Below are 72,089 nucleotides of genomic sequence, written 5' to 3'. Positions count from 1 at the left end.
GCGGCGCGGGCTCTGAAAGCGCCATCTGTAAGACTCAGTACAAAGAAAATGGAAAAAAAGCAATCAATTAGGTGAACTGTCACAGACAGGGCGAAGGGATAACTCCAGGGATCTTTGCTACGCGCCATTGTCGGCCATTGGTTATCGATTTGTGTTTGATCGGGTTGTTTCCCGCCTTGTTTGATGTTCGAAATTTGAATTTGTTTTTATTGGCAAAGATCGATGCGCTAATTTGTTTTTTCATGCCTGAAATATTTTGAATTTTATTTATAACTAGATTTTGCCCGCGGCTCCGCCCGCGTTATAAAGTTTTTCAGGCTAAAGTTTTCCGTTATAAAAGTAGTAGTTTCCCGGGAGCCTATGTTCTTCCCAGGGTCTCAAACTGTCTCCATACCAAATTTAATCTTAATAGGTTGGGTAGTTTTTGAGTGTAACACGTTCAGGCAGACAGATGCAGCGGGGGCCTTTGTTTTATAATATATTTTTTAGAAATTTTTAAGAGGAACAATCCCGTCATACGTCATTGTTGCATAACTTTAACCGTTTACGCAGCGCACGCAACGGAAGCTCTCAAAACGAATATTTTTTCCCCGTTTTTGCAACATGTTTCATTACTGCTCCGCTCCTATTGGTCATAGCGTGATGATATACAGCCTATAGCACTCCACAAATAAAGGGCTATCCAACTCAAAACGATTTTTTCAGTTCAAATTGGTAGTTCCTGAGTTTAGCCATTACTGCTCCGCTCTTATTAGTCATAGCGTGATGATATATAACTTAGAACGCTCTACAAACAAACGGCTATTCAAGGCAAAAAGATTTTTTCAGTTTGGACCGGTAGTTCCTGAGATTAGCCATTACTGCTCCGCTCCTATTAGGTATAGCGTGATGATATATAGCCTATAGCACTCCACGAACAAAGGGCTATCCAACGCAAAAAGAATTTTTCAGTTTGGACTGGTAGTTCCTGAGATTAGCGCGTTCAAACAAACAAACAAACAAACAAACTCTTCAGCTTTATATAATAGTATAGATCTATGGTTTCAACGATTTTTGTTTTAAATTTATATTTTCTTTTTGTATACACAATACAATTTCAAATGCAACGGTGCCTTACCTTCCACAAAACGTTTGTAAATTATAAGCATAATTATCAAAACAAAGCGCATAGTCTTCAAATCATTACACTTTCTTGGTAAACAGAAGAACCCTTTAAAACGATAACAACCGTGACCGTTCGAATTGCCTCCACTTTCTTCTAAAACCAGTAAGTACAAAACTGGAATATACAAATAGTTTTTTGCAACTCGGTAACGGTTAAATGTTACTGACCATACAATTTTCCAGAACAAACCGTAATTAAGCGTGTTTTTTGTCGTCGCAGCGGTCGCCGGCCATCCCTATTGTCCGAGTGAAGTCGTTACACAACACTCATTAGTGCGGTTCCGAAAACAGCGTGACACATGTCAACTGTCAAACGATTGTTTCGTTTTTACACAGATTCAAAATTTCGTGTCAGTAATTTGGAATCGGTGCGTGCTAAAATTGTTTAGACCGTTCAGTCGCATATCATTGCTTTAGATAATTATTCAGAAATTTACCTTGCTATGTGCTCATGTTTAACAGTGAAAATGTATTCAAAGAGTAAACATCATGAACTAATTAAATATGTCATCAGTAGTATCAATGCAGTTGTTTGATTAATTCGCTTTAATATTTAGGGCTGATTTTACAATCGCCAATAAAAATTATAACCTTACCGAATATAAAAGTGAAACAATTTGGCAATTTCATACATACACTTGTAATTTTATTTGATAATTGAAAAATCAACGCAAATTAATAACAATTAACTTTAGACCGAGAACAAATAATATATAATATTATTATAATATAATTACTAGGAGTTAGTTAGGAATAATTAAAAATCTGGAAAAACAACCGAAGTTAAAACGATAATAGTCCTAATTGTTACCATTACAACTCGTTCCATAATTTTACAATAGATGTTCACGTTTAAAATCATAACTTTTGCATTTGATACGACTAAAATTTCTTAATTCATGTAGGTATTGCAACATTAGCATGGTTTCCACATAAAATGTATCCACAATTTGTCAACTACCAACAGACAATATACATTTTTTTTCCAATGATTCAAAATAATATATTTTATTAATCAAAATGGGTTTCAAATTAGTGTCTCACATATGGCGAGGTTCCGCTATTTGATACGTAATTCGTCCCCCCCCCCCCCCCCCCCAACAAACAATATTTTCACCACCATTTCTACTGACTGTCGGCCAAAGCAAGGGTTAACAGCAAGCTTGAAATCCCACCGCTGTCCACCATTACGGGACAAAAACCGTAACCCCAGAATTTCCAAAAACATAAACAGCTTTATAATGGAAGAAAAGATGCCTTTGTAAAGCACAACGGGCACAAGAGCCTGTAGTTATAGCTTCGCAAAAAACAATGCATAGTCCGATTGTAAAACAACAGTTAAGGAGCCCATAACGTCTTGCGGAATGCCTTTTCTTTTATAATGTCACACCATTGTTGTTTGGATGTCATAAAAATTAACTTTAGAACTATCGGCGAAAGCTGTGATGGTAAAAGCTTCGTTTAGTTATTTACAAACGCCGTAAAGCTATTCATGTTTAATCGAAACTCGACTCTATAGATGTAACATAGAGTCGATTATTCATTAAAATGATTGTTGTGAGTTAAGTGGAGGGTATCTTACTGATATCTTTTGTCTAAACAATTACAGTCAGTATTGTAACGCGTTCATTTACGTTTCTTGTTCAATAGATGCGCGACTTTTTGTATGGGTGTCCGAACCGCATCATAAATCACGTAGTCGGACGTGGCGATTCGCACGTGTCGCCGTTAAGCGATTTTGAATCGTATTAACAATGCATTTGAGTGTTAAATTGATTAAAGTCCGTTCGACGTCTATTGACGTTTCCATGCGATCCGAGTATTGACGTTTTTTAAACGATAAATTTTCAATTGTCAGACGCCGTTGAATTGGCACGTTCGGACATTAGTGCAATTTCGGTTTATGTGTTCATTATTGTATGAAAGTGAGCTCGTGCCTGTACGTCTGTATAAACGTTTAGATAAATATAGGGGATTTTATTGGATACTGTTTTGTAGTTGTTAGATATTCAACTTGGCCCACACAGTAATGTTAGAACTCAAAATGCACGAATTTAAAGTGACAGTTCGCTGCTATATTTCGTATTGTTATATTTCCAAATGCCCAAAGCATCTCCAACACCATTTCCTCATACCTTTCCTTTAAAATCGCCTGCGCATTTATCACTCATCTGATATGTGGGCATTTAAATCAATTATGGGCACACGATCCTCTTGCCTATGCCTATGCTATAAAAAACCCAAAAGATATATCTGTACCGTATTAATACATTTATCAGAACTCCATTGCTCAGATCGAGTCAATCTCAGCTCATAAATTCGTCTATAGACGTCCTGAGATCCGTGATGGCACGTCTACTCATCAAGATAATTATATTTGTGTGATATTATATTGTACTGTATGCAAGAGTCCAAAAGAAAATGGTACTTTGTATTATTTGCTAGCAGTCTTCAAGCATTTATGCTGGTGTTACTGGTTGTACTGTATATGAGATTTATAATGCTCATGCTAGGTACAGGTCGATTTTGAAAGATCCGTCTCGAAATCTTTAATAGTCGCCCCTAGCCTATATTTAGCAGTAAACTTTATCTGACATTTAGACATTGAGTGGGTACCAGATAGCCCTTCTCACACGTGAATTTTACCACCACAGAATGGTGACTGATGAATGATGTTCATGATAGGAATCCTAGTACAGTGTCAAACAGTTCTTTAAAATTATTTTTTTTATACGCACATGGTGAAGTGAACCTACTGTACCTGATGGTAAGTGGAGTGGAGTCCAATAGAATATCGACTGACGAGAGATGATTACCACTCGACAGTCGACACAATTATGTCGGCTTGTTGGAACCGGGCATACACAAGCGGATCCCAGAACGCGATACACTTACATGTGCCACTATAGGGGGTTTTAACACATTGTGTACGGTTACCACCAGCATTCGAAATAATGTCGCTACTCTTAAACAGCATTCTTGACGTTTACCACGAAGCCATCTTTGATATCATTAAATTGTTTAAAAGAAATTACGATCAACATCGGAACACCAAACTAGTGTTGAACTTTTTCCGTATCAAAAACCCTCACTGATTAAGTCTGTTTGTGAATTGAAATGAAGATACAAGCCGGTCAGAAGTAAATTGCCTATTGAGCAGTCAGTCAGGCATCCGGAACCAGTTGCACTCACTAACACCATGTAATTATACACCATTCAAGCTTTATTGACACAAGCTTCAAATGTTTCAATGATGAATCGATGTTTCTGCTAATATCAATAGTTTGAGGAAGAAATGTGCGTTAAATATGAGATCATTTTATCTTTCATGACTTAATACTCGATAATAAGTGTATAACGGATTGCTGAGATGAAGGATGCAGCTTTGAGCCCTAATAATAATACTAGTCCTATATTATATACTGTCCCATGGCTAGGCACGGGCCTCCTCTACTACTGAGAGGTTTTAGGCCTTAGTCCACAACGCCTCTTTAGTCCTGTATTTTGTCTCCCGCTTTGCTATGGAGGGAAGTGTACAATTAATATTTTCAACTCGTCCCTATATTTCTATTTGATTAATTTCGTTTCTAAAAATCATGTGTGTTTTCTTTGTGAATTTATCGTTCGCTTTAACGGTGAAGGAAAACATCGTGAGGAAACCTGCACATTTGAGAAGTTCTCTATAGGAATTTCGAAGGTATGTGAAGTCTACCAACCCGCACAAGGCTAGCGTGGTGGACTAAGGCCTAATCCCTCTCAGTAGTAGAGGAGGCCCGTGCTCAGCAGTGGGCAAGTATATAATACAGGGCTGATATTATTATTATTATTATTAATTTCGTTGCGGGATAATAAAAAAATAGTTTTCCCCGAGACTCGCCGAGCTTCACTGCTCGATGTCATAAATGCGTGCCACTACTGATCCTGGCTTACAGGAGTTGTAGTGGTGGGTGTGAGGGCGGGAAAGTCTCTTAGTCCACCACACTGGACTAGTACGGGTTAGCAGAATTACCATGCTTCCAAATTTCTAAAGTAGTTTTTTAGGTATAAACGATACACACATAAGTTCCTTGAATTCACATTACATTCTCTACTTGGCTTTTGACCACTGATACTTGCGAACCTTATTAATTGTTTAATATAATTCGTTTAAGGTAACTGTGAAAACTTCGTGAGAAAACCTATGCCTCACAGATCTAGATGACAAAACAGTTTTATGAAGATATCATGGAAAGTAACAATGCCTCCAAGTCAATACTTTCTTCCACTGTACTGGCCATAATGTAACGTGATAAAAAACAATGGAAAATTCTCTCTTTTTGCGAATAAAGAAAATCCTGTAGACAATGGGTTAGCCAACGACTTTCCTTTGAAATCGTTTACAATCACTTCATAAAGAGATGGTGGTTATTAAACACCAAAGCAGGCCCATTAAAAAAGTTTAACATTATGATGGAACGGTGAATATACTAAATTACACAATGAGTCTGACATAACGCGTTTCGAGATTGCGCAAACAATTTTCTTTTACTTATTTGAGATTTTGTAAGCGTGATGTAATTTGCGTAACTTCTTGTTTGTCGTTTGTGTGTTTGTTCTTTTGTTTTGGTGTTTTTTAATTTAATGAACTGAATCAACAAGTTGAAAATTGTTCGGAATTTTTCTTTTTTGCGATGGTTTCTTGGGAATTACAACACTTTCTGAATCCTGGTGAACACGGTAGCGTTAGATTAGGTATTCTGAAGATTATTTTTTTTCCTACAATGATATGTAGCATATGATCAGACCTTTGAAGATATTGAGGTCAAAATTATATAATATTGTTCTACCTTTCATTATTGGGTCATTTTCCCTGTCACGTTACACCTTCATTGTCTGTTCCTTGAGTAAGCCATTTGTTTTCTAATTGCATATGTAATTAAAAATATTTAGTATAAAGTAAATAACTTAGTAGCAGGATTTTTAGCCGTGTCATTATTTTCATTCGGTATTTTTGATGATAAAACCTAAATAGCTTAGTTAAAAAATTCATTAAGACACCAATTTAAAGTCCAAATTAAAATTAACGACTTAAACCATCCCTTGTACATCCAAAAAGGCCAAAAATAACCTCAAAAAGTTTTGTGCCCTTTCCGACGGCCACTGTCTTGAATCAAAAAAATAATAACACGAAACGCACTCGAGTGTAATTGAAAAACATTGAAAAAGCATACAATCTCATTAAAAATGTACAATCTAACCATTAACTAATTGGAAAGGTCCGTGTATAACCCACGCCGGTTGAGACAGGCATCTTCACCAAAGAAATTCTAATTAAACACGACGCTTCTGATTTTGTTGGCTTTATCTTGACATCAAAGTTGACTCTAGAAAACCAGCACTCAATTCCAACTCTCCCACCCATGACATAAGATTCAAAATAGTCTAAACAAACGTGAGGGATGTTTTAAGAGTTTCGGCGAAGTGACATTGCACCGTCGGCTTTGAACAAAGAAACATCGAAAAGGCAAACGAGCGTCTTTACAAAGTTGAAGCGATTAGCGTTTTGGGCGTTGAGGAGGAAGCGAGAGGTTCTAAGTGGGAGAAAAAAGGGTGTGCTCTAGGGTACCTCATTAAACTTTAGTCATAGAGCATACTAGTGTTTGACGCTGACTTTATTCACACGAATTAAGAGTTGTTTTCCAAAGGTTCAATGCTGTAGGGCGTTTAGTCATTGTTATGCTGTTCTGTTATTTTTTAGATATAGAACTTAAAACTACACCTTTTAGATGGCTTTTGTTGGTGATATTATATTTTTTAAATAATAAAATCCCCTATTACCATATATTACTTAAATAGTCGAAATATCAGATATTCCTAAGTTTCTGCGATATATTATATACAAGTAATATAGCCTCTGTATATACTGTCCCACTGCCGGTCTCAGACCTCTGAAGAAGTAACCCGAGTCTAGGAACGATAAGCTCTCAAACACGCACTTCCAATCAGAGAGAGAAATAGTCAATTTCCAAACCGAAGCCACTTCCCCTTCAACCACCAATGAGGTCCAATTACATAAACCCAACGCCTCCGCATAAAGATTGTCACTGAATGCCGACCACGGGTGGACGATCAAAGAGATCCATTGCTAATTAATCGCACAATAAATTGGCATTAACCAAACGTGCTGGTTAACTAAGTAAAAAATTAAATGAGTGAAAACAAACTTAATTACCGCGCCCTGGCTCGGTTTTATATCAATAAATTTTTAGTTAAGACACCCTCTTTAGTGGTGGGGATGTTGGCGTATGTGGATGCGGCAGTTGATTCGACTAGTCAACTTTATTTGAGTATATTGTGGCGATTTCTATTTAGTTTTGATGGTCAGGAACACAGTATTGCTATTTATGGTTAGCTGATGAGTTTGTACGAACTGTAGGGTATGTCGGTATTCTTGAAATAATCATCAAGAGGCAACCTTTCCCATCGGTAGATATTAGTTTTCATACATTAGATATTATATTCCATCGAAAATTAGGTGAAAAAAATGACCGCACACCAAAACGACAATTTCAAATATTTCACCTGCGTATACGCCTTAGAATAAACCTGATTATGATATTTATCTTATCAAGGACCTAACCAACCAAACCACCAAATACACTAACAGCTAATAACAGCTAATCTACCAATTAAACAGTCAACCACCTCCGAACCTTCGAACATCGCAACGCGCCGAGCCCAACTACTCAGCGTCATAATTGCAAAAGGCGCGAGAGCCTAGCGTCGGCGGAAACGCAAACTAATTGCAATTGAAAAAAGGCGAAAACCCGACTGAAAACATTTCCAGTGTGGCTTTGATGTTTTTTTCTAAAACCCCCGGCTCTTTAGCGTCAAAGGTTGATAAGCTACACTACGGAAACTCGGTAATAAGGCACTTTCAGAGCAGGTGTGACACGCTCGCGCAGTACAAAGCCGAGTGTGGTGCCGCTTTGTGGTGACATCTTGGTACGTTCTTTTGGTGTTGTGAATCGTTTACACGATTTAATAAGGCAATTAGCGGGTAATTGTTGGCGGAATTTGGGATGTTGATTCTAGGTGTTGTGGGTTTGTTTCTGACTGATTCTCTGTTGGAATTTAACTTAGACTTGGTTGGTTGCATGAGATGTGATTTTGACAAGACTTTGTTAAATTTAAAAATCCTCAGATTCCCAGATCTCAAGTTTACAGCGACGTGGTTAAATAATTAGGTCTTTTAAAGGAAGACATAAACCTGTCCTATTCATAAACCTAGCCACTAAACCTATAAAACTATTATCGGTTATAACTCAAACTATATCACGAGTGAATGAACGACTGTGATCAAAGAATGAATGACATATTATGCAACATTAGTGGGCGTCAAGAACACAAGAAAGTCGATTAGGTCATTACAGGTCCCTAGCACGAGGTCGACGGCACCCGCGGGTCATACAACCTGCCGATTGTTCGCGGAAATCTTACAAACGCTCGCAAATCCTTACAAACGCTTACAAATAGTTTTTGTTCATTGTACAGCCATTGTTTCAAACGAGAGAATATTACCATTCAGTATTACGATTTGGGGTTATTGTTAAGCCGTTGTTAAATGAGATGGTGACGTCACGCCATACAATCAATCAGTTAATTTCACTATTAATGTTAGGTACAATGGGATAGAATAGTGGAGGACTGAGTAAGAATTGGTTAGATTGATTCGGGATCCGTAGGTTTACATGTAAAATATTGCCATAGTATTTCAAGTATGTGGCCTAGTGAAGAGTGTAATTGTCTTTGCTAATCTGTCCTGAGTTTTTATCCACACGTTACCTTGATAGTGTGTCAAACACGTAACGCATAATCCTTCTCAATACTAGAGAAGGCCCGTGCCCAGCAGTGAGACAGTATATAATATAGGGCTGATATTACTGACTGCCTTGCTGGCCTAGTTGTACTGCATGCGGTACGGCAGCGCTCTGAAGTCCTGGGTTTGAATCCCGAGTTGGCCAATGATACATTAAGACAATAAAAATTGGCATCCAGAATACCATTCCACGCCTATTCCACGAAGATAACGTAACCCAGTTGTATTACAAGCTTACATTGTCATAGAAAATAAGACCCCTGCTGCTATAAGTGGAATGTAGTGCAGAAGCTGTTCACGAGAATCGTACCATTGGTGACAATTTACTGAAGAATAATGTGTTAAAGCAGTGTCTTTTTATCTTCCAACTAGCTTTTGCCCGCGGCTCCGCCCGCGTTATAAAGTTTTTCAGGCAAAAGTTTTCCGTTATAAAAGTAGTAGTTTCCCGGGAGCCTATTTCTTCCAAGGGTCTCAAACTGTCTCCATACCAAATTTCATCTTAATACGTTGGGTAGTTTTTGAGTTTAACACGTTCAAGCAGACAAATGTAGCGGGGGACTTTGTTTTATAATATATTTTTTAGAACTTTTTAAGAGGCACAATTCCGTCGTACATCATTGTTGCATAACTTTAACCGTTTACGCAGCGCACGCAACGAAAGCTCTCAAAACTAATATTTTTTCTCCGTTTTTGCAACATGTTTCATTACTGCTCCGCTCCTATTGGTGATAGCGTGATGATATATAGCCTATAGCGCTCCACAAATAAAGGGCTATCCAACACAAAACATTTTTTTCAGTTCAAACCGGTAGTTCCTGAGATTAGCCATTACTGCTCCGCTCCTCTTGGCCATAGCGTGATGATATATAGCCTATAGCACTCCACGAACAAAGGGCTATCCAACGCAAAAAGAATTTTTCAGTTTGTACCGGTAGTTCATGAGATTAGCCATTACTGCTCCGCACCTATTGGATATAGCGTGATGATATATAGCCTATAGCACTCCACAAATAAAGGGCTATCCAGCGCAAAAAGATTTTTTCAGTTTGGACCGCTAGTTCCTGAGATTACCCATTACTGCTCCGCTCCTATTGGGTATAGCGTGATGATATATAGCCTATAGCACTCCACGAACAAAGGGCTATCCAACGCAAAAAGAATTTTTCAGTTTGGACCGGTAGTTCCTGAGATTAGCGCGTTCAAACAAACAAACAAACTCTTCAGCTTTATATAATAGTATAGATATAGATTACTGGTAACAATCGAGATGTTTGATCCTATATAATAAAAACAGAGGCCAAAGGGTTCGTCAACGGTTCAGAACTATCGAATCCAAACTTGCAATTTATATTGAACTTCTAATCCAAAGCATCGCATAAATATTACACTCGAAAATTGAAATTCCATAGCCTACATATGGGACCTAACACAACAAACAAATGACGATATAAACACATTTTGCATAAAAAACAACGACTCATTCACGCATCGGCATTGTCGCAGGCATAATTACGGAAAAAAAGCGACAAACAATAGTTCTAACACTTGCCTGATGTTGGACGGATGTCGGATCACACCTCCGACTGGATAACGCGTTCCGCCCACGGTACCCTAATTATTACAATACTTGTACCTGTTGCCAGGGTTGGCTGTACACATAAGTTAGAAATGAAGTTAGGTTTGAAGTTCGTGTTTATTGATGAAAAGGTACTAGATATTCTTAGACTTCCCTCACACCCACCACTACAACTCCTGTAAGCCAGGATCAGCAGTTGTAAGCATTTTATGACACCGAGTGTAGGCCAGGATCAGCAGTGGCACGCATTATGACACCGAGCAGTGAATCTCGGCGAATCTCAACACTAAATTGTCTTTATGTCGCAACGAAATTAATCAAATAGAAAGACAGGGAGGAGTTGGAAATAGTAAGGTCTCAGGGAACATTAATCTGTCTTTAAACCGCAACGAAATTAATCATATAGAAAGATAAGGAGTTGAAAATAATAACTAAATATATGTAACACTGCTGTAATTTGCCACATATTGAAATTTGTTTGGAGGTCATCAGGGAAGTGTGGTATTTTGGGCGCCTGCTTAAGATTAACGTATTCTAAGAAGAGCCCCTAAAGATCAGGGGTTCTATCATTGATACGGCTGATACAAACTAATACCGCCTCTAAAGTATAACTGATGGAGCAGCGATTATCGTATGGTAGAAAATCTATGGATGTAACTCGTGATGAGGAGTCACGGTTAGAAGTCTCTCGGTGTATAATTATCAGTGAGACAGTCTTAAATAATTTTTCAAAAATCTTATATACGAAAGTTAGTGCTATGAAATTTGCTGCCTATGTATATGCTGGTGGTAACCTGTCAATGTATTTTGTCACGGTTAGAAGTCTATCGATGTAAAAATAGTAAGCCAGTGTCTAATAATCTCTTATACTCTTGTATACAAAATTTGGTGTTATAAAATTTGCTACCTATATGCTGATGGTAGGCTGTTTGGATCAACCCGGATAGCGACCACCGTACACAAGATGTGAAACCCGCCATAGGGGCCCACGTAAGAGTGTCGCGTTCCGGGATCAGCCTATCTATACCCATATTGAGGTTAAATCACCTCCTAACATCATGATTTTGTCACCCGCATTGCTCTGGAGGGAAGTGGACAATTTATATTTCCAACTCCTCCCTATCTTTCTATTTGGTTAATTTCTTTGCGGGATAATGACACATTAGTTTTCCCTGAGACTCGCCGAGCTTCACTGCTCGACGTCATAAATGCGTGCCACTGCTGATCCTGGCTTACAGGAGTTGTAGTGGTGGGTGTGAGGGCGGGAAAGTCTCCATCTATATCCAATGTCTAACTGGCATCTCTTGTCAGTCTCCTAAACCCTACTCTACTTACCATGAGGTGCAATTGGGTTTTACCGTTGAAATGAAATAAAATGAAATGAAATGATTTATTTGAATCTGTAAAATGTTATACATTATTTAGATTCAGTCAATATTAACTCTACCACCAGTTCGGAAAGCAGTTTTCACCAGAGAAGAACGGGCCAAGAAACTCTGGTGTTGCTCTTTTCAATCAGTTTAGGGTAAAGACTACAGTACATGATAAAGTGAAAAGAGAAAAAAAAAAGTTTAGAGCAGTTCATTTATAGGCTCGTGAAATAAGGAATAAATTAATTTAAATTTTTATATGACTGCACAACCCTCTCAGGAATCATGAAATTTCTCTATTATCCTTATAATTATTTCCTCCCAGCACCTCTAGCAATTAGTTCCCTTTAAAATATCAAACCTCACATATCCACAATTTCAACCTTCAATCAAATGTCATTTTTTATATTTCAGATATTAAACACGCGTTAACTGGTAACCCTGCACGCAGTAATACCTGTTCTGAACAATGTATCATTGTCTCTCGTAAACTTCTGTTCAATGCTTATATTCCGGTTCAAAAGCGTATTCAATTATATTTTTCCGGCTACTGTTATGGAAACAGCCTCTGGTTACATAAACAATACATCTATGGACAAATTGGGATGGATAATATACTATAGTGTTTTCTCTGTATTGGGTTTAAATTATAAATGGAAAAAAATACTGGACATCGACATGTTTCATAGTAGCTTAAGGGATATCAGAAAGCAAATGAATTGCTTGTAAAGTTTTGTTTTTTTTTATTACTGTCGAAGGCAAACGAGCTGACGGTCAACCTGATGGTAACTGGTTACCGTTGCCGGTAGATATCGGCAATGCCAGGCGCAAAACCAAGCCGCTGCCTATGGTGAAAGCCACTGCCTACCCTGGAAAACTTAGCACAACCCGATCACAACTTTAATTTCGAGTATGACTACGAACTGGTGAGGCGAGTGGAGATGCCACTTCAGACTGTGCCTTCAGATGGTATGTAGTGCCACTTTCACCATTGCTGGTGAGCATTACTTTTTCTTTGTTTTTCATTATTACCTTGTCCAATGTTCTTTTTTATTAATCTTTTATTTTGATTTGGTATACTCACGTTTAGGTAATATGTGTTTTTATAAATTCATATGTGAAAGCTTTTTGTTAGCTACCTACATCATTTAAATACTAAAACATTGTATTGATTGTCTGTAAGCTTTTTTAAAAATAAATTATTTTGCCGGGGACTGACTGTCTGGGAAAAGTAAGTGTATAACTAATTCCATAAAATTACCAGTACAATGTAAAAATATCTAAGCCTCCAATTCTTGTTACCGAGATCACCCACAAACAACCATAACTCACGCCAATCATAGACGAAATGTCAAATTACTTTTAAATGCAAAAACACTGGCCGCATTTATCATAAACAGTCATCGACTTCACACTTAAAAAATACTGGCCAGCAAAAAAAATAAAAAGGTTGGCATGAGCGGCGGCCTCTTTACAGCCGCCGCCCAGCGCGCGGCCATTGTTTTGTTACGTTTAAGATCCGATTCCGCCACCGAACACCTCCGAATTAATTACACTTAATTGAATCTCGAATTGGTACGATGACATTTGAATTTTAGCGGCATTGGGGTTGCCTGGTGTGAGGAATATTCGAAAATGATTGATATATTTTTTAAATTTTGGTGTTTCGGTTATAAGCTTATTATGTAACTCACTACGTTTACTATAAGTCTTGGATTTAACTATATTTTTGAAAAATATTTAAATTAACTAGTTTCATTACATTAAATAGGTTAATAGGTTTAGGTTTAAATACAATATGACAATTATACCTATAAATGACTAACAAAGTCGAATGAAAAAAGGTTGCTTTGGTATAAACTGTTTTAGAAAAAGAAGACATACTTCTGGCCACGAATCATATTATATTTGATAATGGAACACCTAAATTTTAAATTTCGATCCAGCTTCACCACGTTCCATCAGGTTGGCAACACCGCTCAGTTCCCGTTCACTCAGTAGTGATGTGCAACAAAGCGAGCGATTGGTACAATCAGACCGCCCGCCGTCACCCATAATAGTACATTAGAACCCAACATCGCACACATAAATGTATGTAATGGGAATTATCTGGAGCTTCTGTTGCGCCGCTTTCTCAATAGCATTCTTCGCGCCCCCGTATTCTAAAAGATTATTTTGTATAGTGGCTCCCTTTATTATGAGGAAAATAGTAATCAGTCACTTTATTAGGTGCGTTACTTGCAGAAATTGTTGAGAACTCCTTTTGTACCGGTTTTGCGATATTTATAATTAAAATTATGGGCATTTTATTTGTTTTGCTTTTCTATTAAATACTTTTTCATAAAATTTGAAGTGTTTATGATACTGAATTCCCTCGTCAATAAATTTTAAGTTTCCTACACCATTAAGTCCGATATGTAAATCGAATCGACCCAATCTCTTACCAATGTCATCAAACGTTTGCTTACAGGAATACCACCACAAAATCCCATAACTGTGTACAATAGGCTCTGGGTTGGCTAGCTCGGTCGCCAGTCGCAATCGCCACGTGGGGCGCCCCGCGGCGTCACTGATTGCAGGCGAGTGCCGTCGTGTCAAACAGGATGTATTAAACGGTAGCCTCTATGAGAGAATAATGAAAGGTATTTAGATGTAATGGTAATGGAGGAAACGTTTAGTAACATTTTGTAATTGGTACATTCGCGGTCTGTATTACGTTTGGCAGAAGAAAGTTTGGCTCTACAAGAAAGTTTCATTACCAATGGAAGAGACAATGCGAGGATTTAGTCAGAACTCGCATAAAAAATATTACGGAATGAGTAATAGTAGAAATTGTATATAGAAATTATGGTACGCTTAACGCTTAGTAGTAATGCCAAAACTATCCAGAGAATAACAACACAATCCAGAATGTTCTAGGTACCGTAAATTTCTGTATAACAATGACCTGTGCTGGTCACCATGAGATATTTTAAGTCTTATCATCATCAGCTACATAAAGTCCACTGCTGAACATAGGCCTGCCCCAAAGATTTCCAGACGGACGTGTCAAAAGCGACCTGCATCCAACGTATTCCTGCTTTATCAAGTCTCATAATAAACTATAGGAACGAACCAGTACATAGCAGCAGAAATAAACATACTAATCCGAAAAACATAGCACTAAAAAACACCCGCCAAACAGAATCGAACCCTGAACACCAAAACCACGTATGTTTAATCGATGGTTAGATAATGCGCGGTTAAACTAATTACACCCCCCACTTAATTTCGCCGCGAATTAACCGGCTAAATAAACTTGACTAATGTGTGGTACATGACTCGGTGAAACAGTATTGACGCTTTTGTATATTTGCATTATGTTTTGTATGGTTTATAATTGGTAGATCGGAATAGTCGATTCAGTAGAAAGTTATTAGTGAATGGAGTGGTGCAATTGTTTGATAAAAAGCCTTTGTTGGTAATTTTTTTTACGGTGAGCAAAGGTAACGCGGCATTTTTCCAAAATTTTGATATTTCATTGTAAATGTTTATGTTCATTGACGATAATTTTGCTTAACAAAAAAATAAAAATAATAATTCCTGTTATAAATAATTATTATTCCGCAATATAATCTACGTCACTAAACTGTTTTTATACTAAAATAAATAAAACCTTTTTTATTTACAAATTAACATTTTGTCATCCAATAAATTGTTCGATATTTGAATTTTGATTTAAAACAAATTAAGTAGAGTATTTTTGCACATGGAGCTATTAATAATATTATGCACTTAATACAAATAATTATAATTATATTATTTTTGATTTAAAAATTATAATTATCTATAATGCATAGACAATTTTTTTTTCTTAAACAAACGTCCCACTAAAAATGCTATCCATTAAAAATTAAATACATATTCCTAACAGTTGTCATAATGTTAACCTACAAACTTTTTATAACATAAAGACAAGTTTGCATGGTTTCTTCAGCATGCTTATGTTTGTTCTCGACTCTGGTTGCGACACCGCGCCCGCCAATACATGCCGAGAACTTTGTTTTTATAACTTGTAACCGTTTCGAAATACGATAAAGTTTTATCGCTACTTTATGAAAAAATTTATATTGTCAAAATTATTTAAAAATTCCCCGAATTTTTGTGGTTTAATCGCGGAATGTATTTTATTAAATGAAAAAGTTTTTCTGTGATTTTATGGTTTTATTGAATTAAGTAAATGTAGAGAAAGGAAGGCTAACGTTAATATTTCGATGGCTCCTAAGTAAATCATCGTATCTGAAAAAATAGCGATATTTCCTTTTTAACGTTTGTTTGTATACTCAGGTACTGTTTACTACCAAAATCCATAAAAAAATTTAGTAAAAGTTTGTAAATAAACTGTTTTTTCGTTTATTAACTTTTTTAATTTAATGGGTTTGGTAATAAACAGTATATAGATAACGGAACGCTGACATGTGAATGTCGCAATTTTTCCAGATACGATAATTTACTGAGAAGCCATCGATTTCAGTAACTCTCTAAATTGTCTATTATACACGACTCTACAACCAGCCCGAAATCACTTACATCTTTTTTGCGAAGATGCCCCGACGGCACGCTTCAAAAAATTAACACATATCAATTTTCATAAATTAGTTTAATAAAATGTCGGAAAAAATTGTTTTCGCCGCGCACCGACGGTGACTGGGCGGAATCCGCCGCGGCGCGCCCGCCGCCCGCCATAATTAATGGATACATATAATTTCACGCGGATTACAACATCATTAAAACCTCCACAGCGCCACTCTTTATACTCGAAAATTTAGGCCACTATTTAAAATGTTGGCTAATTATTTTTTATAATTAACATCTCTTAAGTTTTTTGCATATATGCTAAGTCATAGTTGATTAGTTGCAATGATTGAATGCTGGTATCGGTAAGTTTAAAAAGAAAATGTTCTATTCTTCCGTTATGAAAATCAATGTTTTTTGCGCTGTTTTATTTAATTATTGTTTTTTTATATCCTTAATTAGGCTTGCACTTTAACTAGATTTATACAAATTAAAAATAAATATTCCACCTGTTTTTTGTTACTTTTATTTCATTACAATTTTCTTACTTCGTTGTTTAACCCATCGCTGCTATTTAAATAATGAACTCTATAATCAATATTTACGTTTCAGATTACTAAAGGAAAGCACTGATTAACTTACTACCCTAGTATTTCCAATATCTAACGTCTACATACGTATCATTCTCAATTCAAATTCAAACGTGGAACAGTCGACGACACCCATACGTCTCTAATCTACGAGTCGACTGTCGGCCGAAAACATTGTTGCGCTCCGAATGACGAAAGACGACATTTGAATGTGGAATGATTTGTGTACACGTCATGCTGTAACGCGCCAACATTGATGTTTCTATTTTGTCTTTGACAATTCGAAATTTGAATTTATAAAGAATGTGTGTCCAAGAGTAGTGACAAGAATTAAGTGTCGCAGCAATGATGAAACAGTGGTGTAAAGAGATGAATGAAAATAATTAATTTAATGACGATTTTTGCACAGTAACGGCGAGTTTCTCTGTTGACAGTAACAGTCCGAGCTACTGTCTTATTTGACAAAATATTATGTATTTCTTTAGCGCCGTTTACAGTTCAGGCTTGCAAGTCTTTTACAATGACAAATGCGAATGTTAGTGAAAAGGTTTGGTTGTTTGTATGTTTGGATGTTTGTTAGAAGTAGGTAAACTTAGTAACTGCTGAACGGATTTAGATGAAATTTGGTATCGGATCGACCATGTCCAGGATTAAGTGAAACATAAATCTATATATATAAAAATGAATTGCTGTTCGTTAGTCTCGCTAAAACTCGAGAACGGCTGAACGGATTTATATTATCTTGGTCTTGAATTATTCGTGGAGGTCTAGGGAAGGTTTAAAAGGTGAGAAAAATTCGAATAATTGCCGGGAAAATCCTCAAAACAGCATTTTTCTATTTCCCATACAAACGTTTTCTAAATAAAATGGAGAGTCAATTTGTAATTTATTACCGCTGCATAAAGTTCAAATTCGCGTGCGCGTTGGAGGATCTAATATCGCGTTCTGAAACTCAACAAAAGTGAAAGTGAATCGCGAACGCGACAAACTTGCATAGTCTCAAAATACATAGTACATAAATAGTGGTCGGCTTCGAGAAACTCAATTTTAGCTAACTTCAGTTGTTAATATAATATATAACTCAAAGGTGACTGACAGTGATATATCAAGGAACAGCCCAAACCATTGGACGGCTCGGGCTAATACTTTACATGCATAAAGCTACTATGACGTAGGCATCCCCTAAGAAAGGATTTTGATAAATTCTACCCTTAAGGGGATAAAATAGGGGATGAAAGTTTGTATAAATGTTCTTAGATTTTCGACTGATTGAACTGAAATTATAGATTGTAGATAAAATTAGTTTGAACCTATAAGTACCGGGAAAATATATAGCAAGACTTTTATCAAACAGTGGAATTTTATCCTGGAAAACACCTTCACGCGGGCGAAGCCGAGAGCAAAAGCTAGTATAATAATATTTATTTTTGTAATGCTGACACTGACTTTGAGCAGACGGTGCTATGGAATGCCTCAGTAATTCAGAGATTTTTAAGCGGGAAAGTCTTAACTCGCAAGCGAAGCCGCGATTAAAATCTAGTTATTGATAATCTTCAAATATTAAATGTTTTTTGTTTTATTAAGGACTTTACAATGCTATGGTTTCAATCAAACTGACACCACCTATTCATTGATTTTCCAACATGCTTGGTTTATTTCTTGACTCCATCCAGTTCAAACCGATCCAGCGTGCAGAACCGCCACATTCAAACATCGAAACCTAATTTCCTGTCTCAGATACATCGTGCGCGCCCAGTCTAAGCCTAAAGACAAATACGACGGAACTCGACCAATCTTGGCTGACCCCCGCCCCCTCCTTTCACACATCCATATAGACAGAGAAAAGGGAACTGGTGAAACAACTGGACGGGTCTAGATACACTGGTGGCGTTGACCAAACAGTTCTAGGGAGGAGCTCATTGTTACGAAAGGAGGGAAAACTGATGTTTGATGTTTGGATCGTATCCACTTGATTGAGTTACTGGTTCAGTATTGTTTATGACGTACACAATGATGCGTCTATTTTTTGTAACATATTTTCTGGACAGCCATGGAGACGAGTTTTCAACCCTAAAAATACCATTGATACAAAATACTTCAATTCTAATAACAGTCGTGAAATTTATAAAATTTCTATTGAAATAAATATAAAGAAAATGGGTCCACGTATTAAGCAAAGAAGAAAAACTAAACTGTAAAAGTCTATAGCGCTCGATACTAACAGCAACAACGAAAGACCAAAACTAACCCGAAAACAACCGACACAACCTCCACCCGAACCGTCATGAACTACACAATGTACCCGGACTAATTCAACCCGTTACAAAACTTTACACGGGAAATATCTTGAAATCGAAGACCGTACAACGGTTAACAAAAGGAAGCCAGCGCGCAGCAAGTTCGCGCGACTTCGTGCCGAATTGTTGGCAACATTTTTGTTTATTCGTCCAAGTAATTAACGCTGGCCGGTACGAAAAATAAACTTCTATTTTTTTCCAATTCCAAATTCAAACGACTTTCGGACTTTTCAATCAGTCGTGTTCGGTATAGTTCGCGGCGGGCTTGTCTTGACTGAAGTACCAAGGAACTATATGGAACGGTTTGAACAACTTCGTAGTTTTTATATTCTATTTTACTTCATAGAATATAGTTTTGTGACAATTATATTTATATTTATATTTAGAGTAATGTGTAGTAATCTTTATTGATAAACGGATTGATTGTCGGTTAGAATAATATTTATTCTCATTTATCGGTCTTTAACGAACTAAATTCTGCAAAGCAAACATTATATATTTTTTTAATACCCATAATAACAGTTTTTTTTTTTATAAATAAGAAGTTACATTTCATCACAGCTGTTCCCAGATCTTGAATCAAATATGCATTAAAAGATGCGCCTTGATTGACGTGCCCTGCAAAATAGACAATACATACAATACAATATGACCTTGTGGAAAACTGTCAAGTTTGACGCGCAGGGACCCTTCAAAAGTAACATTCTATTGTTTAATTAGCTATTGTGTTTTTATTCTCTTGAATCAAGATTTGAACCTGGATGAAACTTTTGTCTGTCATTGTTTTATATTTTGTTTGAAAAAAAGTCACGGTATGAAAAAAAAACTTGAACTGTGAACTAACTACTAATATTAACTACTAGCTTATGGACGCGGCTCCGCTCGTGTGAAAAAAAAATCCGGCATAAAAGTAAACTGTAGCGCTCAGGAATAATGTAGCTTCCTACTAGTAAAAACTTTTAAAAATCAGTAAGTTGTTCATGAGATTAGCAAATTTAAACAAACAGATAAACTCTTCTTCATATTAGTATATCTATACTCGTAGATAAAATAAAATATTCCATCGCGTCTGAAAATAAACGCGATAAACACATCTACCGAGCGGATATAGGTAAAATTTTGTATTGAGATTGTTTAAAGCCCTGGGTAAGACATGGCCTAATTTATATCCCTTTTGTACCTGGACATTTATCCCGCAAAAACTTTTTTACACAACCGAAATTGCGAACAAACCAGTAAAAAATAATCTATTATAGCCCTTACAATTTTCAAATATTTTCAAAAAAAGAACACATTTTTTTTCCTAATAGAAACTCCTTTTCAAACCAGTTGTGTCTAGTAATTATATTTTGTTTTTATTTAGACTAAATCTACATAACATAGTATGTAATAATGTTAATTATTTAATTATTTCAGCGCTATAAGCGTGCATCTGATAATCCTATAACATCACGGCTTAGTTCTTAGTGACAGATGTGACCACAGCTCTTAAAATATGCCAACGGTCAGCCCTGGGAAGATGAGAGGCAATAAATATAGTTAGTTATCACACAGTTATTAAATCAAAGGACCTCATAAATCTACTGAAATAGGAGTGACCTCTTACATTTGCATCTAGGAGGTAAGGGAGTGTACAGTACGGCGATATTGATACTATTAGTGTATGTTAACTTTGATATTGCGTTACTGTGTTACGTGCGGGTTAATTTTATTTATAAAATTTCCTAAAATATTCTTCTAAAAAAATATATTTTCTAAATGAAAAAAAAAATAAAAAAACATTTGAATCATGTCCGTATAGAATATCTAAATAATGCTAGTCAATTTTATATATAAAAATATTTTTTTTTTCGAAACACATAATCACAGAAAATAAAAAAAAAAACAAATCTATTTCGACCTCATCAAAAGCAAAGCACACTCGTCATACTGTACTCTCTTATCACTAGGAACGATCTCTGTACACCCTTTACGAGCTAATAATGTGCACCACAAAAAAGACTGCATATAAATGTTCTAATTACTGCGATTCATGGCGCACTAATCTTGTCTATTGCATAGTGCTTCTCTATGGGACAATTGCTTGTGATTTAGGGCAACCGGAATCTCTTCTGTGACGTCACGCGGTCCATTGAGTAGTACTGGCTAGGCGAAAAATATTACATTATTAAAACTATAGGAAAAAAAAATGTATTAAATTTTGGTTTATTCCTGCATGAGACTAGTTCACTTTTGTTTTAAGTATAATTTTGGTGGAAATTTATAAAAAAAAATTGTACGGGTACAATAATGGTAAAAATTGTTTACGGTCTTTCTGACATTTTTAAAATATAGAATGTCTGCTGACGTAATAGAAAAAAATAAAATTAAACTAATAACGGAATTATAATTAAGGCGATACCTCAAGGTCCATTTTCATACATTTTGTTTCACCTTTAATCTGGGTAACTAAACAAGTATTGGCAAGTAAAGAATTTAAATTCACGTCTAGTTAGTGATTAGTTCTCGCAGTTGAAAGAAAAACGTAAAAATAATTAATAATCATGGATATTTCGGCCTTTAAAATTTAATATGACGAAATTTTAAAGGCCGAAATATCCATGATCTCAACCATCAGGATCACTACTATAATATTATTATTTATAAACGAAAAACACAAAAAAAACTTTTTTTTAAATGAATAAATCCAAATTGCAATAAACGTTAAAACATTTTTGTACACATATACCCCTATTTCACTTACAAGTAGATTCGAGAAGAAAACACTTCTAACACGCAATAAAATAGATTAAGCCAATTGTAGCCCTTTCTAAGACCGCCACGAAATTATTAAATATGAATTAACATATTAATACGAGGTGACACCGGCGTTTTGTTACCATTTTGTATTTTGGATAAAGATTTATTTATATAAACAGGGACGTGAGACAGTGTGTTTCTTACTCATTGTGTTTCGGTATATTTCAAGGGGTTGTCTAACGAACTATTGTTATGAGTTTTTTTTTTTGTAAACTAGATAAAACTTTTTCTATGGGATTTTTAGTAATTCCTGCGCTATTAAAAATATTTCATTCTCTTGATGAATATTTTGTAACGAAAATAATGTTTAAAAACAATTATAATATAAAACCCATTTTTTTTAGTTAAAACTATTACTAATTTATGTTAATATAACAAATCAATATTTCTTATTATATTAACTTACACCAAAAATAAACCATAGTAGTAATTAATGAATATCGTAATTCAAGTTGCAAATTCAATAACGAACCGTCAAATCCCACATCACACCAAACACCATACTATCCAAACAAACGTCACAACCGAAAAACTGTTGCCCTCACAAACAGATTTACAAAACCAAGTGCATATTACACACAAAAATCGTTCGAGGGCCATCCAAATCAGTTCCAATTGAGTTTTCATCCCCTCGATGCGGATTACCTCGCGGGGAGGGATCTAGTTACAAAGGGTTTGGATGTTTGGCAGAAACAACACAATTAGGCATTTTATTGGTTTAAGAAGATTGGTGATCTTAATGTAATTGGGAATCGAGTTTACAGTATATCAAACCTAACAAAAGATGTTTTTATTCCAATTTCAAAAATAGAAGTTACTATTTTAAGGAATTATAATTAAAAAAGGTCAGTATTTTTAAAAAGTGAATACTTGTGTTCCCGCCGTTACAGCGAAAGGAGTTCTATATTCAAATAATTCTAAATTAAACTAGTTCTAAATTAAATTTTGTCTATTCCATTGTTATTATTATCTGTATAATTAAATTTTCCGATTACCATACTGTTTGGGGGTGGCAATACAAGGGGACATAGACAACGCATCGTCTATTATTTATGGTAACTTAAACTACAGTAACACAAACAATATGGTGCGTTGGTGGGGTGTCGCGGATTATTTAAGGGTCGCAAATAAGATATCTGTAATGCATGGGGCGATGGAAGGGTTCTAACCGATTATACAATGTCTCTTCATGAATTTATTTGCAGTTCAGTTAATTTTGTATACGAGATTATAGAACTAAAATGTTTGATGTGTACTTACCAAAAGATCTAGTGATAAAAAAAATGTTATAAAAAATAGTTTTCCGATTTAAAAAAACACACTTGAATTCCGTAATTTTTTATCATTATTTGCACTTCGCTGCCTTACGTACCAGTGTTGGACATAGTCATCTTCAATTAGGCTCTATAGTTGCTTATGTCAAGAAACTATTCATTTCATAGTAATTCTCAGCAACAAATCAACAGCATACGCATTCCATATTATTCTCATTAAGAACAATCAAATTTCCACTACCAGACACCAGAAACATACTGCAATAACACTTTTAAAGCTAAATAAAATCGCCCCTCCAAGGGATTATCCCTCAAGAGTGCTGATGTTTATTGCCGAATTAATTGTCCGGCGGTGTGGGAGTGAAGAGCCCTCCACCGTCGGGTAGCGGGTTCGGGTTAGTTTGGATGTGTGAAGTATTTTTTATTGCGTTGAATTATTTCACTTATGTATTTAACAATTGTTTCTTTTGATAGAGGACGGATATTATATATAAAGCAATTGAAATGTCAAAGGAAAAAACAGTGGAACAAGAGAGTATGCCCAGACTAGCTTGCCATACGCCTGATGGTAAGCGATACCACCGCCCATAAACAGTAAAAACACCATCCAACACCTTGAATCACAAAGTATTGTTTGGTATTCCACTGCGCTCGCCATCCTAAGCCATGAGATGTTAAGTCTTATTATGTCCAGTAGTTACTGGCTACAATGTCCTACAAACCGGAACACAACAGTGACTCCCCACTGCTTGGCAGAAATAGACATTACAGTGGTACCTACCCAGGCGGACTCTCACATATGAGAGACCTACCACCAGTAGCACTCTACAGTCATCATTACCATTCCACTAACAATTTAACAATATCATTACACGTAATTCGACAACCTTAAAACAAAGAACACACTAGTCACATGCCACAGCAAATAATCGCACAAGAAGGCTTTCACGCGTCTCAGCATTACCATTCGACGTGGACGCACGGATATCATTACCATCACAAAGAGTTGTGAGCGTGTTACACGGGTAACTACGCATTGTCATTACAATCCGCTGGCCAGCCTTTGGAATCCATTGTAACGGCTACCAGACGTTACCAACTGGCTTTGAGTGTTATACTAATTAGCTTAGGTTGTGGGCAGGTGTAGCGGTTGATCAAACTCGAAAAAAATCCGTATTGATCTCGAAGGATTCTCAAAATTGACAAAAGAATCGATAACACTCAACAGTAAAATGTATAATTAGCCCAGGTAGATATAAGCTTTATTCGTAAGTAATAGGGCCTACAAAAACACCGTATGCCGTCAAAGCCGAGACTGGAGTGGCTTTATTGGTTCCTAAATCAAATAGATATTTTTATATTCTCGTCTTAAATATTTAACGTTCCCCACAGATTACGCAAATTTTTCTCCTAGTAGGATATATTTTATAACCGTAGTTTTAACCGTAGTGTTAAAACTCGCCATAGTGGCCCACGCAAGTGTAGCGTTGCGGGATCAGCCTGTGTACATCCAGTTCCAACAGGCCGGCATAATTGTGTCGACTACCGAGAGGTGCTCATCTCTCGTCAATCGACATTCTATTTCCCCATTCCACTTACCATCAGATGCAGTGGAGTCATTTTACTGAGCACGTAATAATAAATGTTCAGGCACTTCCTCTAAATACTTTGTTGAAAACGCGTCGTCTGCCTCAACCCTAAGTTTTGAAGACGTCTTAATATGTATGTAGTAAATGTATAGGCTGTATTGTTCCACGCATTCTGTTATCGCGGCTTAACGCGACATTATTCAAAAATATAATTAAGTGTTCACATTTGTAGTTTTGTTTCAAACGTTGGAATTGATTTCGATTCTGTCCTAACATTTTCTGTTTATAGGTTTTTAAGCCTTGTTGAACGATTATTAATTTTTGACAATATTGCAATAATAGAAAATAATTTTACATTACAAAATTCAATACATTTTGTATTTAAAATTCCATAGATACCATGGCTTTGTCTAGATCTGTAGACAAGCAACAATGATTTAAATTACTTGGAATTGTAAAACATACCATCTAATATCAATCTTGAGAGATTCATCTATGAATATATATTTATTTAAATTAATATATATTTATTTAAATTAAATTAAAACGTTTGACCAATTACATTAATTCAAAAACACAAAAATGGCACAGTGTATGACAATATCATGTAACTAAAACAATAAGATAAAAATAAAAACTAAATATAATAATCGCAATACTTATAATGAAACACTCACTGAGGCTATACAGCACGATCACAGCATCTCAAGCATTCTGATATTTTCGGCCTTTGCAAATATATCACACGCAGGGTCGCTATCCAGGAGGCGTTAATCTGACAAAGCTATTTTCTGGATGATGATTGGGATGCTTGTTTATCAACTTACTTACCTACTAAGTCCTGAGAAATATTGTCAGCGCTCCTTAGTATATAAGAAATGACGACCTTCATCTTGCTCTTAAAATGGAATTCGTCACAGAAGTGATCAAAAAGTCTGCGAAAGCTCATGGATGTAGACTTCGACGTGAACATTGAGGCACTCAAGCTACTCGATAACACAAACCTTGTTTGGACTTAATAGAACTAACCTGGAAACTAAATAGAACCTAGAAAAACTAAAATAGAAAATTAGTCGAAAAGTGACTTTTTAACGTGAGTAAAACCGTGTTGTTTTCTACAATTTAATATGTCTCGCGTAAGTTTTAATAATATTAAAAAATGCAGTAAAAAATAGTGCATAAATATAGCGAACAAATAGTGTCAGTGCTAAGTATATATAACCATAGAGTGTTTATCATGTTACCAAACTCTAAGAAAGTGTCTAAAACGTTATTCTTTGTCGTAACTTGAAACCTAAAAAAATACGTTAGAATTGTGTAGCTTATTAATATTATAGACTACACAAATTTATGGCTAAGAACCTAGTTCTTACAAAAAAGTTAAAAAAAATTACAGTTATTTAATTTACGACATAAAATCGCAATTTTTCTTTAGAACCAGACAAATATCTGCTAGCACAGTCAATACAACCAAGCCCTACAAAGCTCAGGAGACAATACAACCAACTCCTGTTACGGTAGTCCATACTTAACGTTTGGTATTGTAAAACGATTCAAACTACGCGTAATGAGGTACAGAGCTGTTCATTTGTCCGTCTTTGTTGTGTCGAGTGAAAAATACACGGTTATTATGCTTTACTTGGAGTGTTACAACTTAAACTATAGTTAGCAAATTCTTCTAGAAGGCCGGGAGCCGTAGTTTAGCTGCAACTATAACGTAGGATTATATCCTCTTTGGTTTAAAATGGCCAGCTCGCGCTGACCATTGCGTCGTCGATATATTTGTTTTAGCTGTCATTAATTTTATTGTTTGGATCGGACGGACGTTCACAATCTTCGCTAGCTATTTTTGTGTTCTTGATTATTTGTTAATTTGATACAAATTATTCTCTTTTGTAAATTAGTACAGTTTTTGTTATAAGTAATAATTACTATTTTAGTTATATGTTAATTTTTCTAATAAATAAATGTAAAAACCCTAAATTCAGAAGTGGGATTGTGCCACATTCTGACGCCATTTTCTAAGACGTGTATAAAATTAAAATTCTTTGTTTTTAATCCCTACTTTCTTGTTTGTTCGCCATGCCGAAGATTAAAATTAAAAATGGAGCTAGGAGTCGTGAACAGCTTGAATCTGTAATTTCTAGATTAAATGCGTTTGAACAAAATGATTCCAGGATTCACAATGCAGATAAAACTAGTGTGTGTGTGCTGAGGTGACTTCGCGTGCACTACAGCTACCCGCGGGACAAGCCGCACGCCCGGTTACGCCACCGATGCCGTGCGAGCCTGACGGACCTGAGGCTGGAGGTTCACTACCAGCACCGTCTAGCAATGTATCCCGCGCATGTAGCGTGGATGCGTGCGTCGCCTTCCATCACCGAAGGTGTTATGAATGAGGTGACAAATAAGCTAGTAACAGTTAAGGCGCTTAACCCGGTAAGATCCAACCAAATATTTATGTCGAATTTTGACCTATCCTTACATGATTTTAATGTGTGATGTAATGAGGTAGAACATCTGCAAAATATTAACCGATGGGACGACCGTGAATGTTTAGCACGTATAGGCTATTGTCTAAAGGGTGATGCTCGTGTCTGGTTTAATGAGTGGACAACTAATGATCGCTCTTGGTCGAATTTCAAGCGAGAGTTGAAATCATTATGCCCGTGTCGAGTAGATATTGCAAATATTCTTTTCGATGTTCTATAAACCGATTCAGATCAGTATTTCACATATGCTGAATATGCTAGACGTTCGTTACTTATTTAAGAATTGTTCGGGGTTAAGTGAGGAACTAATTTCTGCGATTATAGTGCGTGGCATAACTGAGCCTCAAATCCGGTCAGCTGTTATGAATAGGAATTTGTTACCTAGTGATATAGTTAACTTTTTATCAGTTTATATGAAACCTTATTCGAAGGCACAGATCAAAGCACGTTATAATAATAATCCAAACAATAAAAACTATTCGCACAAAAGAGATTATTCAGGTGCTAAGTCAAAATGTTTTATTTGTGGGGAGTTTGAACATAAACAGACCACTTGCTCTAAACGTTTTAAACAAAATGACGAATCTGATAAAAATCAGTTGTCAACTTTGAAGCGGTTTTATACAGATAGCTCAGTATCAAGGTCTGAACCGTGTGGTTTTTGCAAAAAGATAGGTCATAAGGTCATATTGAATCACGCGGAAAATCTAATGTTATTTTTTTATCGCGAAGCTGTAAATGAATACAAGTTTAATGATATTGCAACTGCAATGATTCAAGGGGTTCCTGTAGATATTCTTATAGACAATGGTTCTCAAATCTCTTTAATAGCGGAATCGGTAACCAAACATTTTCAGTGTACCCAAACTCCTTCTTTTTGTACATTGCGTGGTATTGGAAGTGATCATATTGAGTCTAGCTTTTCTACTACGTTAACTGTTGAATTTCCTGAGATTACACTTGAAGTAGATTTCCATGTGGTGCCCGATCGATATTTGAGTATTCCTGTAATACTGGGTACCGATGTACTTAATAGAGAGGGTGTGGTCTATACCCGAATGCGAGGTGCTCAAAGTTTAACGCGATCTAAAACAGTTTTTGATGTACAATTGAGTGTACATCAATTCAGTATTAATACTCCTGTTATTGGTATTGAGAGGGAGCATTTGCTTTCTGTAATTAATGAATTTTCAAATTTTCTCGTTACTGGTACAGCCATTACTACCGTTACCACTGGATCAATGCATATTCGATTGCACAATAAAACACCCATAGTGTATAGACCATACAAAATGTCCTATCATGAGAAAATACGAGTCCAAGAGATAGTTAAAGATTTGCTCGACAAAAGGATAATTAGAGAATCGAAATCTGAGTTCTCTAGTCCCATTCTTCTTGTGAAGAAGAAAGACGGTAGTGAATGAATATGTGTGGACTTCCGTGCATTAAATGCAAATACTGTTAAATATCGCTATCCGTTACCACTTATTGACGACCGTATAGATCGTTTGGATAAGGCCGTCTATTTTACGAGCCTTATTAACACGACTACAGGCTTTCATCAAATTAAAATGGATAGCGATTCAATTCAATATACGGGCTTCGTAACGCCGGGAGGGCATTACAAGTATCTTAAAATGCCGTATGGACTTGCCAACGCCCCTGTCGTATACCAACGTATCATAAGTAATACTCTACGAGCTAATGATTTCTTATGTTTACGCGAAAGTTGGACATTGGAATTAAATTACTTTTCGGATTTCATCGCGGTTTTTATATTTTAGTGTTCTCCCGTCGTTTCAAAGACTTTTCAGTCTTCATGGTCACGGGAGGCACTGAGGTGTTGTTCATCTGCAAAGTCAAAGTTACAATTGCCTACATTTTGCAATTATACAACTTTTAAATTTTATCTGTTGGTGGTCCCATCTACTCAGAATGAGTTCACAGTGTCTTGAAGTCTGGCAACTGGTCTTTTGGGTTCCGATTTAATTGAGTGTGGAACTGGATCCCAGGCTTGTGCAGGCTTCCAACCATCTTCCCTATTGAACTCTACGACCTTTTATTGAATCTGGCAAGGTGCTTGTATATATCGATGATTATAGTCGAGGTACACTCGCGCGCCATGGTCTACGTGACTATCGCGCGCAGGCACACCTCATTGGTCGGGAAGATGTCACGTGCGACGCCTGGATACACCGTGTTTCGGATACTCGCCGTTACGAGGTGTATCGTGCAGGCAATGTGCTGCGACCTATACGGACGGGGAGTCTGCCACTAGTCACCGCTCTATGATGTATTCGTACCAAGCATGACGGTCGAGGAAGGTTTGCATACTCTCAGAGAAGTATTAAGGACTTTGACTACTGCAGGTTTTTCAATAAATCTTAAGGAGTGTACTTTTATTACGAAGGAGATTGAATATTTGAGTCGTACAATATGTTTTGGTCAGGTAAAGCCGAGCGCGTATAAAATCGAAGCTCTAGTTAAATCTTGTATACCTAAGAACGTTAAGAAGGTGAGACAATTTTTAGGTCTCGCTGGATACTTCAGGAGATACATACCTGGATATTCATTGCGAACGGGATGTATTGCTAATCTATTCCGCAAAGGTGTGCAGTACCAATGGATGTGGAAACTGCCCATTTAACAAATATTTATATGTTCTAGGTATCATCGACAGCCCCCCTTTGCAGGGAATGTCTGTCGGATGACGAAACAGCCTCCCATGTTATCCTGGAATGCGGAGGTGTAGCTGCACAGCGGGCTGAAATCCTCGCTACACCGGGGTCACTCCGAGAAGCCTGTGGAGGAGTCATGAAGATCCTGCGCTTCTGGAAGGAGTGGGGCTGGCTAGACCCAGAGCCGGCATTCCGCGTACAACGGCCCGACCTACTATGGGCTCAGTGTAGTTCGAGTATCCCGAGGGCTCTACTCATAGTGTAATGCATCCTGAGGGCTCTGCATTTGTGGTACGCTCCGCACCCAAGGGGCGGCGGATGTAGTACTGATAACGCACCCTGAGGGCTCTGCGTTCGTTGGGTGTACATCCCGAGGGCTCTGTACATCCATATTTACTAGTAACCTGAGGGCTCTGCTAGTTTAGTTTTGAGATAACCTGAGGGCTCTGTCTCTTACTTTGCGTTTCTTGAATTGTATATCCTGAGGGCTCTGTACATTCATATTTACTAGTAACCTGAGGGCTCTGCTAGTGTAGTTTTGAGATAACCTGAGGGCTCTGTCTCTTACTTTGCGTTTCTTGAATTGTATATCCTGAGGGCTCTGTACATTCATACTATCTAGTAACCTGAGGGCTCTGCTAGTTTAGTTCTGAGATATCCTGAGGGCTCTGTCTCTTACTTTTTAACCATTTATTGACTGACTTTTCTAATATATAAAAATGTGTTGTAAAGGTGATGAGGATGAGATCGAAGATCACAGAACGAGTGGAAGCAACGTCGAAAGTTCGTTGCAAGAAGTTGGGTTCATGTTGACAAGTTGCAGCGGTCATCCAGCCCAAGCCACAATACGGGCGAGGACGCACCTTCTTCAGGAGAGGCCGAGTTAGCAAATTCTTCTAGAAGGCCGGGAGCCGTAGTTTAGCTGCAACTATAACGTAGGATTATATCCTCTTTGGTTTAAAATGGCCAGCTCGCGCTGACCATTGCGTCGTCGATATATTTGTTTTAGCTGTCATTAATTTTATTGTTTGGATCGGACGGACGTTCACAATCTTCGCTAGCTATTTTTGTGTTCTTGATTATTTGTTAATTTGATACAAATTATTCTCTTTTGTAAATTAGTACAGTTTTTGTTATAAGTAATAATTACTATTTTAGTTATATGTTAATTTTTCTAATAAATAAATGTAAAAACCCTAAATCTATATTATATATTACTATGTATATAGTAAATGACGTATTTTGATATATATAGAGTACTTTTTAGCTCTGCTCGCATGAAATCAATAAAGAATAATGAAGAATGAATGAATGAAATTTGCATATCAGAAGGATATTACAATCATCAGAAGGTTTATGCTGACTTTGCATAATATGTTAGCTTTCCGTAATGTTGGCAATACAACAGAATGATAGGCTTGGTGGCGTAGTTATAATTGTACACGGTACGAGTAGAAATACCGCGGTGAGGTCCTGGGTTCTAATCCCGAGTCGGGCCAAAATAATTGTGGGACCACTTTGACTTGTCCCGTAGAAAAACCTTATATACATGAATAAACTTACGGTTTCGTCCCCAAAGTATAGGCAGAAGTGCAACCAGTGCATAGATTCACCGGTAGTAGGCTTATCAGTGAGATCCAATTCCCGACATCTTAGTTACGACTTTTAAGTGCCTGACAACTCATATCATCCTTCTAGCAGTATACCAAAGCTTGTAAAGGTGTTTGCCACAAATCAAATAAAACACATTTGGACAATATTTTAATCTTAAAACCATGAACTGGTTAAACGTAAAGTTTTTTTAGGTAACTGCTTAGTAAATGCTTTAAATATTTTGTTTGTTATGTAATACAGATAGGGAACTAACTATAGGTCTATAACATGATATTTCTCACTAATGTCGTCATAATGTTTATTCCTTAATAAATAAATGAAAATAAAAATAAACTTGCTTATTGGTACGTTTATTTCGAAACTCAAAACGAGTCCCTTAAGGTAATACTATGCCCTCTAAAGTTTTATATCAGTATATATTTCTCATAATGTTTGTTGTATGACTGATTGTTCCTTAATAAATAAATAAAAATAAACTTGCTTATTGGTACGTTTATTTAGAAACTTAAAACGAGTCCCTTAAGCTAATACTATGCCCTCTAAAGTTTTATATCAGTACATAGAGTGTAGTTTTGCGATCTTAGCGTGACAATGTCGCACTACAAAGAGCCGACAACTTTCCCACAACAATCACGAATAGACAGAGGCGATTGCATCTGAGGACTGTCCGCATGCTTAACATATACTAACTACCATAAATTTAAAATTGACTATATAAGTCAAACTTAAATGGAACTGGGCTGGTCACGTACGTCGTATGCCTGACGAACTTTGGGCTAGAATTGCTACCTTGTGGAGTCCTGACAATGCTCGTAGGCGTCGCGGCAGACCAAAGAAGAGATGGCTGGACGAACTTGATTCATTTAAAAATAACTGGTTCACTATAGCGCAGGATCGTGATTCATGGAAGGATCTTGGGGAGGCCTTTGCCCAACATTGGGACATTATAGGCTGATACGATACGATAGGATCTAAGTCACATAATTGTCTATCAAGGACAGGAGAAATACTATTGGGTATCTATAATATAACAATATCAGCCCTGTATTATACAGGGTCATTTTGACATTGCGTTATTAAACGAAACCACATACTTATCTACTTGAAATAACACTTTACAAGAAGTTTAGTCGTAGATGTAAAATAAAAAGTGTAAGTTTCGAACAAAATAAATATTAATAAAAGTAATTTCAATTTTACGCGTCGTAATGCCACCACTACTACTCTAAGAGAAATCGTTTGAGTGGCAACATCATATTTTCAGTCAGAAATACACTCACGCACACGTTATATTCGGACTAAACCACAAAATGATCCAGAAATCTGAAAACTAAAACCAGGATTTTGGGTGAAAATATTCGTTAATAATGGATGATTTTTGGTACAATGTCAGCAAAGGTGAAGACGAGCATGTGGTTTCATTTAGTAACGCTATGTCAAAATGACCCTGTATACTGTCACACTGCTGAGCACGGGCCTTCTCTACAACTAAGGCCTTAGTCCACCAAGCTGGCCTAATGCAGATTGATAGACTTCACACACAAAATTGTTGTTACTTTCAGTTAATTTAATAGAGATGTTAATAAAATTCTTCACGTATCAAAACTTTTTAATCAATAAGGATTACGTAAAACAATGTTTTGTTCTGCACACTATACACGTGTGGCTACACAAAGGGATCAACGCACACGCGAGTGGAAGTGACGCAATGAATGTAAAATTAAATCCTTGGGAGACAGTAACGCGCACTGACAGCGGCCATTGTTCGCACAGGGTAGTGCCAGGCAGAGATGGTATTTATATTTATTCATTTAAAGGGTATACTGTAACTGTAACGAGAGATTGAGGGATCGAACTTCGTATCAAGATGTGTTTAAACTTTTTTTTTCGGATCTGTATCTTGAGAGATTGAGGGTAGCTCATACATGATTTAACTTTTACTTATATTGAGATTATATTTAAGACTTTTGTGAATTTATTAAAACAGGAATATCCGTGCGTTTAATAACGAATTTTCTCAGGGACTCATGGAAACTAGATTTGATATTATACTTAACTAGTTTGGTACTATCTTAATAATATATGTTTTCTTTCTAAGATAATTTCCGAAAATCATAATATTAATTTATCTAACAAAAACTTTGAAAAAATTAAAGAGTCCATACATAATACTACTCTATGCAAAATTAACAAAAATTGTTCGCGAACCATTGCGCGAACACTCACAAGCTATTACGCTAAATGTATTGTTGATAACAACTAAATAAAAGATATGTAACCAATACAGAACCCTGTACCCTCTTTAATCCCCCTTAATTCAATATAATAACCAATGAAACAGAGAAACGGGGAGGTCAATTTATACTGGTGATTTAACTAGGGTTGCAATCGGCATTTTAAATAAATATTTGCTCCACAAGTATTGACAAATTTTGTTCAAATTAATGTGTAAATTAATTCTGATCTCGGAGGTATTGTGGATTTGCTTATTTTGAGTCTAAATAGATTATAGTTTTATGTAGCAGTATAAGCGGCGATAGCCTAGTTGGTTGTGAAATGGACTGCCGAGATGAATGTCCGCATGTTCAAATTCCAACGGCACGCAATCCTAACTTTTCTAAAGTTATGTGTGTATTCTTTGTGAATTATCGCTTGCTTTATCGGTAATAGGAAACACCATGAGGAAACCTACATACCTGAGAAGTTCTTTATAAAAATTGTGATGGTGTGTGAATTCTACTAATCAGCACTAGATCACTTGATCGACCTAACGGCTAGGTGTTCGGCCGCGAGGTCCTTTTCCTTCTTTTATTTTCACAATATAATTATTGAATAAGCCGATGATATGCGAAAAGCTACGAACAAAATTTCACATTGATTAGATCGTCGACGAACTTGACCGGCCATTTTAAAGTACGCATATTTAAGGTATAAGCAAAAGTCTTCGAGATGGGTACTTACTCGACCGTAGCTAGGGGTAAGCAGAGAAGTAATCTCATATAAAAGAATCACAATTCTAGACTCCGAACTGATGCTGACCAGATACCAAACGTAACTTCGGATAGAACCCGAGACTTCAACACGACAACAGTATATTATAACTAAGCCATAAAGACAGCCTTCAATAGTTGACAATTTCAAAACTTACACTTTAGAAATCAAACCTGCAACCTCACAATACCGGACTAATATCAATAAAAAGCAATACAATAGAGACACCCGGAATCGCTTACTTTTCGCGTGACGCCAGCCAGTATATCGTGGTGGCCGCGGGCGTCGCGCGGGAATCGAATGGGTCACGAAATGTCTCAGTAAATCGCCGAGCATTGTGGACGGGTTATCCTTATTGTCTCCCGCTGGGTTATGCGAGATACACAGTTAATATCACGCCTTCATCCGTATGGAGTAGGCAGTAGAGTATTGTAGACTGGGGAGTACACCAACGGTATCTTTGATGATATAGGGTGAATTTAAAAATGAGAAAATATTTTGTATAATGATTTCTTATGTTTACGCGAATGTTAGACATTGGAATAAAACTGTTTTACGGAGTTTATTGCGGTTTTTTATATTATAATTTTCTCCAGACGTTTCGAAGACTTTGCAGCCTTCGTGGTCACGGGGCAGTCTGAGGTGTTGATTGTCCGAAAACTCAAAGTTACAATCTACTTACATTTAACAATTTTACTTATTTTATTAAAATAAAAGAAAACTGCAATTCAAACCGAAAGCTTGTTTTATATCGATGTGAAATATCATTTTTAAGAGCACGTTCGATAAAGTAGCAGATAAAAATGGTAGACAAGAATTCACCATGTTTCTTTCACCGTGCAAAATAATACAAATTTAATAAAGGTCTCAAATAACCACCTCCCTTCCTAATGCCTATTCCCTCTCTTTAACGTCACCAACGCCTGAGTCTATTAGTCTGATGATTATATTTGACCGTAAACCCTATAAAATACTTAATATTTTGATTCATCTCTACAACTGTATTGACGTAATTGTATTTTGCGCCGTCATGCTTCAAGGTATCAGGTACGAATCCCGGGTTGGAGAAAGTGATATTGTGCTTTTCTTAGACAACCCGAATTTTGGATATTGTATGGACATTCTCTATTACAATATGGGACAAAACACATCGCCAACGGTGCGTAGTCTGGGTAATTTTCAAAATTCCAATTCAAAATGTCCATAGTTATATAATTTTAATAGTTGTTTAGAAATAATAATAATTATTCTTATGCTTTGTTTTGACGTATCATACAACTTTGTTCGACTACGTGATAAATAAAATATTTTTTTTAATTATTATATTAGACATTTTGTAATGTATTCCATTGAGCGAGTATTATGAGTGCAGTCTAATAAAGAGTCTAAAAGCATCAACACGTCTCAATATATTCATCCTCCATTATAAATGGGTGTCTTGGTTGTATCTTCGTCAACCCCTTCGGTGATAAAAAGGTATTAATATCAATAGTTGAAAAGTTAATTGACTTAGGCGACATATTATGCTACAATAAGTTAATAATAATAATAATAATATCAGCCCTGTATTATATACTTGCCCACTGCTGAGCACGGGCCTCCTCTTCTACTGAGAGGGATTAGGCCTTAGTCCACCACGCTGGCCTAGTGCGGATTGGTAGACTTTACACACCTTCGAAATTCCTATAGAGAACTTCTCAGATGTGCAGGTTTCCTCACGATGTTTTCCTTCACCGTTAAAGCGAACGATAAATTCACATAGAATACACACATGATTTTTTAGAAAAGTCAGAGGTGTGTGCCCTTGGGATTTGAACCTGCGGACATTCGTCTTGGCAGTCCGTTCCACACCCAACTAGGCTATCGCCGCTTCAATATATTTTTTTAATCTAGTTAAAAATTTTCGAAAAAAATGTCGTTTATGTTATTGTCGCTTAAGTCTTTAGCCTATCACCCATCGATATACATCTTATTCTAAATTGTTACTTGTTATCGATTTGTCCGTAAACAATGAAGCTACGAAAATGCAATGGCGTGCCTTGTCGTTGTAAATTTAACCAAAAATGCTAACTTTGTACTTTTATTACCCATACTTTACCCCCAGAACACCACAAGACACGTCAGTGTCAAGGCAATTTTAACTTTATTACATGGGCATACGTTTGAAAATTTAATAGTAGTAGCATACGGCGAAATATTCTAATACCATAATTAATCATGGTAATGAGCCTAAAACAGTAAAATACAAGCATTATTACTTTACAATGTCTGACATTACCATATCAAGGACTGTTTTTGACTTGGTTAATGTATTTTCCGGTGCAAAGATCTAACATCGATATTTTCCAAGATAAAAAGGTTTCATGTTTATCCAGGATATGGTCTAAGCACCGTATTAATAAATCAAACTCACCTTTAAGTAGGATCTTAAGTAGTGAAATATTTAATGTACAAATCTTGAGTTGTTATTTAATCGCCCTTTAACAGTTGAGTTTTTCCTGTTTTTTAAACGAATATCAGCTGTCAAAATCCGTCACATGAGACTTAAGATATGATAAATAACAACAATCTCAAGATGCTGTATTTAACTAGACAACGTTTTCGTTGATATGGCACTTCAGAGCGAAATTGAGTGCCATATATTATACTATCATACATGATCGTATAATATATGATGACTAACCATCGTATTTGTTAGTCAATCTCACTTTTAAGTAGAATCTTAAGTAGTAAAATTTTTAGTGTACAAATCTTGAGTTGTTATTTAATCGCTAGTTATCAGTTGACTTTGTCCTGTTTATTAAACGAACCTCAGCTGTCAAAAGCCATCACATGAGACTTAAGATATAGGAAATAACGACGATCTCAAGATGCCGTATTGAACTAGCGTCTCAATTGATATTGCACTTCAAAGCGGAATTGAGTGGCATATTTTATACAACCCCTAGTGTAATCATTTCTTATGTTTACGCGAATTTTAGATATTGGAATAAAACTATTTTTACGAAATTTATCGTGGCTTTTCATATAATTAGACTTAGAACGTCGGAAGAAAATGATAATATATCAAAATCGCGATAAAATCGACAAGGCCTGTATCTTGAGTGAGGCTTATATCTTTGTAGGTACACAATGGTTTCAATATCCTCTACCCCACAAAAATAATTTAAAAATTCTTTTGTTGAATATTAACAACGTACGCGGTTCTAAATCACACGCCCATGCGAATGTATCTTTGTTTTACAAAATGCGTTCATATCTCATAACAGTGCGGTTTGAGGCGCTCTCCGACCTCTTACAAACTTATTTTTATAGCCATCTATGCCAAATTCGCCCTTATAGGTGTGGTATAAGACGTTTAATAATGTAAGAGTAAGTTGGTGCTGTATATCGAAGTCAGACAAATGAAGTCATATGTCAGGCAAGTCAATCTCGCATCGGTTGGTTAGGTAGAACGAGCCGCGCCGACGCGACATTTATGGCACGATATTTCAGTTTCCTTACGAGGGCCGTGTTGTTCCCCATTTGTTACAAATTTGTATAGTTTTTGAGGTTATTTTGGCACGGAAAACGTTGTGATTGTAAGCGGTCCTAATGTAGTAAAGGTCATTTTTCGACGTTTGTCTGAATTATTTTGTCAATAAAAATGAATAATAACAAATTCTACAACCTTGATGGTTACAGGGGAGGGGGGACTCTTGGACGCTGCAGTCTTTGAAACGGGAAAGAATTATAATATAAAAAACCGTGATAAAATCCGAAAAATAATTTAATTTCAATGTAAATAATTCACGTCGAGTTGATAACCTCCTCCTTTTTTTGAAGTCGATTAATAAAAGAAATCAAATAGTCAATAATATCAATAAATTTAAGTATCTATTCTTCTGATTTGTGATATAAAATTCCAAATCAAAATATTCAGAGCATTTGAGAAATAAGATTTAACAAAAAGTATTGTTTAATTTTCTGAATAACATCTAACTGAAGCTGTACAATAAGATATTTTCGAAACATTCGAGGACTATTGCATCACTTACTTGATCGTTTTACGTAATTCGTGTAATTTGCTGGTACATTTTCATTGTTTTAGAAAATCTTTAGAAAATATTTAAACTTTTTCTTTCCATTGTATGTTACCTCACTGAACAATGTACATTTCCTACGTAACATGTATAATTAAGTGGTTTTTCTTTGTACTGATTCTGAAACCAAACAATTAAATTTACGAAAGTTGTTTGTTTCGATAAACAAACACAAAAAATTGTTTGAAATGTTAACAAGAAGGGTTACTGAGATATAGTAAGGCTTTACGTGCTTCAAAACAAATTATTTATTTGAATATGTATATGGGTAGTTTTTTAATAGATAACACATTTTTTTTATAATATTACGCCAATTTAAGTTTTTTTATATTAAACTAGCTTTTTCTCGCTGCTATGCCTGCATGAAAAAGTTTTTGCGGAAACAATTCCAGCATTATATTTTTCTAGGTTAGAAAATAGCCTACACTGCCGTGCTAAGCGCAAAAGCGATATTTAAATTAAACTACTTTACGAATTTTATCACGGTTTTTAAAACGTCGGGAGAAAAGTAAAATATTAAAACCGCGATAAAATTCGTAAAGTACTTTAATTTAAATGTCTAACATTCGCGTAAACATAAGAAATCATTATGCAAAAGCGGTATGTCAGGGAAACCTTATTTCGAGATAATCGAAGTTTTGTTAATATAGTTTTATAGTTTTTTATGTAAAACTGAGATAGGGAAACTCTATTAAGGTTTTTATAACAAGTTTTAAACAAGATATCGTTATATAAGTAAGTTCATTGGATGGGTATTTCTGTAAGCTATCTGACGACATAAAAATCAAGATTTTGTTTTTTTTTTGAAATACCGCATTTGAGCTTAACACGGCAGTATAGATAAGAGATCATTGAGCCAATTTATAATATAAACTTAATTATATAACTTTTGAGGGTGTGTGAAATCTACCAATCCGTACTAGGCCAGCGTGGTGGACTAAGGCCTAAGCCCTTAGTAGTAGAGAGGTCCGTGCCCAGCAGTGGGTCAGTATAAAATACAGGGCTGATATTATTATGTAACTTTTAATTTTTGACTCCATTACTTCGATGTAATAAAATATTAATGCATACGTTTAAAGTCTTATGTACAGTCAGCCACAAAAGTAAACTTGCGTGTCCTTATCAACAAACGTTTTTCTTCACTAATATAAAGGTCCCATATAACAGGATCTAAGATTTTTCCGTCTACCGGGAACAATTTCTGAATCCGGAAAAGATTGACTAGAACGCGATATCACTTTACCTGACTCCAGATTGAACCTGAGACTTTTGTACCGTTAATACAACAGTCACCAAAGAAATTAGGTATCGACTCCACCCGCTTAATATTCTAAATACAATAAATATTGAAAGATTAGGCTCATTACAAGAGTTCCGTGAAACGTCATCTAAATCACCGCTAATCCGCAAAAGTCGTTCGTGAGAGAGCGGCCCTTGTGCGCAGGCGCGGAGCATAACACAAAAATTAAAGGGCGAGTGACACCGGACACTCACAATAGTTAGTTGAGATTTGACAATTTGAAAGATTTTTATACCTCTACCTCTTAGGAGGAGGATGTTATGCAAGTTTCCGGTCGTAAACAGTTAACCATTTCTACAATATGTAAAAATCGAGCGCCCTGACAATAGTTTCAGATACAGAAATAAAAGGAAAAGATGTGTCTCAAAAAAAAACATCTTAACTAATCATTTCTAAAAATACTATACTTCAAAATAAATTTAAACACCATTTTAATAAAAAAATCAACCCACAAACCTATTACTATTTAAAATATCGTTACGCTGCCTCCCGATAGGCAATGGCTTGGTTGTGCCTCTGGTATTGCAAAGTCCATGGCGGGCGGATGCTGCTTATCAGGCGGACTGTTGCTCATTTGCCTACTAAGGCAATAAAAAAATAAAACAATGATATTTATTTATTGAACCAACCATGATAACAGTCATAAAAACAATACTCCAAATTACACTCAGTAGATGCCACCTCAATTACAGGTACCTATAAATGATAAGCTAGAACAGACAACAACCAAAAAATAAATATAATAATATTTAGTCACAGTAAAAAAGAAATAATACACTATAATTGTTACTGTTAAGGTTAAGTACAATTACATATTCAGTTCCAACCAACATTTTAGATAAAATAAATTTAATTAGTCACATGGAATACAAGGTGAGTAGGCCTTACCGATTAACAATTTCAAGTTGATTTAAAAACTGTGAAGACTATTCGAAAATATATCAATTTGATTTCCCACTTTATCCATTATTTCCATTTCCCCAGTGTCTATAATATTGTAGAGGATATTGTAATTGCCTAAAATCCTATTAGAGAATAATAACCCAGATTCGTTTGATATAACAAACTAAAACATGCTATGTCCATCAGATTACCTCAACAAAACGCTAAAAACGTCTGCACAGCCGGCCCCGCAGAACATACCGAGAAACAGTCAATGCTAATATAAATCCACAAAGGTATTGCACAACGGCCCTTATAAACACAAGTAAACGCGGCCCGCCATTGTCCAGGGCCGTAAATAGCCTCAAACGCGCCTCAAAGGCTCAAACATTCGCGGCCGCAAATGGCGCGAACGCGAGTGCATTTAATGCGCCTCATTAATTTATCGCAAAACCAATCGATTAATTGTTGACACGGAAGATAGAATAACGATACGTCGACTTTTTTTAAGAACATTTTTCGCCCACCTGAAATCCTGTCTCGCTACAATAGTCCCTAAACCATAACGACATCAGCTCCAACCATAAAAAAATCTAGTAAAAAAAATTCAATTATTTCCAACGACAATATAATTACTGGGATAAGAGGTAGTCTATGGTTTAATCGAAGACATGGTCTACCCGTGTGTCAAATGTCATACAAATTCTTCCAGCTTGTTCCTGCGTTTACTTTAAACAAACATTTTCACATACTTTTGCATAATATTAGTAAGAGTAAGATATTTATCACACACCTTTCTCTGCTTATCTCTGCACCAACCAAAAATGAACTAGAATTAAAACATACCACAGGTAAGACTCAGATTGACATGTCCTCTACTTTTCGCCATAAAGATACAATAGCAGGTCCTCTCATCGAAAATCAGCTGCAGTACTACTAACGTGGTACGACAGCATCTAACTGAATGAGAGGTGCCGTTGTTGATATTTGTTTATTTATTTATTGTAAGTAATCTTAAGAAACATAAATACTTATTTATATATAGACGTTCGTATTGTTGTTTTGTTTTGTGTTATAACGACAGCAATAAATACATCTTTCTTTCTTAATATTTACTGTTTTTTTTTCGCTTTGAATGACGAGACGAGCTGGCAAGCAATACGCGTATGAACAGTAGAAACACCAACCAACCTTGAATTACAGAGTATTATATGGTATTCCACTGCGCTCGCCTGAGACTTCGATGTTAAGTCTATGTCCAGTACACTAGCTACAAACATTTCGATTTCGATTTACTATTCCACTAAAGACATTTTGACAATAGCTTTTACTAAATGATATCGTTACCTCTTTCTCGCACAAAACCGCAGTACTTGTGTAATCCACCGCTGCACGTAGATAACACTTTATTATTTATCTTCCATTGTTTGAAGCATAAACACGCCGGTTTACGATCAGGACCGCGGGCCACAGTTCGGTTTCTTAACAACTCTTTAGTGGGCCATAAATGTTCTAGCGTTTTCAAAAGGAATTAACTTTTTTAAACGCTCTACGTGACGAGAATATTGTGGGAATTATGTTTTGAGTTGTGTCTTGTTTGTGCGGTTTTGTGAGGCGTTGATGATTTTGTGTTTAGATTGTTTTTTGTCAGTAAAATGTCATTAAACAAGACTGGATTCTAGAAGTACGAAACTTAACTTCACGTCATACAAATTCTTTTGTGGTAGAGAAACAGTTTTATCGAAAGCGTTAAATCAGACTTAAAAATTACTCAGTCGCACCTCGGAGTCAGGAAATTGGCGGTGTGATAACCCCGTGCCTCAGAAAACACGTACAGCCGTTGGTCCCGCCTGATTACTCTCTAGTCATTTCGGATCGCTGTCTCACTGGACTATGAGAGCGGAGGAACAGAGAGTGCACCTGTATATTGCGCACTTGTGCACTATAATATCTCCTGCGTACCTGGCTGATTTCCGTCGAGATTGGCCGCCGTAGCTAAAAATCGGCTAAAAGGGATTAATTTAATGCAGATCACGGTGGCTCAAAGAAACACGACGAGTAAACAGCTTTTCTGTTTCATTTTATGTTATAAAACAAAAACACACATCATGACCTAATCCGCGTAGGGGTAGACTGATATGCAACTCGAGTACCTACTTTTCGCCATGTGTATTCCGCCTCTTGATACAATAAGCGAACCTATCGTCATATCGGGCACAAATTCCATACATCGGGCTAATACTGCGCATAAAACCTTATCACTTTATTCGACCAGAGATTCTAACCCGTATTATTATCACTAAATTACACGGAATCCCTGAAAATCACTCTAATTACCCTAATATTATCCTACCTACCCATTCTTTTTCTTAGAAAACAAACGCGATTTGTGGCAAAAATATCGAAATCATCAAAATACACCTGCGTTTTTATTAACTACTAAGTTAATTTACTAACCTTGTTATAAGAGAAGGCCACAACAATATTTTGGCATGAAATCAATCCAAGTTATGAAGCTCTAATTTTATCTATGTTTTTAAAAGCTTTTAATTATTTTACAATTGCTGAATTCAAAATTATAATAATCTAGAACTCGGAAAGATCAATAGTATTCTCTTGCACAAAAAATAGTTTACTTTACGTAAGCAACACGAAGAATGACTTTACACTATCTTTTTTGGACACCAAACAGCCAAATATAACATTATTTATTTACCATAGTTGCGTATGTAAATATATATTTTCTGTAAACCTCACGTCATCCATTTTTGTACACCTGAACATATCAAAACCCCATTTTAAATTATTTAAACAAACATTCATTACAAATATTATTTTCTATTATTGAAAATGCGTCGGGACGTGCCAGAGGCGTTTACCAATAGAGAAAAATCGTGATTTCCTTTTTGAGATAGGTTTCTAAGGCAGGGAGCCGTTGAAGTCTACAATACCATTGTAATGAGTTCTTACGAATCTACACACCATCTTAGGGTAGCGTCACAGCTCAGAGACGATGCTATAGATATGTAGCTTTGGAGATTATTTATTTCTATCTGTGAACGGTTAGTAATGTAAGATAATAAATTTGTTGCGCAATTTGAAAGTGGAGGAATACGCTAATAATTCATTGAATTTAGGACAAACAATATTAAATGTCGGCATCCTGCACGGAACTGTAAGCCAGCTGATTCATCTTATTTAAACGCATTTCCAGATGTATTTACATAGTTATACATTAAGTATTAATGGATAATAATTATAAAAGTCCAATTCGACTTCAATTATCAACCTAAATCAAATACATATTAGCTTCAGTTCAATATACCCCAATTTTATACGTCAAAAATCATCGCTCTTCCTGAAGCTACGACATCGCATACCCTATAACCGCACCCTAATTATAAAAAAGTTAACTAAATGACACTCCACTAATGTCAAAATGTGTAAGGAAATCCCGCCCGCCGCTCGAAAAGTGTTAAACTATATAGTAAGTTTGTTACACAGAGAGGGCAAATAGGTCGCTTCCTGTCAAAAATACTAAAATGGTACGTTTACAAACGGGAGTATAGGGAATACTGGGAAGGGCTTTGTGCAATGACCATTTTAGAGTACAATGGTAGTTGTTCGCTTGTGTATGGCGCGTTTATAGAAAAAGGTAGTACACGTCACTTACAAAAACCAATGGTACAATTGTTAGTGTGTTTAATTTAATTATTATATTGAAATAAAAGTATTTGACGGATTTTGTCGCGTTTTTTTTAGAAAAAACTTTTTTTATCCTACCCGTGACCAAAAAGGCTGCAGTCTTCGAAACGTAGGGAGAAAATTATAATATAAAAAAACCGCGACAAAATCTGTAAAATATATTTTTTTTAAATATCTAATTCGCGTAAACATTAATTATTATATTTTTATGTATTTGTGAAATGATTTTAATCCTGAAGTTTAATAATATAATAATATCAGCCCTGTATTATATACTTGCCCACTGCTGAGCACGGGCCTCCTCTACCACTGAGAGGGAAGGAAATCCTGAAGTAATTACGTTTAATTTTGAATGGAAGGAATGCGTTTTATATCAAGTTCTAAAATTAATTATTAACAAAACCGCCCATGAACACCTGTAATACCAAAGGGCATAGTGCTTTATCAGCCCTTATATTATAATAAATAACCATTAAACTCCTTTTCCTGGACGTTAGTAATATAGAGAGTTCGATTCTCAGATTTTTATTAAGTGTTATTTATTTATTGCACTTCATACAAAACATGTAAAAGTGGACTTAATGCCATAGTCATTCTCTACCAGTCAACCTGAGGTGATGCAAAGATAGAACATAGTAGGTGCACGTATTACTCGCTTCTATCACATTTGGACTGAAAAAAGGTCGGCAAACCTTGCCTTCACTAGTCTGCCTACCTCTTTGGCTATACTGGCGTGGCTAAATATAAATACAGCATGAAGATAACTTTTTAATTATCTTTAAACCTTGAACAATAATGGATGTACATATTTCACCAAGATGTATGTACAGTTAATTTAATTATGCACATAAATATGAAATAAATTGTAAATGTACTTATAAATTATATTTAATATATTACTAGCAATAACATTATTATAATTGTAGTCATTAACAAGAATAAACTATTTAATGTCAATATAATGCTATGCTTATGTACCAATATTAATATTATTTTATGTATTTTATAAATCGTTTTGGAAAATAAAGTTTCCCTTATTAAAAATTATTATTTTGTTACACACTTCAAATGCAATTATTTACCAGTAATAAAATTTATTAATTATAAAAAAGTATAGTAATATATCATTAATAACATAGCAGAGCTTTTATTAATATCTACTGAAAATACTTAAGTATGTGTTTCGTTTTAAAGACATTTTAGCATTTGGAAACACTGGGACATGACATCTTATATAAAAATTTCTAAAATAAATGTACGTAACAAAATAGTTTTCACAAAAAAATATTACGATTTTTTCGGTCTCATTTGATTGTTTTTTGCCTTAATACATTCCTTCTAGTTATTTGACAGACTGAATGTATTAAGGCGCAAAAAAATACAGACGCAGAAAATTTCGTCAAATATTTCATGAATACCATTTCATTACGTACATTATTTCTATAAATACTCTTGTTCAAGGTGTAGTGTGAAGTAGTAATTAATAAATTAAACATGGGAAGGTTTTACACTCATACAAAGGAAGCTACAAGTTTGCTATGGCATATACTTTATAGCAGTGCCGAAGTATGACATTTTCCTAAACCCGGCACCATTTATAAGTACTAATAATATCCATAATTACGCTCTGGATATCATTCTAGTGATAATTAGATTTTACATTAATTATGAAACGGAAGCCGGCAGTTATTTATTTTGTAATAAGTTACACCAACTGCACTACATATTACATCATTCAATACAATAAAACAATAAAGTGCAGCATCTGATATGTGTGCTAGACATCAGGTTATGAACCCGTCGCCACTTATTGGTTGTTTAAAGTTTGCTACCTTATAGGTTATTTATCAGACTATGACAAGTAACCTCTTCATTGTGTTTAACCTATCCTAATACATCCTGCGACACATCTATTGCGGCTCGCGAGTGGCCGCGAGTGGCCGCAAGTAGCCGCGAGTCGCCGCCGGAGCGCCGCGCAAACATCCCTGTGTGAAGTGACGGCCCACACCCCGTTTGTTTAAGTAATGGACTACGCCAGGATTCTTGTCAGGGACACAGGAATACCAGGAGACGGTCGACGAGGTAAATATAGCTTTACTTATTGATTTCTAATTTATTTTACGTCTTTATGTCAACAAAGTAGATTAAAACTGTAAACGCAACACAAAACATTACAAATAGGTACTATCCTATTATTAATATTGGAATGTAGACATAAGTCTAGTGAAAACAAACTTCATACTGCACTATGGTCTATCAAAATTACTTCTTCTTTTGTAACTGTCCATATATATAATAATTCTCTTTGTGTCTTTCATTATAACTAGCAATGATAACAAATCGTATGTATTTTATTTATTAAAACAATTATTATTATCCGCAACTATGCAGCGTACAAATTGAACATAAACCAATTATTAAAAAGATAAATAACCGAAGTATTAAGGCATTCATGATGCGCGTTAGTTTTTAGTTTTTCACTAATGTTTATGCCTTTGGCGTTGTGAGATCAGAAAACGGCTAGCGGAAGATCAGTGCTGGCTTTTATCAGCATATGCTGAGTTGGGCTCGCTTTTGTGACGAGCAAATAGATTTAAGTGTTTTTTTTGTAATTATTATATAATCTTGCTTGTTACAAATAAATATTTTCTTTTTTTTCTAAACCCCAATATCGATTAAATTTCTCCAAGTCAGACATTTCTTTAAAATAATTCGAGATCACCAAGACACTGAACAGTTATAAAACAAAACTTAGACATCGATATAAAACTAGTTTTCAGGTTTCATCACCGTTTGGTATTATTTAACCCCGGACAAGTGAAAGTCATGAAGCGAAAAAATTTAAGGCATTACAAATATTTTGACGACTCCACCCCACCTCTGTCCACTCCGCGTACTACAGAAGTCCTTTATTTCACAAACTGACCCCTGTCCTTCTGAGAACCGTCACACACCCACTAAGTGGGTCTATGATGATTGTTTGTACCAATTATCACATTAACCCGCTCCACATAGCTTCCTGTACTGTATTTGTGTATTAGCGATTAAATCATTTTTGGTGACGTCATTTGTGTAGTTCCATATATCCGTGTCACACGTATTATTTGTCTGTTTTCTTGAGTTATATTGTATCCTTATTCTCTGTTACTGTGTTAACTCTTAACACCGCTGGGTTACGTTATCTTCGTGAAATTACTGTGGAATGGTATTCAGTGCCAATTTCTATCGTCTTAAAAGGAGTGCGTTATGTGCTTGTTACGCACTATCAAAATGACCAGTCGGCATAGAGAATAAAGTCCCTTATGTAAATCTAAATCTTAGCTTTTAGTTGTTCATATTAGTGTTAGATTACTATTTAATTATAATCTTTCATTTTCACTTATTATTTGAAATAGCATTATGTTCCATCGATCTAATAAAATACAAATTGAAGAGCAGGTATGTTTTTACATAAGAATTTGTAGAAGGACATTTAAAGGAGATAAGTTACAATATTTCTAACCCATAATATCCTTTAAAAACGCTATGAACTTTTCTAACTCTTTAACCAAGTGCTTACAAGGCAAACGACGCAATATATTACACATATCTATGATTAGACTTATAATCACCCAATCCTAAACCCAGGTATACTCAAAATTCCATAAAAAAACAAACAAACGAGGCATCTAACACTCAAACAACAATCACAAAACACAGTCGATCTAATTTTACTCTTTATACGTTCAATTAACGGCATGCCAGAAACAAGCCTTCGATGCAACTGTTTACCGAATAATGGACGGTGTGAATTGGCGAGTAAATACCAAATTGGTCTGGCATTGTGTAAGATTGGTAGCTTTTGTTTGTGGTATTATCTTCTTAGAAGTGGTAGTTAACGTTGTTTTTGTGTGAAAGCGAAAGGATTTTTGTCTGTCTCGTTAGAGGCAGGTGGATGAGAACATATGTAATATTGTGATAGATTTGTCAACATTTTATTATCAGCCCTGTATCATATGCTGTCCCACTGCTGGGCACGTACCTTCTTCTGAGAAGGAGTAGGCCTTATTCCACCACGCTGGCCTAGTGCGGATTAGCAGATTTTGCATACCCTTAAAATTCTTAGAGACTACTTTTCAAGTATACAGGTTTCCTTACGATGTTTTCTTTCTCCGTTAAAGCAAGCGATAATACACGTAACTTTAGAAAAATCATCGGTTTAGAACCTACGGGCATTCGTCTCGGTATTCCACTTGCAACAAGGCTATCGCCATTATTTTGATTAGTACTGCTATTGTGCAGAAAATCGAAGTAAAATCTATATTTTGAAGTCAACAAACTACTTTTCTTGTATTTGTTTACGCATTACGAATTATATGTGTTTTTTTGCATTCATGGGCCATATTAATTTAGTATTACTAACTTTCTCTGCCCTCACATTAATATAATGCATTATTAATTAACAAGAACTGGAGTGATACTGAAAACAGGATACAGAAAGATCTTCTGTCCATTGTTTGGTAATTTAAAATCCATTTTTGAGTGTGTATTTTTAAAATGCAGCGTATAGTACAAAAAATACGAACCAATTTCAACGAATTTTATTCTAATTCCAAACTAGACTTGAATAAACACATCTAAATTTCATCTAGTTCGGTTTAGTTACTGTTCCCGCGTGTAGCAGGCGTTAGGCCGCGATTTTTGTTCCCACATCGGATTAAACAAACCGACAGATGTCATCGGAATGTCAATAGTCAGTGTTTGTAATGCGATCGACTATTGGCATTAAGCCTTTTCAATGCCATAGTATGACATATTTTATGCATGAATGTTGAAAACTAGAATTTGGCTTATAAACTATTTGATCTATTTGCGCGTATAACTGCATCGTAAATTGTTTGATGACGTATATCCATAATAAGCCATCCATATAACCCATAATAAGCCAACATAGTGGACTAACGTCTAAAACCCTCTCAATAGTAAAGCATGCCCGTCCTCAGCAATGGGGAGTACATAATATTATTATTTATTATTATAAATAAAAACACAAAGTACTTATTGACTTATTGGTCTTCATTGCACCGTCACATGACCAAGTCTCTGCTCTACCGTTCTAAATAATGCATAATCCGAACAGATGGCACTCGCTGTGACGGAACGAGCCATTTTCGCTATTTAAACACTATTATCGTCGCATTGCACGATTAATGACACTAAATTACGATACAAACGGCCTATCGGCGCGATTCATTGTAATTGTTACGCTTTTGTCGCGCTTGCACGCCATTGTGGAAGAATGATGGGCCCATCACGATTCGATACGCTAAAATTGCAATGGTGATTCTAGAGGTCATCCTGGGTACAAGCTTTGCAAGTCTTGTGTTTATTTATCTTATAACGTCTATATACGTCCATTTATTACAATATTATCTAGCGTGAAGTTTAGTGAAACGTCTAGAAACGTTGCGATATTGTTTACCGTCACACGATGGTAAAGGAAAATTTGATTTGCTTTGTGCAAAACTAAACGTCAATATGACATACGTCACGGTAACAAGAACCGACCCTCGCTTGCCTTAATCCCCGAAACCAAGGTTAAGGCGCGACTCAAAGGTCCACTGTTTCCTTAGACTAATAATAAAATGACCGTCACATCAAATCGCATCGGACGCAATGACCCACACTAACAACGTCGACCAAAATCCTGGACTGGCCGGACAAAACGTCCCCGGCACAAAGAAACAAATGTTATCTTACACGTCACAACACAATGGCTTCTAAATAAACTATCATATAATATCAATAATTGTGTGCGCACGGACATATGTATTTTAAATACGTATTATTCGGAACCAGTTGAAATGCCGTTGGAAGGGTTCCGCCATTGTTACTGTCTTGTATTCCTGATTAAGATTCCCATGGCTCACGTCGACAATGGAACTGTATCGATTTGTAAGGGTGAAACACTCTCAGTTAATTCGTTGTGACGTGTATTCTCACATGACGTGTTACGACGTTTGACGTCTCTGGACGTTGTTTAAATAGATTTTAAATAGACTCGGTTATGATTTCTATTGTAATGTGTATCGGAAATGTTTTTTTGAATATGCAAAGGGTAACAATTTTTTGAATAATTTTATATCGTCCTATATTTTGGGAGATTTCTTGTCACTCTACTTTTACGTTTATCTTCATAAAACTTGATGGTGACTTCCATAAAATAGAGACTGTTTTCTTATACCTTCGTCAGAATGAAACTACACTCAACTATTTCATTTCATACTCAATAAAAATCTACATACATTTCACGTACATCATTATATTGCACAAAAATGTTGAACTACGAAGTAAAATTATATGTTTTCGAATTCTGTAATTTTCTATATTTTTGTGAACGTATCATTGATAAATTAAAACAATTTAATAAAGCGTATTCTCAAGTAACATGAAGTCCTTATCAAAATTGATTATTCATTTTAGAGTAATTGTAAAAAGTTTGAGCGAACATCGTGATTTTCCGGCAAGACTAGTTGATATTGCGGCAAACATATAGTCCATAGTTAATTATCCATAAAACATATTCTTATTTAATTTTTTAAATTAAATAAGCAATTCCTAAAAAGTAGTTAATAAGTAATTGTAATCGGACGTCATCGGATGCGTCACTTACAATACGGCGATCTGGAAATCTTTGGGGCAAGATCATGTTCAGCATCATTCTGCGGCTGATGATGATGATGATAAAGTACTTGCTTTCTTTATTATTTTATTTCTTATAGCGTTCTTGGTGTATTTCCTGTCAAAATTTTGTGACAATTGATACCTAAATAAATAAATATGTGTCGCCTAGTCCTGTTATTTTGACTTAAGTCACTAACTTTCTACAGTTCCTTTAAAACTACCCTCATTCTTCACCTGCGCACTGACAGCAATCAGCCATTTCATAACTCAAGCAATTCTAACCGCTATGACATGCCTCTTCAATCAAATTTTACGACCAATATCGCATAAAAATGTTTAAGTGTTTGTTTGCACGTCATATTAACGACAAGCATTATCCTGTACACGAAGGGTTGTTGAGGGATTATCGTCCTTATGTCCTTGTGTTAAAATCGGCAATAAAAATTAATTGTCGCGACGCACCCCTCGCTTTGAGTTTAATTGTTATAAATATTAGTTTTGTACAAATTGCGTGTAGTTTGGTATGAGTTGAGGATGCTGTGATTTTTTATTGCATTACTAGATTTCGCCGGCGGCATCGCCTGCCTGGAAGTCATTTCTTATTTATTATTTACATTATTTTTGTACGACCAACATCTCAGTCAGCTCCGCAACCACTAAAGCTACAAAACCTTCGAAATATCAGGACCAAAATGGATCATAACAAAAACATACAAATATACGAATAAGGAACGGAATGGAGGAGCCATTTTCGGAAGTTCCTTAAACCGCGATGAAACCTAAAAATTCATTTTATTTCGATAATTCATTCGCTTAAACATAATAAATCATACCAAGTAGATGTTGAACCACCTTTGTCCTAACCTTAATTATTACAGAAACTCTTGGGTCTAAACCTCACCCGTAAAGGTCCGCAGATGATCTCGGTAATAAAATTAAAAATATTGCCCATTGTACCTCCGTGATAAAACAACTGCCGTCAGATCAAGTGGCTGCCATTACGACGGTAACGATAAACGCACAGGAGCGGATTTAGGTCATGATATTATAGGACATAAATTAATAATAATTATCCGTGGGGGTCAGCGATCAGATGCAGAAGGCAGTATTGCTGGACACGGCGAGCATTGTGAGGAGATTGCTCACTTTAAATCCTTAACTACCGATGGCTTAGGTTTTAAGCTTCGCCATTGGAGCGGAACAAATTTTTTATATTTTTATATGCGTTGTTTTCTATAAAAGATATGTATAAAAATGTAAAAAAAGCTTTAGAAATGAAGAGGAGTATATAAATTAATGAATATATTATGTCATGTCATTATGTCCACAACTTTATGTTATTAAAATTTAAATGAATACATAGCATCACGCATTATCCCTTTTCAGAAGTAGGTAGAGATGTATTGGATTTTAGATATATACGACATAATAATGTTTAACAATAATAGCAACAATTAATGTCGTGTGTGTTTTACAAATATTAATTATATATTTGACGAACATTTTCAATTTAAATTGTCAAACAGAATGCAATCTACTAAACAGCAGTGAGTATTCCAACATAAAAGTTTGATTAATTATTCAAATTATTCCACCAAAATGCTAATTTCGGTGGTTAGTTCTGGACGAAAAAATTGTTCTTTTCCATGTTCTTAGTAATATTATCACTGTATCATATAATGTATAATTTTATATTTTTTTTCTTGTTTTCTTGTATTTGTTTTTTGTTTTGCTTGTAATTCGTTGTTTATGTCGATATTATGCCAATAAATGAATTATATTTATAACTAGCTTCCGCTCGCAGCTTCGCCCGCGTGGATTTCGGACTTCAAAAATGGAGCCGGTCGCGAACGTTCGAGAATGTTCGTTTTACGAAGCTACTCGCTAGGTGATTCGCTAGCCTCTAGGTGCCAAGCAAGCCGCCTGCCTGAATGTTCGCGACCTTATATATATACAAAAATAATCCTTATAGCATGATTCAGTATTCACGCATGATGGCTTATTATTAGCGTATTTCATGGATAACTTTGGTGTTTCTATACCGATTTCTATGATTCTTTTTATGGAATATTTAATAATGTTAACTTTTTAATTAGGGATGACTGAGAGTGTTATAAACGTAAGAGTAGACAAATATAATGAGAAAGCTTCGAACTGCTAAGCTATCGGGAGTTACACGTGTTATTGTGAGTCAACCATAAAAGATAGACATATGCTGTCGTGGGATATTTTTTACATAATTTGAAGGAGAACATTTCCGTCATACATGATTTCTGTGTAGCTGTAACCATTAAGGTTGCACACGCGACGGAAGCTTAAAAAATGGAGTAACTTCTCCCGTTTTCCCAACATTTCCCTTCACTGCTCCGCTCCTATTAATTGTAGCGTGATGAAAAGTATACTATAACCAGCACAGGAGTATGACAAATAATTGTACTAAGTTTCGTTAAAATCCGTCGAGTAGTTTTTGTTTCTATAACGGTTATACAGACAGACAGACAGACAAAAATTTTACTAATTGCATTTTTGGCATCAGTATCGATCCCTAATCACCCCCTGATAGTTATTTTGGAAATATATTACAGAATTGACCTCTCTACAGATTTATTATAAGTATAGAATAGATTTCTGTCAAAACAATGTATTCCACAATACAACCCTGACCATATTGACTTAAAGTTCCTTAAACTCGTCTCATTTACATTTAATACGACAAAGTTCCATATTTTCATTAAACATTGTAACTTAGTACCGTGTCACAGTACACATCAGTAAGGGCTACATGTCGTCCTTATCTTGATTGTGATAAGAACGACTGCCAGGTTAGGAGTGTCCCTTTGTGAGGCTGTCAATCAATGATCGATTGAAACAGACCGATACTGTATGTTCACGCTATGTGTGTAGACTGGTAGGCAGAAATATAAGGCTATAGAATGCTATAGCATAAATTATGCGTTATGAACGATGACAAGTTCTCGCTGTATTTTTTCAAGAGGTAGGCTGAGGAGTCACTACTAAAAAGTACTACTGTTTTTAATATTTCGGTCCTATAGTACAATTAAGCTAGGTTATCACTTTATCTGTTTGTAAGAAAACTTTGAAAATAAAACTTCAGTGACTTCACCAAATCTGCTCATATCAAAGGTTTCCAAAACAGGACTCAAAGAGACATTCTTTCATTTTCAACATTTATCCATAATTGTTAAAAACAATATTTTTTTACAAGTTTTTAAATCAAAAATTTTCAAAATTACAAAGACCATACATACACGAAAATTACGCAAACTATCGATCACTAGCCGCGACTCAAACCCGCACCCTCCTGTCACCGGCAGAACATTCAACAATACGACCACTTTAAATGGAAACTTATTATTCTTCAAATCTCACTACACAATCAATCTGGCATCAGACATAGAATTGCAGCTTGAACTGAAGTTAGGTAGATTGTGTATTGGTTACTTGAAAGACGAATGCAAACAATAACATGTACTTTGAAACTCAAATAACTGCATTGACATCGCTTTTTTTTGGGATTATAGTCCTGATATACATTTTCCCGGAATATAAAGTAGCCTATAACTGTCCCAGGGTCAACTATCTCCATACCAAACTTCATAAAAATCGGTAGAATTTGAGAAAATCTATAACATATAGACAGACAGAAAAGGGGACTTTATTTTATAACATGTATAGTTTTATATTACGGAAGCACTCATTGTCTTCGCGTGAGATACAAAATACATATAATACTCAGACGTATGATATCCACCAACGTACAAAGAATTCCGTGACCAACCGTTAAACATCAAACAAAAATCACAAAGACATTTGAAAGCTGATACAATGATATTCAGAATAGCAGAATCCATTCATCTCAATACGAACAAACTAAAACCAACCCAACCCTTATGTAAAGAAAACAATACCTAAATCAAATAACTGAATGACCGCAAATATGATTCAAATTACATTCAAATGTATTGGATTTTTTTTTATTTCTGTATGTGACGAGACGAGCTTGCCGTTCGCCTGATGGTAAGCGATACGACCGCTCATAAACAATAAAAACACTATCCAACACCTTAAATTACAAAGTATTGTTTGGTATTCCACCGCGCTCGCCATTCTGAGACATGAGATGTTAAGTCTCATTATGTCCAGTAGTTACACAGGCTACAATGTCCTTCAAACCGGATCATACTGCTACTTGGCGACAGAAATACACATTGCGGTGGTACCTTCAGGTGGACTCTCACATAATATGAGAGACCTACCACCAGGATTATGAATACAATAATTAAAGATGTGTAACCATTCAATTCCTAAGAAATCTTTTCATTGAACTTGGATTGGTACTGGAGCAGTTTCCCATGGACAATCAAATTGTAATGTATTAATTGTTCTAGATGGGACTTTAGACTTTGGTAACAAATTCATTTGGTAAGCATAATTGTCTCTCTATTCAAATCGACTTTGAATATAGGTATTTTAGGCATGTAAATTTCAAATTGTTAATAATACACACTCAGCTTTTATCCTCCAAGAGGTGGACAGAGATCAACCAGGAAACATACTTTTCGCCCTATCTTTTGTCCCTTGATGTATAAAAATATTACTTTTTTAATAGGGAGAATTTTAAAGCACTAACACGACGTTAGATATTACGTTATAAATAGAAGGTCTCCAGATAGTAGTGTCTCGTAAAACTGACTTAAAACGATTTTCTATGATTAAGATATTTTTTTATCGATGACATGCCAAAGTAATTTCTATGCACCTGATAGTAAGTGAAAAGAATATCGATTATATGCCAATGTAACCTTACTGCACCAAGTAAGTGAAGTCCAAAACATGTCAACCGGTAAGAAATAAATTCCGAATGGTAGGCACAGTTATTCTGGCCTGCTTAATTGCTTCATCAAGCTCCGCTTGAAGGACTCTAAGTTTTAAGAGGAAATGTATGCTGGCAAACTGTTCCACAACTTAATGATGCGGCAGATTTATGAATTACCGAACCTTTGGATTTCAGCTGAGAGGAAGAGACACAAAAACCCACCCTTCACTCGTTTTCCTTTAAAGTAATATATAAATAATATAATAATATTCAGGTTATAAATAATATTATTATATTATTATATGGTTATAAATAATATTATTATATTATTTATAACCTGATATAACCCACATGCTTATTTACCTTCCTAAAAAATATAAAGAATAAATGTGGCTACAAAAAGCGATACATGTATTCATTCGCACAATATATTATGCATCCGAATAATGCAATAATAACATACCTCTTACATAATAATCGTGTAACAAAAATTACAAAAAATCACAATCAAGTTAGTGTTGTGTCGCTAAACGACATTGTGGTATTGTCGCCAGGCTGTTATTGTGCTCTGGTCATGCAAATCGACGAATAAAAGCTTAAGGCTCCGGTGGACACGACTTTATGTGGCTCGTGGGGTGAGCGACAGCGGAAATAAATAGCGTTTGCTGTTCCAATGTTACTCCAAAAACGTCCATTCGGATGAAAAGTTAGTAACCTTTATAACATGAAATTACTCTAAAAATCACTAACCTGTGCTAGGCTGAAAAACAAAAATTATAATATAACTAGGAACCAAGATATATCATGATGGAAAGAAAAAGCTGTCACGCCTAGATTAATAGGACACTCCCTAAATATTGGATAGACGCTATAACCTAATAAAGCCTCCATCCTAGCCGAATTTCGACCACAGTGGCGAAACAAACATAATATTATTATAGCTGCACTGTCTGTTCCTTCATTCTCATAGTCCGGTGAGACGGCAATCCGACATGACCGGAGAGAGATCATGCGCAGGACCAACGGCTTAACGTGCTTTCCGAAGCACGGGAGTATCACACTGCCAACTTTCTTACTCGAAGCTGCGACTAAGTAATTTTCTAGATGTAAATAGTCTGTCACATTTACTATTGGTCCAACTCGAGATTTGGACCCAACACCTCAGCGCGATAGTCGCGCTCATACCATTTACATTAACTACGCCACCAACGAAGTCAAAGAGATAAGTAATATACATAAGTCTAGCAAAATATTTAAAAATGACATCACAAAACCGCTATCGCTCCTAACTCAAAATGACCTTCAAATATCTATAGTAAAAACGCAAAGCATTTACTCTTCGTGGTGATTAACAAATAACGCTAAAAATGTACCGCATTAGCACTCCGGCATAATAATTGTGATGCGGCAAGTCGCGAGGCTCGTGTCAACATTCTAATTATGACATCGTGATCAATGGACGATAGGTTTTAACACTTCCAGTGGTGCCGGGTAACTGAAGTTTACTGGTTTTTCTTGAGGAATCTTTGGGATTCGTGGTGGAATTCGTTAAGTGTCTACGTCCCTTATGCGGGATATCTTTAAGGTCTATTATGTCACTTAAGAAGTGCTTTTGTAAGAGACAGCCAATAATTAGTGGATATAAATTATATCGGCTCTGAGTATTCTATTCCACAGATGGGCAAGGACTTCCACTACTTAGGTTTAAGGAAGGTTTAAGGCTTTGCTTACCATACTAGTCTTGTACTAGTTACTAAGTATTGGACCCTAAAACATCTGAGGATGAAGGCAATTTATAAGTTTCTGTTTCCGTTGCATGGGACTTTTATGCTTAGGTGTTTTGGGCCCAAGAAGCGGTATTAGTCTCAAATTTCTGGTTTACAGAAATCTCCACCGAATCATCAATGGGTTATGACAAATACTGTAGCAAACATGTTTTGATGATGTGACAAGAACGAAAGTATTTGAGAATGACAAAATATGATAATTTAGTTATGAAAATATCTTTGATCAGGATATTTGAGTTCATTAATAACTTTAGCCTTTTTTGTACTTCACGAGTTTGTTTTCAGACTTGGAAGGGGTTTTTTTATACGGACACCCCACTGCTGATGATAAGTGGAATGGAGTCCAATAGAATGTCGACTGATGAAAGATTACCCCTCGGCAGTCGCCACAATTATGCCGGCCTGATGGAACCGAATATACACAGGCTGATTCTGGAACGCGACACTCTTACGTGCGCCACTCTGGGGGGTGTTAACACATTGTGTACGGTGCTCGCTATCCGGGTTGATATAAAATATATCCTACCACCAGCAAATTAATAAAATTTTATCTAATGCCATCTAGCGTTTATAGCCAGAACTCGTTCCTGGATGAACCAGTGTACAACCCGTAAAAGAGGTTGGAGTTTCTCTGACTGCAACTGTGGGGTGTAACGTATTTCATTGGGCGACATTGGCTAATAATATCTACTCAAAATGACGATCTACTGCTGAAAGGTGTAACATCTTTCATTGGTCGACATTTGCTAGAATATGCTCGACATGATGATAATCTACCATCATTATAATCATTAATGACTCAATATCTACTCCTGTACTTAGGCCTTCCCCAAAGATCTATTTGTTTGAAGAGATCATCCAACGACATTCTGAGACCTTTAACATAGCACGAGCTCTGCATATAGCAACTGCTTACTCCTTCAAGGATACAGCTATAACCACACAGAATATTAGTTATACGCATGCCCATCATCAGTAGGTTCAATACGCGAACTCACAATAGATTATAGGCGAATGCTTTTAAGAAAGTTGCGAAGTGTGATCTCATCGGAACTCCCCATTCAGCGTCGATTAGACAATCAATCTTGAGTGACCCTCTTTGCATATAACTTGAAGATTTTAGATCGCACGGACTGAGAATCAGGTTGGGGGTCAATTTATTTGACGTCTTTATGTATTTTTTTTTAATATTGTATATGGTTTGTTTTAATTTGATGATTAATGTAAAACTTAAGTTAGGAGCTTCGTTAGTAAAGGTAGTATGATATCTTCCAATTTGTTGACACTTTTGTGTAGTATTTGGTAAATTTTGTTTCGTATCGCAAAGATAAACAACAGTAAATATTAAATAATACCTGAAAAAAAAAGAAAAAAGAAGAAAAGAAATTTGTTCAAATTTATCTCATAAAATATTTTAAATTTAAATACACAACATATGTCTACATTACAAAAATAACTATTGCACCTATCTACTAACTTATAGCCCAATGCCCCCAGCACTCCCAAATCCGCCCCCCATTTTAGGGATAAACCGGCGAGTCACGCGTCCAGTCTCTCGGGTACGGAACCATTTAATGCATAGTTGGAGATTGTTAGGGTGTGATTACGATCAGGATGTATTGTGCGTTCCCGGAATGATGTTGACGCATTTCAGTTAGTGATTTTGCTAGTTCCAGACACAAATGTATTGAGCGAAACTATTCTGAGAGGTAGTCTGATCGTTAATATTAATTCATCAGGTAGGTCGCACATGTGAGTCTGCCTGGGTAGGTACTACCGCAATGTCTATTTCTGCCGCCAAGCAGCAGTAGTCGCTGTTGTGTTCCGGTTTGAAGAATGAAGTCAGTGTAACTACTGGACATAATGAGACTTAACATCTCATGTCTCAGGATGGCGAGCGTAGTGGAATACCAAGCAGTTCTTAGTAATTTAAGGTTTCAGGTGGTGTTTTTACTATTTATGAGCGGTCGTATCGCTTACCATCTCGCGAACGGCAAGCTCGTCTCGTCAATTAAAGGAATTTTGAAAAAATCGCTGCCTCAGTGCGATGTCATAATGCACACGCAATACAGCGAAGCAGACCTATACAGCAATATAAAAGTACCAAGCTTAAATAATATTCATAATCAGTTTTTCTTTCACTGATCATAATAAATTATTTTCATAATTTTTTTTATACGAGCACGACTGACGAGAGATGATTACCCCTCGGCAGTCGACACAATTATGCCGGCCTATTGGAACCGGATATATTCAGACTGATCCCGGAACGCGACACACTTACTTAGGCCACTATTGGTTTTAAAGCCTTGTATACGGTGGCCGCTATCTGGGGTATATAAAATATATCAAATTAACATCATTAAATGCATAACATTAAACACAACAAAACTCATTCGAACTACGTAAGAACTTCTACGACCTAGCTTAATACAAGGAACAGCAGTAAAAGGAAGCCCTAGGCACGTGTTAGTTCTCCTAACACTTCGCGGTCCTAAGTATCGATCAAAAAGCTTTGTTCGAAGCCTTTAGTTAACACCAGTGTGGTATAATGCGTTCCACATGACTTGGAATGTAAATAAATATTTAATTACTAAATACGACTTCACCTACGGAAATTACGTTTCCCGATAAAAGCATTTATTATAACTAATTGACCCGACAGACGTTGTCCCGTCTTAACTATGAATTTCCAGCGCGCATTCTGTCAATCGCTGACAGTTATTTCAAACAATTGACAGTTATATAAAATTAATATTTTCGTTAAGTTTTCTTAAATTTTATAATCTTCCGCGCAATTTTTTGAATTTTTTCTTTCATAAAAACTTCTCCTGACAATAACAAACACAGCAAAAAAAATAGTGAAATCTGTCCAGTCGTTCACGCGTGATGGCGTGACCACGGGAAATAGGTATTCATTTTTATATATATTTTAAAATCAAACTATTTAAATATTTTCTCCCGACGTTTCGAAGTCTTTGTGGCCTTCGTGGTAAAGGTGGAACCATGAAGGCTGCTTAATTTAAATCTTAATTTTAATCACTATGAATTTATTTATATTGTGCTAGCTTTTGTGAGGGACTTCGCGCCTGGGAAAAAATTTTACAGCACTCAAGAGCATTGCTTCATGGCAGACATCCATAAAATTAACAAAAATTTCTCATTCAAATAATTTTTAAATTTAAGACACACACAAAAAACAATCAAAACATATAATAATGATTTTAGCTAGGGCTAGTATTAAATCTAGACTGCACTCCAAAATTTGTGCCTAAATCATGACAAACGATGTGTTTGTTTAATAACTTTGTTTAATTTATCTAATTTCTGTTAAAGAATTTTATTTTCTTGCTAAATATGTAGATTCATAATTCTTTATTTAGTTTTTAATTATTTAAAATTGTTACGTAGAAGCTCATGCACAATGTTAACAATAATTAATTGATGTTTTGTTTAATTTTTCATTGCACACAATGATTATAGAAATAATTGTATCTACAAATTGTGCAGCCGCACAAATGCGTTTATTATTATATCATATTTATTATGGCGTTATTCTACAATGCGTAAAACGGACGTGGCCACTTCCACGGTCGCTCGCTCCTTTGTAACATCTGCTATGCACAACCAACCTTATCACCTTGGAATAAAGCATATTAACGAATAACACAAAGATCAAAGACCGAACTAGCGAGCCACTCGAAAACCGGATCCGATCCGTTCGTTCCTAACGCACGAACGAACTTAAATGAGTAATTCGCATGGTATATCTTTTTAATAATATAATAATACATTATGAATGAAAGTATGATTTCTGGTTATAATAGGGCACGGAGTACCCCTTGAGATGAGTTGGATTAGAACTGTTTTTTTACAGCTAGGGAGTTCAAGATGCCGCGCTGTCCTTCAGTATCAATTATAATAGATACATGGTATCATAGCCTTACAATCTATGTACCGACAAAATACCAAAAAAATCTTAAATACATTGACATAATAACTATTTTCCGTTAAGATTAAAATTTTCTCCCGAAACATTCTGGAAATTCTATATCGAATCTGATTTTTTTTATTGCTTCGAATGACTAGACGAGCTTGCTCGCCTGATTGTAAACTATATATTGGCTACAATGTTCTTCAAACCAGAACACAACAGTGACTACACACTGCTGCTTGCCGGCAGAAATAGACATTGCAGTGGTACCTTCCCACACGAACTCTCACATTCAAGAGACGTACCACCGGCAAGAAGTAAAATTATTATACTAGTAAGAAACTACATCATCCCTGAATACAGGCCAATTTCTTCCACGAATTTCCTACGCAGACAGATCCAAATCAACGGACTAAATTATATGTGTATATAACACAGCAACAAAGTCCGCACGCGAAAACCTTATTCCTAAAATATTCACAATTACACACGACCATAAATCTCTTCTATTTGTTTTGTTAAAAAACCGAGGGTTACCCACGTGTCGCGGTACGTGTAGCCGTCATCTCAGCAATTTATCTCTGCAACAATAATTTTTAGCATCCCACCCTCCAATATGATTAATGATAGATAGATTCCTGAATAATTACACACTTTTAATATTTAAGTGATTTTTGGTGTTACATTTTATTATGAGTTTTACAATGTCGTGTTTAGAGTTGAATATCGTGTATGATTCGCGGATGACCCTTGTTGTGTCGTTTATATTGAATGAGAGTAAGTGGTTTTGAGTTTTGTGAATGATTTTGTATGTTAATGATTTGGTTTACAGTTCAATTTAGGTTAAAAGGTGGTTAATATGCAAATCTTCATAGGAGTTTTTAAGGGTGCTTTTGCGTTATTAATTTGTTATAATTGTGTACGCCGGCTCGTATTTGCACTCGTGTGGTTTTTATTACGTATTAGTAACCATTAATTTTTGCTTTTCAACGCTCTAGAATTCGAGTGTTATAGAAACAGTAAAAGCGATGATTTTATGATCGCACATTGTTATTTCTTTGTCGGTTTTAAGTATCGGTTACAATGGTTATTATATGATTTCTGTTAATGCTACGGTATATTAATATTGTTCGCATTATAATGTAGTTTTGTACAATGCTGCAGTTGTTTTTATGTGCATTATGTAATCGAATTGAGAGTGGAATTGGATATTTTTAATTCGTTTCGAATTGTATTTATAAAAATTAGCTTTTATTTTGTTACGTGTAATCGTCTGGTTTCTAGCAATATTAATATTAATACCACTTCATTAAAATAAAGAGGCACATGGATAATGTGTCTTCGTAATAAAAAAATCAGATTCTTTGCTTATATGTTAATGCGAAAGTTTGTTATGCTTGTTTGTTTGAATGTTTTTAGAAGTAAACACAAATGGGTGAATAGATTTGAATAGAATGCATACAAATGACCAAGTCCTAGATATTTCTTTTTATCCTGACAAATGCTCAATGCTTTCATACCAAAATAGACTTTGAAATACACAAATCACAATAAACTAACATGAATTTCTTTACCAATAAACAATATGAAGAATAAAAACAAAACACAAATTAGCCTTTACCTCTAAAGAGTAGGGAGAGCTGCAACTTGTGTACCCACTTTTCACCATGCGATCTCCATCCCATAATGTAATAGAGAGCAAGCCTATCGCCATATCCGACACAAATTCCAGTCTCCGAGCTAAAACTGAGTGTAAATACCAAATATCACTGACCTGGGAATCGAACCCGAGACTTGACCGGTCTCGTACCACGAAAGCAAACACCGGCACCGAAGCAGTCTAAACAATAAACTAACATACTCTTCCTGACCAATAAATAATTTAAAGAATGTCAAACGCAATTTAGTATTATATTTGCATATATACTTGTAAAAGGGTCCCGTGCCCATAATGGCTATGCAAATCAGACATAGGGAGCGGCGTGAAATAGCAATAAAAATGTTATTGTTCCCAACCAAATTGTCATTGAGTTTAATCCATTACGCAGATTAGTTTGAGGTCCGTTTGTGACATTATTATCTGTGTAATTGTTGTGTTGAGATTTAATTGAAGACTGGGTGATTTGGCCGAAGAGTTACAGACATAGTTTTAATTTACGAGAAATTAAAATTAAACTATTTTTCGGATTTTATATTATAATTTTCTCCCAACGTTTCGAAGACTTTGCAGCCTTCGTGGTAACGAGGTGGACTCTTTTTTAATTAACATTCGCGATAACATAGAAAATCATTACAAAAAATTCGTTTTCGATTTTAAAGGTAATAATTGACTACTAAATTACGTGGTCCTGCTTATTTTGAAGATCGTGGGATGCCTATTTATGTTATTGTAAGCTAAAATTCCTAACGCTTTTGTATGTTCAATACTGAATGTATTAATTCTTCGATAATCTCACTATTTGTACTTACTGTCTTGAGGAGTTGGATTTAAAACCTTCAGAAATTCAATATAACATAACATTGGATGGAAAGAAATCTAGAAATCTAATGCAGAACATCTTAATTTAAGTATGTTGTGTATAGAATTGTGTGTTCACTGTTGTGTTCGGGTTTGAAGAACATTGTAGCCAGTGTCTCAGGATGGCGAGCGCAGTGGAATACCAAAAAATACTTTGTAATTCAAGTGTTTCTATTGTTTATCAGCAGTCGTATCGCTTACCATCAGGCGAACGGCAAGCACATCTCGTCATTCAAAGCAATAAAAAAAAATTATAAATAAAATAAATAAATGACAGATATCACAGTTACATAACAATTTACATATTTTTGTAAACATATTTTTGTAAATAATGTTTTTGTAGCTAACTTTTAATAAGCACAACAAATCCGAACTCAAGTTAAGAGGCAGGGGTGACATAATTGATCTGTATTGATTTACCATCGCGCTAACGACCTGAGGGGCTGGCACGAGTGAGTTGTCACCAAGGGCACATTCGAGGGCCATATAACGAGCCCTAGTGCTTACCTTGTGTACTCTGATGTACCTGCATTTTGTGGTTTTTAATTCACCGTTTTGGTTGATTTATTGAAACAGCTTTTGACTGTAATTTAGTACTGATTTTTGAGTAGCTTCAGTTTGTGAAACATTGCTTCTTAGATTTGTAAGTACTTATGTCACACAAATGATAAAATTGCCTAAAACAAGCGTTGACTGCTATATAATGCGCTAAATCTTACAATAATCTAAAATTAGGACTCGCAAGTTGTTGCAGCAATAAATTGTGCAATAAATACCAAATATGTGTACACTAGTGACAATTCAATGGCTATATACATAAAACTTACCTCAACTCCTGCATGGTTCAAAATTTGGAAAAGTCAGCCTATAGTGATTGTTTATAATATAATTATATCAGCTCTGAATTGCTTATGTTCCACGGCTGGGCACTTAACTACTGTACTGTTAAACATTGACCTGGAGATGTCGACTACTGCAAGATTTTATGCAAATCTAAACCTTGTTTCAAACATGCAACCAAAAGTAGGTAGGTAGCATAGAAAATAATACACGAAGTTTTAAAACAATGAACTTTAGTCTATCGACACTACAATAGAATAAAATAAGTCTAGGTTGAAGAAAGTACTTAATTTAAGTCCAACGAATTCACTACATGGCTCCAGATAAGAAACCAACAACGAGCTCCCAAAGTTAACCAACTAGAAAATACCCCCTCCCTAATTTAACTCAAAGCTCGCGGCAAATATAGACAGCTTACGTAAACCAGACAAACCTCAAAGCCGAAACTCGATTGCGAAACAAGCCTCTATCAATTAGGAATTAGGGTTGATAACACCACAAACGCATTCAGTAAGTTTTGGACTCGAATAACCCATTTTTATGATGGCAAGACTGGATATTTTTGTGAAGCTAGAATGTACCTCAAAGAAACCTCTACATCATATTAGTTGCAGGGTGTCCACTGCTGAACACGAGCCTCCCTCAAAGATTTCCAGATCGATCTATTGGCAGCGGCCCGCATCCAGAGACCTCCTTCAACTGTTATGAAGTTATCAGTCCACCTCATGGGTAGACGTTCGATGCTGGGCTTGCCAGTTCGTGGCCTTCACTCCAGAACCTCTACGTGTTGGATCGTTATTCCCACGCAAGCTTTCCAAAGTACTGGCCTTCATGCCGTGATATTCCGCAGGAATACTTATTAAATATATCAGCCCTATATTATATACTTCTCAGGCCCAGGCCTCTTACTACTGAGAGCATTTAGACCTTAGACCACGCTGGCCTAATACAGGTTGGCAGACGTCATATACCTTTACCTAAAAATTCTTTTTTACAATTCACATGTATGTAGATTTCTTCTCTATGTTTTACCAGTTCCCTTCGAGGGAATATAGTACGAAAATTTCTTATACAGCAGGAAATCTGCAACAAGTTTTATCGCCTGATAACATCATCTCTACTGATCATAGAAATCCAGTTATAACGTTCGTGTGTAACGATAACCAGGTGGCTCCAGGTTTGAATCCTGGCGGGGTCGCCATGTAATCATTGAGTCTTGTTGAAACGACGGTTGTTTGTTATAAACTCTATATTATAGACTTGACCTCTTACAATATCATTTACATCTACTTAAATAAGTACTCAACACGTTAAATTAGAATTTGAGTGCGTTGTCGAAAACAATAGAGTTTTGGAGAGGGGTCATTATTAGACTCCGTTAAATACCATACGAATCGAAACAACAAAGCTGATACAAATATTAAATTTACTTTTTATTTATAAATGAAGATCCAGAATTTGTATGGTACGACTTACCATTTCCACGCAATGTTAAAAAAAATGATTTATCCTAATACAGGACTTAATTTTTAAATACTTTACATTATTTTTTCTACTAATATTCCACCCAAATTCCCCAGTTACAATTAGCTATTAACCTGGCAACACCTTACGCAAAATAATGAGCACAATGTTGCCAGCCTGTCACGCCGTAAAATCACACAACTCCCCCTTTGACGTACAAAAATCGATCGTATTAAACTCAAAGAGCGCAAGTCGTCTCGAAATAAGGATTTGTAGAAAAATACGCGACAATACGCACTCTTTATTATGTGATGTATTTGAATGGATATTTTTTTTCTAAACGTTACGTGGGGGAAGTAATCCCGAGGAAAATATGCTAATGTTGATTCTGTTCCCCTGACGTGAGTTATATACCTGGGCAACCATTACAAAACTAGGCGGGAAGGCTATACTAGTTGTAGGAAATACAAGAGTAACAATCTTTTTTATCCATGGTGCTATATGTGAACGATACCACATCAATAGGATACTGTATTGTATAAAGTATTGTCTTCTTAAACCTTTATAAAGACTATAATAATGGGTTGAAACGACTTCATAGTAAATACAATCGTCTGAAACTAAATATGTCCGAACACTTTACCATCTCATCTTGATAGCCTAGTTGGGTGTAGAACGGACTGCCAAAACGAATGTCCGCAGGTTCAAATCCCAAGGGCACACACCTCTGACTTTTCTAAAATCATGTGTGTATTCTTTGTGAATTATCGTTCGCTTTAACGGTGAAGGAAAACTTCAGGAGGAAACCTGCACATCTGAGAAGTTCTCTATAGGAATTTCGAAGGTGTGTATAGTCTACCAATCCGCACTAGACCAGCGTGGTGGACTAAGGCCTATTCCCTCTCAGGTAGTAGAGGAGGCCCGTGCCCAGCAGTGGGACAGTATATAATACAGGGCTGATTTCATTTTATTACTCTACCATCTACCAAACCTACCCGAAAAATTCACAGTAGTAAAAATACTCTTAATAACATTTTTATATACACATTCCATAGGTTTTTTTAGAATCCAAGCATTAAAAAATGACGAAATCTATCACTAATTTTAATCACACATCCACCCACAGCGAAATAAAACGAACACAATAAAATTTCAAAACAAACAATTTCTTAACTTATAAAGATACATTAACAATACGTGATCACAAGCCTAATATAAAGTGTTCATACAATACACCACAAAACCCAAGGCGAGCCGCGCAACAGTATTCAAAGCTACCCGTTCTTAGTTTCTTAACTAACTATTTAACCAACAGTTTGGCTTTAATTAATCTTGACAACGCCATTGTGGTTGAAACATCATTCATCACTTTCGAACTTCAAATCCACGTCAGATTCGAAACGTTTCGAGAATAAAACTACCATTATTACATTTATTTCATACGTTGGCAACACTGAGCCGAAATGCCCAATCACGCTTTGTCTTGAGTTACGTACTCAATTGACAGTTGCCAATTTAAATTAAGATTTATTGAACTTGAATTATTGTTAGTCTATATTGTCTATGAATAAAGGGTTCATGAAAGTATTTGTTGCGCAACTATAGAATAATGTGAGAACATTTAATACACTTATAGGCAGCATTATTAATAGTAGGTATATGAATAGTTATGTAATCATGATGGTAAGTATACGAACCAATTCACAAGCGATTGTAACCAGTAATAGAAAGAGAATACGGCTGTCTGACTGCCATAGGTATTGTTAGTTCGCTGTTGACCTCCAAGAAAAAGAATTTGATTCTATATTTTTGGACTGTTCATTTATAATCGTTATTAGTTTTATCAAAAACTATAGATAATAAAAGATCCAATTTAATTTCTTTTTTTAATATGTCACTAGCTCATCATTTAATTACAATCATTGCTTAATGAAACTCGAATACCTACCCTTTTTTCAATACCATATTAATCCGTTGTTACAACACAAATAGAAAATTCAATAATATTTTTCGATATACGTCCATAATAATAGACTGGGATGGATTTCAATTATTTGCCAATCCGTTACCTGTGCGAGCATTGAAGTCGACTCGATTGCCTCCCGTCTGGCCGTACGGAATCGAACCCGGGCCCCAACAATGAAATACATCTAAATAAATAACACGGACTTCGCATTGTAACGCCGCCTCCATACAAAATATATTTTCACTACAATACTCCAGTTTGAAATGGGAAAAATAGGGCACACTCGAGCGTTAGAAAATGCTTGAATTCGATGGCAACACTGGCGCTTAATTCGTACGCGTTCCATTCGAAATTTGAATTGTTATTAGACACAATATCGCGTTGCCTGCCAATTAAATGTTGTGTATAATTTTTATTCGGATTCTAGTGAAATATAATAATTTGAATACAGGGTATTTTATTTTGTCACATTCGATAACTGCTATAGAGTATTGTAAACTAAATAATGAGCGTTGTAAGAGTCGATTTTTTTCTTTAAAGTAGTTAGGTATGTGTAGTTTGACACGCAGCTTCAAAATGGAACATGGGTTCATTAAGATGTTCAAATGACAACATATTGAATCTCACTGTACTGCATGATTCTGTTTTGTTTCTGCAATTTTGCTGATGGTATGATATCCCGGATAGCGACCACCGTACACAAGTTGTTAAATCCGCCATAGTATCCCACGTAAGTGTCGCGTTCCGAGATCAGCCTGTGTATATCCGGTTCAAACAGGCCGGCATAAATGTGTTGACTGCTGGTGGGGTAATCATCTCTCGTCAGTCGACATTCTATTGGATGTCACTATACGTACCATCATGTGCAATGGGGTCACTTTGCCGTCCAGATACAGAAAATATTAAACAGGCAGACATACCACTCCCGACTGTAAAGAGACGCAAGTAATATTAGAACTCATCAACCTTTAAAGTCTGTTTTTACCCTGGATAAGTTTTATACCCATATCATAGAGTAATAGGAAGCTGTTACCAAATCTGACATTCATTTCAACCCTGAACCATAGCACATAAAGCCGTCGGTCAGATCTCTCTCCGGTCATGTCGGATTGCCGCCTCACCGGACTGTGGGAGTGAAGGAACAGAGCGCACTTGTGTATTGCGCACACACTTGCACTATAATATCTTCTGCGTACCTGGCTGATCTCCGTTGAGATTGGCCGCCGTGGCCGAAATTCGGTTAAAAAGGAATCATCATTATCATATTTCAACCCAGACAATTGAAAAAGCAAATTTCAATTGAAAATCCACCTTAAAACCATGTCATTCGATTTCAATATCATTAAACCGTTCACTAGAAATTATAAACAAAATTTCGTAGCCAAGTTAATTGTAAACCTTCCAAGAAATATAACACGTAAAACCCAACGGTGCGATAGATTTTGTCATTAATAAATTAATTTGCGAACAGATAAATTCACTTCATAAATCCGCACAATGAATTCACCAAAACCCTTTAAAGATCTCAACACTAAACAATGACCTGCCTAACTAATGATTAATTCAAAAGTCGTTGGATTCCTTTAAACTTGGGGCGTCGAAACGGGCGGGAAAGGTATTTTTATATTGATTAAAAGTCACTTGCATTATGGCATTTATTTGAAATAGCACCGACTTAACATCACACTGGAATTTGATGGTTACTCTATTAGAATTTAATAAAAACGCATTTAGAATAACATAAGCTGGTAATTCTGGCAACCGTAAAGGCATCCATCGCCTCGCGTTGATTAAAATTATTTTTAGAACAAGGAAGGTACAGACTCATGCATTTTATTCATTAAGGAGTAAGCAGAGACGCAACTAGTACACCCACATTCCGCCGCGTGTATACAATCCCATGATATGATAGGAGAGGACCTGTCGCCATATCGGACACAAATTTCATATTACAGGTTGATACTGAGTAGCTAATTTAAAAAAAAGAACCCGATCCAGGGATCTAACCCGAAACTTTACCACTACAGTCGTACTATTAATAAAACTACGCCACCGAGGCAGTCATCATTTGAAAAAAGACAGACTTCCACTATTCTGGCTACCGTCGGAATACAGTGCATACAATAATAAAAAAAAAAAATATATCTTTCCCAACAACATAATATTTATAACCACTAGCTCCCTCACATTGTCTCAAAGTAAAACATATTATTAAAAACCAAAACGCCTGTCTCATAGCCATAGCCGATAAAAGCTGAAAGGGTATGAAAATAAAACAATCCCAAATGAAAAACGTCTCCTGAGTGAAAAGCCGTGATTATTAAATTGAAAGCCGGCCTACAATGGGGTAGGCAGTAGGCTCAAACTTCGCTACTAATCGCGGTGGGGTGGCATTGTCCTGATATTGACTTGGATAAGGAGTGGAGATGTAAAAGATGGATGTAGATTTAGGTATGGAATTTATTTTTGATATTCTTGGCATCACATCATGGGCCGGATAACAATAATTATCACTACCACTATGTTAAGTGAGCTTTAAATTAATTTGAAGAGTCGACTTCCGCAATTTTAACTTGTAAAAGGCAGCGATAGTCAAGTGAGTGGAACAGACTTCCGAGATGAATGTCCGCAGGTTCAAAACCCAAGGGCACGCAACTCTGACTTTTTTAAAGTTATGTGTATTCTTTGTAAAACATGGTGAGGAAATCTGCACCCACGGAAGGAATTCTATAGGAATTTTGAAGGTGTGTGAAGTCTACCGCCTTCCTTGTGTACGGTGGTCGGTATCTGGGCGAATATAAAACATATCATATCACCAACAAAATATTGCTGCTAGACCTAATCTAAACATTTGAAGTGTACGTGGAATGAGTAATCTTACGTTCGAATCTGTGGTAATCAGTGACAGAACGACAACGAATTTGTTAACAGGAAATATGGATCGATTTAACCGTGGTGGCTTTTCTAGAGTTAACAGAAAACCTTCCAGGAGTGACATCTTAGCAATTATATATCAGACAGTGTACCAGAAGTACGATAAATCTAATCCTTTTTATTCACAATTTCTCCCCAAAACCCGTTCTTAAAACGTATCAATATTCATGATCGGCGACGAGTACTCTCTTACGTCACCTACCTATTTATTTCTCTACCTTCTATAAAATAAAAAAAAACTATCAGATTCTCCTTTAAATAAACAAGGTATAGTGAAGAAAAGTGTCCTTCAACTCAAACAAGAGGACTCCATGACAGGTAGCGCCATCTA

This window comes from Manduca sexta, chromosome 23 (assembly GCF_014839805.1).
Source record: "Manduca sexta isolate Smith_Timp_Sample1 chromosome 23, JHU_Msex_v1.0, whole genome shotgun sequence".
NCBI lineage: Eukaryota > Metazoa > Arthropoda > Insecta > Lepidoptera > Sphingidae > Manduca > Manduca sexta.
The sequence above is the reverse complement of the archived record's forward strand: the minus strand, read 5'-3'. Positions refer to the sequence as shown.